Source organism: Podarcis pityusensis, assembly GCF_964106645.2.
Source record: "Podarcis pityusensis genome assembly, chromosome: 13".
Classification (NCBI taxonomy): Eukaryota; Metazoa; Chordata; class Lepidosauria; order Squamata; family Lacertidae; genus Podarcis; species Podarcis pityusensis.
This window is the reverse complement of record NC_138038.1, coordinates 55,431,755-55,492,702: the sequence shown is the minus strand read 5'-3', so window position 1 is coordinate 55,492,702 and position 60,948 is coordinate 55,431,755. Positions and strand designations below refer to the sequence as shown.

General features: G+C 50.0%; 5 protein-coding genes and 1 long non-coding RNA gene across 7 annotated transcripts in view; 3 read left to right on the top strand and 3 right to left on the bottom strand.

Annotated features, from left to right (window-relative positions):
- Positions 1-4,055: 4,055 nt before the first annotated feature.
- Positions 4,056-47,792, top strand: LOC308460987 (uncharacterized protein). 2 transcript variants are annotated; one of them, XM_080977535.1, is made up of 6 exons: positions 39,748-39,794; positions 40,739-41,228; positions 41,374-41,437; positions 41,673-41,755; positions 42,482-42,608; positions 44,917-47,792. In XM_080977535.1, the coding sequence occupies exons 2-6, from the start codon at positions 40,827-40,829 to the stop codon at positions 46,194-46,196; spliced, it is 1,956 nt and encodes a 651-aa protein (XP_080833661.1). In that variant the 5' UTR covers positions 39,748-39,794; positions 40,739-40,826; the 3' UTR covers positions 46,197-47,792. The 2 variants fall into 2 exon arrangements, with proteins under 2 accessions (XP_080833660.1, XP_080833661.1); XM_080977534.1 differs by lacking the exons at positions 39,748-39,794; positions 40,739-41,228 and adding an exon at positions 4,056-4,698.
- On the top strand, positions 5,103-11,254 carry LOC308461005 (uncharacterized protein). Its single transcript, XM_080977575.1, has 4 exons — positions 5,103-5,133; positions 7,515-7,597; positions 8,015-8,141; positions 9,480-11,254. The coding sequence occupies exons 2-4, from the start codon at positions 7,526-7,528 to the stop codon at positions 10,520-10,522; spliced, it is 1,242 nt and encodes a 413-aa protein (XP_080833701.1). The 5' UTR covers positions 5,103-5,133; positions 7,515-7,525; the 3' UTR covers positions 10,523-11,254.
- On the bottom strand, positions 11,452-26,646 carry ZMYND15 (zinc finger MYND-type containing 15). The gene is made up of 13 exons (XM_080977536.1): positions 26,308-26,646; positions 23,738-23,966; positions 23,063-23,218; positions 19,932-20,092; positions 19,642-19,797; positions 18,738-18,824; positions 18,170-18,286; positions 17,076-17,164; positions 16,334-16,435; positions 14,620-14,749; positions 14,363-14,421; positions 13,036-13,196; positions 11,452-11,699 (listed from the first exon to the last, which is right to left on the bottom strand). Exons 1-13 carry the CDS (start codon positions 26,642-26,644, stop codon positions 11,516-11,518), a joined length of 1,968 nt encoding a protein of 655 aa, XP_080833662.1. The 5' UTR covers positions 26,645-26,646; the 3' UTR covers positions 11,452-11,515.
- LOC308461016 lies at positions 28,773-31,881 on the top strand. The gene is made up of 2 exons (XR_013978773.1): positions 28,773-28,891; positions 31,325-31,881. It is a non-coding gene; the product is annotated as an uncharacterized lncRNA (long non-coding RNA).
- Positions 33,067-36,971, bottom strand: LOC308461054 (serine protease 55-like). Its single transcript, XM_080977640.1, has 5 exons — positions 36,849-36,971; positions 35,900-36,098; positions 34,914-35,167; positions 33,661-33,800; positions 33,067-33,474 (listed from the first exon to the last, which is right to left on the bottom strand). The coding sequence occupies exons 1-5, from the start codon at positions 36,910-36,912 to the stop codon at positions 33,088-33,090; spliced, it is 1,044 nt and encodes a 347-aa protein (XP_080833766.1). The 5' UTR covers positions 36,913-36,971; the 3' UTR covers positions 33,067-33,087.
- A 10,398-nt stretch (positions 47,793-58,190) lies between the features above and the next one.
- The window catches only part of LOC308461053 (uncharacterized protein), a 7,795-nt gene continuing 5,037 nt past the window's right edge, over positions 58,191-60,948 (bottom strand). The window contains exons 3-6 of the mRNA XM_080977639.1: positions 60,911-60,948; positions 59,357-59,602; positions 59,075-59,254; positions 58,191-58,937 (exon numbers count right to left, since the gene is read on the bottom strand). The exon at positions 60,911-60,948 is cut by the window's right edge and continues 48 nt beyond it. Of these exons, the coding sequence (XP_080833765.1) occupies positions 58,897-58,937; positions 59,075-59,254; positions 59,357-59,602; positions 60,911-60,948 (505 nt within the window). The 3' untranslated portion in view covers positions 58,191-58,896. The remainder of the gene's footprint in view (positions 58,938-59,074; positions 59,255-59,356; positions 59,603-60,910) is intronic.

The following is a 60,948-nucleotide window of genomic DNA, read 5'->3' as shown; positions in this document are numbered from 1 at the left end:
AAAACATGGCAACCCATTCCAGAAGTACTGATTTTTCATTTTTTTATATGTGTTGCAGGTTCTCTTCAGTTCTTTTCATATTCCACCTTTATACAGACAGAGAGAGACGCACTCAGCATCCGGCCCTCGTGGCCCCTTCCGACGGCCCTCTGGAACCCTATTCCCACAACAGAAGAGAGTTGGGGGGAGAAGGGGAGGCTCCGGAGACAGGGCTCGGCGTGGGCAAAAACCCCAATTTAAAAATGTCCCTTCAAGTTAACTGAAATGAACACGGTTGCCGAGCAAGGGAGGGAGGATGCCTGAGATTTGGCGGGAAGGAAGACGCTGAGGTAAAAAGTGGAGGAGAGAGAGAGAGGAAGGAAGGAAAGAAAAGAAAAGAAAAGAAAAGAAAAGAAAAGAAAAGAAAAGAAAAGAAAAGAAAAGAAACGCCTGACATTTGGCGGGAAAGGAGAAGCTGAGGTAAAAAGTGGAGGAGAGAGGAAGGAAGGAAGGAAGGAAGGAAGGAAGGAAGGAAGGAAAGAAAGAAAGAAAGAAAGAGACGCCTGACATTTGGCAGGAAAGGAGAAGCTGAGGTTAGGAAGGCCCAACAGAGACTCCATTTCCTCAGGGTCTTGCAAAAGAACAATGTTAAAAGACCAATTGATGACCTCCTTCTACCAGTCCAGTGTGGTACGTTGGCTTGACAGCCACGGAGGGAAAGTCTCTACAGAGGGTGGTGAACACAGTGCAGGATATCATGGGCTGCCCCTGAGCCTGCGAGATGTTGCCTTAGGAGAGCGAGAACAATTCTCAGGCCAGCACCTCTTTCATCTTCCAGCCTCGGGCAGGAGATATGGAGGTATCATCAGTCATACCAACAGGCTAAAAAACAGTTTCTATCCATGGGCTGTTAGGCTGCTGAAGGGAAAAGAATATAGTGGTACCTCAGGTTAAGTACTTAATTCGTTCCGGAGGTCCGTTCTTAACCTGAGTTACCACTTTAGCTAATAGGCCTTCTGCTGCCACCGGAGCCCGATTTCTGTTCTCATCCTGAAGCAAAGTTCTTAACCTGAAGCACTGTTTCTGGGTTAGTGGAGTCTGTAACCTGAAGCGTATGTAACCTGAAGTGTCTGTAACCAGAGGTACTGTACTACTGTATAGTGCGACTGACTTTCAGGGTTGGTGTGTTGTGCGAAAAGCACAGAGTGCAGTGAGATTGAGTGTTTGGGGGGGGGAGGCTCGGTTAATTTCATTGTACACAGGTTGTACATTGACAATAAAGGTATTATTATTATTATTAAAAAGTGGAGGAAAGAAAGAAAGAAGGAAGGAGGGAGAGGGAGACGCCTGAGATTTGGTAGGAAAGGAGAGGCTGAGGTAAAAAGTGGAGGAGAGAGAGAGAGGAAGGAAAGAAGAAAGGGAGAGAGAGCGAGAGACGCCTGAGATTTGGCGGGAAAGGAGAAGCTGAGGTAAAAAGTGGAGAAGCTGAGGAGAAAGAGAGCGGGAAATATAACTATAAACGGGGCAAATGAACAAGGGCGAAGGCTGAGGTGGGGGAGAAAGAAGAAGAGGGAGGAGGGAGCCCAGAGATGAGGAAAAGGGGCTGAAATGGCGGAGTCTGAGGGGAAGAGAAGCGCCTGAGGAAGAGAAGAAATGGCGGGGGGGGGGGCGGGGGAGGCTAAAAGAAAGGAAAAAGAGAAAGAAATCCCCGGAGCGAGAGGGCGAGGGAGGTGGAAAGTGGAGGCCGCTGAAGGCAAAGCTCAGAGGCGTCTCTTGTCCTCACGGGAAAAGGTGTTGGTCATGAAACAGGCTCTTGGCATCCCAGATTATTACTTCCTTTTAAATCTGAGGTGTCCCTTGATAGCTTTGCGCTTTCTAAGAAATTCATACTCGTTGCGTGTTTGATTATATGTACTGCATGCCCAATTAAATATATTCTTTGCGTACATTAGATAGTCTTAGCTCTACTGCGGCCCACACTTCAATTTAATTCGGGTTAAGCGGCAGCGTCTGTGTCCAGGGGCTCCTGTGGCCCCGCATGGACCGCCCTGGGGTGGAGGGGGCCGTGGGCGCGATGCTTCCCCATCCTCGCCCCTTCTGTGGGGCATCAGGGGCAAGTGCCAGCCAGGTGAGGATGCTGGCCCAGGTGGGCCACTGGCCTGTTTAGGGAAGTTTTTACTGTTTGAGGTTTTATTGGGTTTTTAATATTTTGCTGGAAGCCACCCAGAGTGGCTGGGGGAACCCAGCCAGATGGGTGGGGTATAATGGGATATTATTATTATTATTATTATTATTATCCAGCAGCCAGGCTCTCCCCAGGTTTTAGGTCTGGCTAAGATTCCTCTGCTTTAGGTTCTGCAGAGGGTTGGTTTCAGTAAAAACAGGCCTTCTGCCAGACTGGCGCACGGGAGGGGGGCAACTACCCCACCCTAAATCAAGTAGGTAAATAAAAGCGCTTAACTAAACGTGGAAATTGTAGAAAGATTTTGACATATTTTTCTGAGCACTTGGGGTCAACCGAAAGGAATTTAAAACAATTGTTGCTGTCACATTTCATGTTGAATCTGCTAGACAGAGCTAGAGAGAGGATTTCAGAGCATGAGAAGTCACCCAAAAATATATAATCTGGCATTGAATATTTAAGGTTACTCCTATGGCTCCTCCCCCCCCCCATGAAGCAACTCTGGGTGCTCAACACACGTGTCTCCTGCTCTGCAGAGGGGGGGGGGGGCTGAGTGTGCCTGGCTTTGCCAGGGTTAAAAGGAGCTGAGCTGGATTCCTAGAGAGGAAAGGCAATGCAGGGGAGGGGGAGGGGGAGTTGCTGTCTTTCTGCTTTGCACCTCCTGCAACCTGGTGAGTCTCCCTTGTCTTCCGCCATGGGGTGCATTGGGGAGAAGCAGGGGGGGGGGATGCATCAGGGGGTCCTGTTCAGCTCATGCAGACGGGGAGCCCCCAACCAGCCCCATCCTCACCCCAAGACACAACCACCCAACTGGCCCTGCAAAGGAACTGACAGGCAATGCAGCTGCTTTAAAACAGGAATTGATGGTGTTCTCCAGGGCTGCTGTGGGGATTAAAGGACAACAGGGAGACCCCTGGATGCCCCCTTGAGCCCCTGGGAGAGAAGGGTGGGTGGAAATGCAATGAATGAGGAGAGGGAGCCCAGCCCATCATCTGGCTGTGGGATTTTGGAGCTGATTCTGATTCATCGTCAAGGTCAGCTCCACACACATAGCGGGCATTGCAATAATCCCAGAGCATGGAGTGCCCTGTCCACGTCCTCTCCATCCCAAAGGGACTGGGGCTAGCAGCCTAGGCGAGATGGAAATGGGGCGGTAGAGAAGGGGCAGTATCTGCGGTGGCGAAATGACGGGCTCCTTCTGGCTAGTTCCTCCACCTTTGTTCTCACATGTGGTTCCTAAAAGCTGTCAGCATTTGACAGTGGCCACACCCCGAGAATGGCTTTCTCTAGCCAGCTACACCAGGTGATGATAGCCCTAGGTGAGTTCTGTTGCTTGTGAAGACTGCCTCTAGTGGATTGAGTGAATGAGACCCAACCGTGGCTTCAACAGTTAAGAAGGCAATTTCTTCAGGTACTGTAGAGGGAGATGAGCAGCAGATTGGGCTCATCCATTGGGCAAGGTAGCCTGTCAAAGGAAAACTCTGATCCCAAACCTCTGTTGCTTTGAGGTACATTTTCTGGAGAGTAAAAGGCTAAGGAGTAAACCCTACAAAAATCTGGAGTGGATTTGGCCCCTCAGAACAAAGAAAAAGGGACCTCACCCCCGTAATCTGCCTTGAGAACATTGGAGCTTCCAAGTGCTAGAAAACGGGACAGAAGCAGGAAAGTAATGTGTCCTGACGGAGGGGTGGGAAGGAGAGCAAGCCCTGAGGATCACTCTAGCCGAGCATCCATATTAAACTTGGTACAAATGACTCACTTATATTCCCTGTTCTGAGTTCATTCCTTGACTGAAAGGCAGGGTCAACCAGGCTGATTCATGTCACAGACACCCCTTCAGTTGCCTCCACTTTTGGCCTGCTCAAGAGGCTTGCTTCTCCTTTTTCTTTCTTAGAGAAAGCTCTGTGGTCCAGTCTAATCCTGGTTCCTACCAAGACTCATATACGTTTACTCAGGAAACCTTTTCTTCTCCTGATAGTGTGTCAGATTTATGGGGGGGGGGGGGCAGCGGAATGCATTTGCTTTAGGATTTCCTAGTACCTCTTTTCAGACACACAGAAGATGGCAGAAGAAGAAAGAAAGATCCCTTCCAATCTCTTGGAGGCTTCCTGAGAGCACAGATGGATGAGCAAGGCTCAGCTGACCCTGAAACAGGAAGAGGCCAGGCCATGGAAACGGGGAGCAGTGCAGGATTCTGGGAAGGCTCTGTGCAGAAGATCCTGGGAGAGGAGGACACCCTTCGCTCAGAGATGCAGAGCCAGCAGTTGAGGCAGTTCTGCTCCCAGGAGGCCAAAGGACCCCGAGAGGTTTGCAGCCAACTCCACCACCTTTGCCACCAGTGGCTGAAGCCAGAAAGGCACACGAAAGCTGAGATGCTGGACCTGGTGATCTTGGAGCAGTTCCTGGCTGTCCTTCCAGCGGAGATGGAGAGCTGGGTGAGGGAATGCGGAGCAGAGACCAGTTCCCAGGCGGTGGCCCTGGCTGAAGGCTTCCTCCTGAGTCAGGCAGAGGAGAGGAAGCAGGTGAAGAAGCAGCAGGTGAGAGAGACTTTCCTCTGGATGCTCCCAAGGGGCTCCAAACAGGAGGGAGAACATCCCCAAATGCTCTACTAATGGCCCCTCTTTTTTGGAAAGCATCCAGATAATAATATGGGCTACTTCTAAAGTTTTTGCCTCTGTCATTCCTTTTCTATGACTCTAACACTTCTCCCCATTCTCTGTTTGGAATCATTTTTGTTCTTTAAGGGAAAAAATCTGCTTGCAGAAATGGGCCCAGATTACCCTGAGGAAGAAAGGACTCCGCTCAGCGCAAGAGAGAGGCCATTGGGTAAGGAGGAAGGAGTCCTTTGGTCCCATTGTGTTGGTTTTCAAATTAATCCATGGTTTCTTTTTATCTTTTTGTGGAAGATATTTGGGACCAAGAGCCCCAAGGAGGGGAGACGTACAAATGACAAAATGCACTCGGCTCGTGAGGTAATGGCCTGGATGAGAGCCAACAAACTGAAGCTCAGTCCACATAAGACTAAGGATGTTAGTGGGGGGTTCCTCAGACTGGCTTGGGGTTGCCTGCTCTTTACGGGGTAACATTCCCTCTGAAGAAGCAGGTATGTAGTTTGGGAATACTTCTGGATCCGCTGCCGTCCCTTGAGACTCAGGTGGCCTCTGTGTCTTGGAGCATCAGCTTTGGCTGGTGGCCTGGCTGTGCCTCTATCTGGACAGGGACAGCCTAACTTATTTTGTCTAACTGTAGTTTAGATTACTGCAACACATTCTACCTAGGGCTGCCTCTGAAGTCGGTTTGGAAGCTTCAGCTGTGCAGCATTCGGCACCCGGCTCACTCACTGGGACAAGACTGATTGGGCATAAGAACTGATCCTGGCCTGACGGCACTAACTCCACATTAGCTTATGGGCCCAATCCAAAGTGCTGGTGCTGACCTAAAATAATAATAATAAATAATAATAAATTATTTGTATCCCGCCCATCTGGCTGGGCTTCCCCAGCCACTCTGGGCGGCTTCCACAGAGACCAAAAATACACTAAAATGTCACACATTAAAAATTCCCTGAACAGGGCTGCCTTAAGATGTCTTCTGAATGTCAGGTAGTTGTTTATCTCTTTGACATCTGAAGGGAGGGCGTTCTACAGGGCGGGCGCCACTACCAAGAAGGGCTTTAAAGGTCAACACCAACACTTTGACTTGTGCTCGGAAACGTACTGGGAGCCAATGTAGGTCTTTCCAGACCAGTGTTATGTGGTCTCGGCGGCCGCCCCCAGTCACCAGTCTAGCTGCCGCATTCTGGGTTAGTTGTAGTTTCTGTGTCACCTTCAAAGGTAGCCCCATGTAGAGCGCATTGCAGTAGTCCAAGCGGGAGATAACTAGAGCATGCACCACTCTGGTGAGACAGTCCGCAGGCAGATAGGGTCTTAGCCTGCGTCCCAGGTGGAGTTGGTAGACAGCTGCCCTGGATACAGAATTGACCTGTGCCTCCATGGACAGCTGTGAGTCCAAAATGACTCCCAGGCTGCGCACCTGGTCCTTCAGGGGCACAGTTACCCCATTCAGGACCAGGGAGTCCTCCACACCAGCCCGCCCCCTGTCCCCCCAAAACAGTACTTCTGTCTTGTCAGGATTCAACCTCAATCCATTAGCCGCCATCCATCCTCCAACCGCCTCCAGGCACTCACACAGGACCTTCACCACCTTCACTGGTTCTGATTTAAAGGAGAGGTAGAGCTGGGTGTCATCTGCGTACTGATGAACACCCAGCCCAAACCCCCTGATGATCTCTTCCAGTGGCTTCATATAGATATGAAAAAGCATGGGGGAGAGGACGGAACCCTGAGGCACCCCACAAGTGAGAGCCCAGGGGTCAGAACACTCATCCCCCAACACCACTTTCTGGACACGGCCCAGGAGAAAGGAGCGGAACCACTGTATGACAGTGCCCCCAGCTCCCAGCCCCTCAAGATGCTCCAGAAGGATGTTATGGTCGAAGGTGTCAAAGGCCGCTGAGAGATCCAGCAGAACTAGGAAACAGCTCTCACCTTTGTCCCTAGCCCGCCGGAGATCATCAACCAGAGCGACCAAGGCAGTTTCAGTCCCATGATGAGGCCTGAATCATTAAATGGCTCTTGACTTCAATATTTCAAGGACCACTTTTCCCCATATAAGCCACCCCAGACCTGAGATCATCATCTGAGCCGTTCTTCATGTGCTCCCGCCATGTGAGGTCTGGAGTGTGGCAACACGAGAACAGGCCTTTTCTGTACTGGTTCCCCATTTTATGGAATGCACTTCCCAGGGAGGTTTCCCTGGTACCTTCATGATACATATTTAGGCATTAGGCAAAAACGTTCCTATTCAACCAGGCCTTGGGCTGATTAATATTCTATGTAGAGCCTTTTAATTTGTGACTGCAGGAAGAGGGGGTATTGCTTCACTGTTGGTTTTACAGTGGTACCTCAGGTTACAGATGTTACAGGTTACAGACTCCGCTAACCCAGAAATAGTACCTCGGGTTAAGAACTTTGCTTCAGGATGAGAACGGAAATCGTGTGGCAGCAGCAGGAGGCCCCATTAGCTGGCGTGGTACCTCAGGTTAAGAACAATTTCAGGTTAAGAATGGACCTCCAGAAGGAATTCAGTTCTTAACCTGAGGTACCACAGTAATTATTTATTGTATTTTTATCTTGTATTTTATTCTGTGAACTGCCCTGAGACCTTATGATGAAGGGCGGAATATAAATTTAATAAATAAATAAGAATAAGTCTGGTGCTAGAGAAGCAGTGCTTCACCTCTGAGAGAAACACCATGCACTCCTGTCTCCCCACTTACCTTTGTCTCTTGCAGGTGACAGAAGGATGCCGGCAAAACTTCCCAATCCATCTTTTCTTGGTGGTGGAGGGAAAACAGCGACTGTGGAACCAGCTCAGGTAGGGGGAAGGAGCCTTGTGGGGAAAGAGGCGGAGGAGTGGGGCAGCCAGGGCATCTCTGGGCGCAAATGAATCTCTTCCTCTTTGCTTCCGTCAAATCTGCCCTTAAGGAAGGCTGAAAATGCCATTCCATCATGTTTATCTGCCGAGAGTAATGAACAGCCACCTCACCTTAACTCTCCTCCTGAATGTCACTAGCTTTATTTATCAGTTGTTGCAGTTCTAGTTCTATGGTTATTGGTCAATGCTAAAATAGGCTTTAAATCAGCTAAGAAACTTTAGTGGTGAGAATTCGCCTGCCCAGCCCCTCCAGTTGAGGGCTCCCCCCTCTTCTCCATCTGCCCAAGCCCCCGTGCAACAGTACAATGTGTGCTAGATAATCTTTATGCTTTCTGAAAGGGAGACCTTTTCTTTCAGAGTCTAGTGTGCTTTGAGGATATAGCTGTGTATTTCACGGAGGAGGAGTGGGCATTGCTGGATCCTGACCAGAGAGCTCTGCATCAGGAAGTCATGGAGGAGAATCGTGCGATCATGGCCTCTCTCGGTAAGGCTCCCTGTTGGATCATAATATCTGTTTGAAATTCTTTACATTACCGTATTTTTTGCCCTATAGGGCGCACCTAGTTTTCAGGGGAGGAAATCAAGGAAAAAATATGATCCCCCCCCCCCCCGCAGCTCTGGGAGCAGCAGACAGGCTGCACGCAGCCTGTGCGCTACTCCAAGACCTTCTCCCTGCTTTTGCGGGAGGTGGCGGAATTCTCCCACCTCCCGCAAAAGCCCACAGGAGCCACGCGCGACTCCTGCGGGCTTTTCGACCAGGAGGGAGAAGGGACTGAAACAGCCAGTCAGTCCCTTCTTCCTCCTCGGGGAAAAGCCCCCAAGAGCGGCGCGCTCTTTAAAGGCTGCGCGGCTCCTGCAGGCTTTTCGACCCAGCTTGTGGAGCTGGCGGTGGGGGGAAGCGCTGCTTTCCCCCACTGCCAGTCTCCAAACCAGGTCGGAGAGTAGCGCGAAGGCGTTGGGCGCCTTCCCGCTGCCCCCCGATCCTCCGGGGCTGGCGATGGGGGGAAGCGCTGCTTCCCCCCCCCCCCAGTCTCCAAGAGCAGACTCTCCTGGCTTCAGCGAAAGCAACGCGACCCCGGAGCGCAAGCTTCGGAGGCTTTGCGTTGCTATGGCTGAAGCCAGGGAGCCTGCATTTGCCCCATAGGACGCACACACATTTCCCCTTCATTTTTGGAGGGGGAAAAGTGCATCCTATAGGGCGAAAAATACGGTAATCTGTGTGCCGAATCTCCCAGATTCTGATGGAGCTTAACAGCGCCACCTACAACATCTGGGATTCTAACACCCCCACAGCTCACATTGAATCAGGTGCTCTGCCTTGCGCCTGCGATTGCACATAGCGGGGCGTGCTGATGTATCATATGGGGCCACCGCAGAAGTTTGGAGGGGCCCAGACCCTTCATTGAAAATTGGGGGAAGCCTTGACCACCATGGCCCCACATAGATGGCACACCTGCCTTGAATGGAGGGCTATCTACTGTTTTGTCTGCAGACATTTTTCTCTGGTTATAGCTTTTTAAACTATGATCAGGCTGTCAGCATTTTTCTTCTTGATTCTGTTGCAATTTCATTGACCAGAAATATGACTGACATTTGAGGTGGAGCGGATTCTGTGATTGGGCCAAACAAAATCACAGGTTCTCATAAATATGTTTGTGAGCACTAGTCAACAAAGGCAGTGTACACTGTAGGAAGACTTCACACTTAATTCCCTTCCATTCTTCCACTATCAATGTTACTATCAGTATTAATTAGAATTGTTCAATCATTTGGGTCTCCCATTTCTTCCTGAGGCTCTAATCCAATTCTCTCTCCATTGTAGGTGATGAATTTGAAATGAAGAACATGGGAGACCATGACAATATCCACATACTGGAGAAGTCATATAGATATTCAGAGTCCAGAGAGAACCTGACCCAGAGCTCCCATTCCACTTTCCATCAAAGGAATTCCATTGGGAAGAAAGCATATCAGTGCTTGAAATGTGGAATAAGTTTCAGTAAGAAGGCTCATTTCACTTACCATCAAATAATTCATACAGTCAAAAAACCCTATCAGTGCTTGAAATGTGGAAAGTGCTTCAGTCATAGCTCCGATCTCACTTCCCATCAAAGAATTCATACAGGGGAGAAACCCTATCAGTGCATGGAATGCGGAAAGAGCTTCAGTCGGAAAGATCATCTCACTTCCCATCAAAGAATTCATAAAAGGGAGAAACAACACCATTGCTGGGAATGCGGAAAGAGCTTCAGTCATAGCTCCGATCTCACTTCCCATCAAAGAATTCACAAAGGCGAGAAACCCTATCAGTGCTTGGAATGCGGAAAGAGTTTCAATCGGAAAGATTATCTCACTTCCCATCAAAGAATTCACACAGGCGAGAAACCCTATCAGTGCTTGGAATGTGGAAAGAGCTTCATTCACAGGGCAAGTCTCACTCACCATCAAAAAACTCATAGTGGGGAGAAGCTATATCAGTGCTTGGAATGTGGAAAGAGCTTCATTCACAGGACAAGTCTCACTCCCCATCAAAGAATTCATACAGGGGAGAAGCCATATCAGTGTTTGGAATGTGGAAAGAGTTTCAGCTACAGAGTCAGTCTCACTTCACATCAAAGAACTCATAGTGGGGAGAAACCATATAATTGCTTGGTGTGCGGGAAGACCTTCCGTGACAGCTGCCATCTCACGTCCCATCATAGAATTCATACAGGGGAGAAACCATATCAGTGCTTGGAATGTGGAAAGAGCTTCAGGCAGAGGTCCAGTCTCACTTGCCATCAAAGAACTCATAGTGGGGAGAAACCATATCAGTGCTTGAAATGGGGAAAGGGCTTCAGCCCGAACTCCCTTTCAAAGAGCTAGCTGGGAGAATTGTAGAATCTAGTCCAGCCACTTGCATTGCAAAAATCTCAACAGAAACCCATGAAAGATGACCACCTGCTTCAGATCTTCCAAGGAAGGAGAGTCCACCACCTTTCTAGGGAGTCCTTTCTACAGCTGAACTGTTCCTACCATTAGAAAGTTCTTCCTGATGTTCAATTGGAATCAGCTTTCTTCTAACTTGAAGCTTGCTCCATCCTCCATGTGAAGATACTTGAAGATCACTATCCTGACTCCTCTAAGTCAAGAATTTTGCAGTCTAAACATCCCCAGCTCCCCCCACTGCTGCTCCTAAGTCTTGGTTTCCAGACCTTTGATCATCTTGGTCACCCTCCTCTGCTCCCATTCCACCTTGTCAACATCCTTCTCGAATGATGGTGCTCAGAACTAGACACAAGACTCCAGGTGAGGTCTGGCCAAGGCAGAATCATGTGGGACTATTACTTACACTTATTTGGATGCTATACTTTTGTTGATGCAGCCTAGCTAACAGCGACTATCTTTTTTTTTTTGCTGCTGCTGCATCGCACTGTGGACTCATGTTAAGCTTGTGTTCACAAGACCCCTAAATCCTTTTGCATCTGGTTCGTCCTGCCTAAGTGCAAAATTTCACATCTGCCCCTATTGAAATTCATTTCTCCCTTCTGAAATTCCTTTGCCTGTTTGAGATTCACTTGTCCCTATTCTTAGCCACATTAAAGGAACCGGAAGGAGCTTGGGGGCTCTTGCAAAACTGATCCGAAACCTTGGAAGATGCAGCACGTGCAGGGATCAGGCCTCCCCCCAAAATGGCAGCCGTGCTGCTTTTGAAGCACAGAGGGCGGTGACCCACAGATCTCTCAAGGGCGCCACCCTTTGTGCGGGCCCCTCCCCCAGAGGGCAGTTGTGCCAGAGAGGAAACGGAAGCGCCGTTGGCCCATTCCTGTTTATTATTTTGCCTGCCTTGCCCTGTCCCTTCTATGCTCCACACCCCTATCACTTGCGCCGCCGCCCTGCCGCCCGGATCTGCCTCTTCTCTTTGCGCCTGCTCCGGGCTGCCTCGGGGGGGTCAGCGTTCCCGCTGGGTGGCAGGGCCTGGGGCAGAGGGGCGGGGGTCTGCCGGTGGTTGCTGGCTGAGGATGCCTTGTAGATCAGGTGGAAGATGAAGGCGTTGGAGTACCTGGCAGCGAGAGGCGGCAGAGGGGGTGAATGGGAGAGCAGGGCCCTCTCGGTGGCGGCCACACATTTCTGGAATCTTGGGGTAGGACTTGCACTGCTTTGGGAGAGGATTAGGCAATTTCATGGACTGGAGGAAGAGGCTATCAACCATTATGAGCCACACTGGTCTCCTCTGCCAGAGGTTATCATAGAATTTATCACTGAGTTGGAGGGGACTCTGAAGATCACCCAGTCCAACCCCCTGCAATGCAGGAATACGCAGCTGCCCCTTGCGGAAATTGAACCGGCAACCCTTGGCGTTATCAGCCCTACGCTCTTAAAGAATGAGCTATCCAGTTTTGTTGGGAACTGTAGGAAAGCAGAGAGCTGTTGTGCTCGGATTCCGCTTGTGGGCTTCTTCCCTTTGGGGCGCCTTCTTGGCCGCTATGGGGCAAAATGCTGGGCAGGGCGGGTCCCCTGGGGCCTGAGGCAACCGTCCTCATGGGACCTCCCAGGCACAGAGGCAGTCTATCTGGCTTCCTCGGTTCCTGAGGGTAGTTGGCCACTGCGAGGACAGGCTGGGCTGGCCCAGGTGGGGCCCCTTGGGCCTGATCCTGACGTTCTTCCTCCCCCTTGAAATCTGTGTGGCTTGAGCCAGCATGATGACTTGTTAATACTAATATAAATTAGCACTAAGCATAAAAAAGCTTCAAAGGCCTCCTTATCCGGAACTGCGTGTCTTTCTTGGGTTACAGCTCAGTCAGAAACCAGGCAACTCTCAATCTCAGGGTCAGGGGTTTGAGTCCCACGTTGGGAAAAGATTCCTACATTGCAGGGGTTGGACTAGATGATCCTCACGGCCCCTTCCAACTCTACGGTTCCAGGATTCTGTGAGTCTAGGAATCCGTGCTGTTCATGTTAAAAGGTACTGTTGGATGGGGGATTTCTAGTCTGCTACCCTAGAGGTCCGGGGAACTTTCAATGAATGGATGGATGTCGGCAAAGGGTGCAAATTTAGGGGAGTTGCAGAACCAGAGGGTGCAGTTCCTGGAAAGGAGGAGAAAGAACCATAGTTGGAAGGGTCCCCCAAGGGTCATCTAGCCCAACCCCAGCATTGCTGGAGGTGGGGGGAGTGCCATAAAGATGGAGGCAGAAAGACAAAGGTGGTTGGGAAGCTTTCCCCATGGTGGACAAAAACTGACCAGGCCAGGAGTCAGCAGGACATTGGTCAGAGGTCAAGAGGTCGCCCCTTTCAATCGCTTTATGGACTGGGGTCAGGGACATCCAAAATTACCTTCTGGGGCGGGGGGGAGGTCAGAAGTGAGCGGCTTTGCCAGAACCACAGCTGGGGTACCCACCAGGGCATGGCGTTGTCGATTCCGGCCTGGCGGAAAGGCGACCGGAAAGGGTTGATCTGGGCAGGGCTGGCGCTGCCCCCCGTCGCCATGGAGACGGCGGCCTCATCCACGGCACAGCTGTACTCGCTGCATTCGGTGAAGTAGGCCGGCACCCGAAGGGACTGCAAGGTGGAAGAAGAAGAAGAAGAGTTTGGATTTGATATCCCGCTTTATCACTACCCGAAGGAGTCTCAAAGCGGCTAGCATTCTCCTTTCCCTTCCTCCCCCACAACAAACACTCTGTGAGGTGAGTGGGGCTGAGAGACTTCAGAGAAGTGTGACTAGACCAAGGTCACCCAGCAGCTGCATGTGGAGGAGCGGAGAAGCAAACCCGTCTCACCAGATTACGAGTCCACCCCTCTTCACCACTACACAACCACTGGAGAGAGGGAGGAAGAGAGAAGTGAGGGGACAAGGACCTGGCAGCTCCATCACTCAAGAGGGGTGTCTCCCTTGCCTGTATAATGGCCTGTACTTCATGCATTTATGTACTTGCTGCATTTACAGCCTGGCTCTCCCTCCAAGGGGCTGAGGGTGGCATGGTTCTCCTGCCCTGTGAGGTCGGCTAGGCTAACAGGTGGCGCCTCAAGGTCACACGCAGGGAGCTTCATGGGGGGATTTGAACACTGGTTTCTGCCAGCAGTCTAACCAGTACACCCTACTGCCTCTGCCATGGCTTCTGCTGCCCCAGGAGCTATTTTGTGCAGAGCTGTTATGTCCCAGAAACCATGAAGGTTCCATGCTGAGACCAGGAACTGTCAAACTTCAGTTTTGAAAAGGAATAGGTTGTTTTTGTACGTGTGCCTTCCGTTTCCCAAAAAACTCTGCAGTTCTGCTGATAAACAGCCAGAGCTGACCATTTACTACTCTTTTCTCTGAATCCTCTAAATTCAGCTGCATTCCTAATTTGGAGTTCTGCAAGATTTTCAATGCCTACATTTCTAGAATCAAAATTCAGCCTGGAAGACAAATGCCTGTGAATTGCCGCCAACCCCGGGGCAGTTATTTCACCAGCTCTGAGGCAGTTACGTGGTGTCAGTTGGTCACAGCATCATAGCAAAGGCCTGATCACAACTGGAGAATTGGGCACGGGAGACGCCATCACTTCAGAAGCAGAGCAAAGGCATGTCTGACGTCACAACGCTGTACGCTGGGCCAAAGTACTGTATCCAATGGCCGTGATGTCAAGAGATGATGTCACAGTGATGTCATTCCACAGGATGGAGGGAGGAGTATTGAGGGGGTGACTCCTTTTCTAAGTACTGCGTGATGAGTGGGCTCGGCTTACCTGAAGTCGTGGCAGAGAACTCCGCCAAGTCTCCTTGAGGGCAAATCCAGAGTTGAACCCTGGACAAAAGGGGTGTGTTAACATGGGGAACTCTCTGCATCAGATAGAGACAGCCTCCTCTCCCCATTCTTCAGCTGGATTCTTTCTTACCCCCACCCCCGCCATTGCCTCATTCTCTGGCCAAGCAGCCCAACCCATCCCTGCACCCCCTCCCCACTTTCCCGTCCTCTCCTGGCCCCTTCCCCCTTTATTCTCACCAATGACCAGGTCCGGTTTGGGCGCCTGCAGGAGGTGGTAGGGGCGGGCACTGAACCCAAACTGCAGTTCACGCCGCCCCCCTTTGCATCGGGGGGCCAGGCCAGGCCAGACAGAGACACCTTGCTCCTCCTGGAAGGGGGGGGAGAGAAGGAGGGGATTCACAAAGTGCTTCTGTCAGATCGAGGGAGCCCCTAATTCAGTGCAGAGTTAACCTCTGGAACTCCCTCCCACAGGAGGCAGCGTTGGCCCCCAACTGGGGTGGTTTTCCATGAGGATGAGGCAAATCCATGAAGGAGAAGAGGGCTATCAATGGGCTCTGCTCTGCCTCCACGGTCAGAGATAGCAGTGCTTCTGAATGCCACATGCTGGAAACCACAGGAAGGGAAAATCCTGGTTGTGGGTTTGCCATGGGCAACCCAGCCGTTATTGTTGCTGTTACAGGTGGCAATTGGTCACCCGCTATGAGAGCAGGATGTTGGACTAGCTGGGGCCCCTTTGGCTTGATCCAGTGGCCAGGTTTTTCTGAGCTTCTTAAGTGAACCCCAGCTCTGCTTCCCATAAAAAGTGGGAAAGAAAACCCAGCAGAGGCAACAGATGGATGCTAAGAACAACCAGGAGGAAGTGAATAGAGAGAAGTTTCCTGCCCTCTCCGGTGCCACGAGAATCCGTGGACACCCAATGAAGCTGAATGTTGGAAGATTTAGGTAACATTAAAGAAGGACCTTATTTAATGGAGCTTTTAATACAGGATGGCAAATATGACGCCTACAGTAGCTACTTTAAATGAATTCAAATCTCCAGGGCCTGATGAGTTGCATTTAAGGGTAATAAAGGAGTTTGAGGGTGTAATTTCAGAGCCTTTGTCTATGTTCTTGGAGAACAGGTGAGGTTCCTACAGACTGGAGGAGGGCAAATGTTGTCCCCATCTTCAAAAGGGGGGGGGGGATAAGTCCCAGGTAACTACCAACCGGTGAACTTGACATAGAACAGATAATTCAACAGTCTGTGAACACTTAGAAAACAATGCTGTGATTACTGAGACCCAGCATGGATTTCTCAAAAACAAGTCAGGCCTCATTGTGAGAAGTGAAGTTACAGGGAACCAGGCAGAGGGCCTTCTCGGTAGTGGCACCTGCCCACCAGATGTCAAAGGAAAAAACAACTACCAGACTTTTAGAAGATGTCTGAAGGCAGCCCTGTTTAGGGAAGCTTTTAATGTTGGAATAGGTTATTGTATTTTAATATTTTGTTGGAAGCCGCCCAGAGTGGGCAGGGTATAAATAAATAAAATTATTGTTGTTGTTGTTGTTGTTGTTGTTGTTGTTGTTGTTATCATTGTTATTATTGTATTTATTTATTTATTTATTTATTTTTAATGGAGTTACAAGCCTGGTTGATCAGGGGAATACTGTGGGGTTGTTTCATGACAGATCATCACATAAAATAAACTACTACACCTAAGATTTGGATTAAAATTGCTGTAATGGATTATCTCACGTGTCCAAAGTCCCTGGTGTGAATAAAAAATTTATCTGCCTTACCGTTTTTGATTTGTGTGACTCAAATATGGACTACCAGACCTAAAAAATTTACGCAATGTGGTCTAAAGTTACTTTGGGAGGGGATCAGGGTCCCTGAAGCTGAAGCCTCATTGGTTGCTTAGTAGATCTGCCCCTGGTGGCCCTCCCCCCCCCTCCGCAGAGGCAGACTCACATCCCTCTGAAGGAGAAACTGCTGGCCGTCCAATTGGGGGGGCAGGGCGTCCCCCACAAACAGAAGCTCCAGAGAGACATGGGGCAGCAGCACCGACAACTCCTGCAGGGGGGAAGGGGGGTCAGAAATGAGAAAATGGATGAATGTTAGCAAACTTCCTGTACTTCCTGTTACATATAATTGGTTTAATTCACACTGAAATACGATACGATATATGATATACGATATCTTTATTGTCATTGTCCCATGCAGAATGGGAATGTCTCTGGATTTTCCATGAAGCTTTAGAAAAGCAGGAAGAGCTCTCTGAGCTTTTTGCTGGCTGATTGTTCTTTACTCTAAACCAGTGATGGCCAAACTTGCAGAAAGTCTATGAGAGGTTTCCAATATTTAGTAAATGTTGGCAATGATTTTTCTCAAATTAAACATGTCAATTTTGCCCTCTCGGCTAAGTCCAATTATTTTAATAACCGTTCCTCCAGTGTTGGCAACGGCGAGTCTTTCCACCTTTGTGCATATTAAAAGTCTTGATGCTGTAATCATATATTAGAACAAAGATGCATGATCTTTTTTCCAATTGTGTATCCGTAAGTTTCAATAAGAAATAGATAGAAAGGAATTCCTGCCCAGAGAACCCTTGGGCTACAGAACCAGTGGTACCAGTTTGCCCAGCTCTCCCTCAACCCTCCCCTCCCTCACACCCAATTGCGCCTCTGCCCCGCTGGGGAGACCCGTCACGTACCCAGAAGACCATCAGAACCCCAAATTCTTTGCCTGCCTCTACCACGTGGATCTTGAGAGACTGCTTGTTCAGGATGTTCAGCTCGGGAACTGGAGGGAGAAGAAAAGGAGGGGGGAGACCAGGAGTCACAAAGGACCTTTGGAAAGCTTTGTTGACTTGAAGAACATCAGGAGAACCTGCTTCATAAGGCCTGTGGCCCATCTGGCCCATTACCCTCCTCTCACAGGGACTCAATAGGGCCCATTATGGGAAGACCACAAGCAGGATCTGAACTCAAGAGCAGCTCCCGCTTCCTGAGGTTTCTAGCAACTGGGATTCAGAAGCATCGCTGCCTCTGACCTTGTAGGCAGGGCAGAGCCATCCTGGCTAGGAGCCACCAACAACCCTCTCTTCCTTCATGAATTTGTCCCGTCCTCTTTTACAGCCATCCCTGCCTCCCATCCCTGTGGGAGGGAGTTCCACAGGTTAACTCTGAGCTGCACAAAGAAGGTTAGGCTAAGAGAGGCAGTGGCTGGCCCCCAAGGCCACCCAGTGAGCTTCATGGCCAGGTGGGGGTTTTGGAGGGGAGGATAAGTATTCCGAAAGAAACTATGGTTTACTGCCCAAAATTAATGCTACTGAATATTTTCGATGATGTCGATGTTGGTATAAAGTCAAAAGAGTTGGCCTTATCTACGATCTTGGCAGAACAAATAGCAATTGCAAGTCAATGGGGAACAGTGTCCGAATCTTACAGCTTAGTCGCCGGAACAGAGGTACTATGGAGAGAATCACACATAATTTGGTATATCGATGAGGACTAGAACTGGCAGACACCTTTTGTATGACCTGGAATTCCCTTTACAGCATATATAACAGAACCGCCCTTTTCAAGGCAAGCCTGGAAGACCTGGAACCAGACCTGATAATGCCGATAATTCTCTTTACTTGTTCCTTTGACTCCTGTGCGGCTGCACTTATTCCATGCACCCATTTTACAGCTTTACTTTTCGTCTTTTAATTCCCGCCTCTTCTTACACCCGTTCTCTCTCTGTTTCATGTATGTTACAAACCCTGCAGGGAGGCTGGGGGCCTACCCCCCCCCCGATACTCACAGTGCTGAGGGGCCAGCTGGGTGATGATGTAGTAGGCAGTGAGGGGGTAGCTGAGGAGGACGGCCAGAGGGGCTCCGAGGGGCAGCCCCCGCCACTGGTAATACTCCTTCCAGGACCCTGTGGGAAGGGGGGGCAGTAGCGAGTCAGAGAAGTGGGCCCGTCCCCTTTCCCCAGATAGTAGGATGGCTATTAATCAGATTTAGCCATCGCTTTTTTGTCAGGGCGATTCAAAGCAACTTGCATTATTTTAAGCAAAAAACAGGCACATATGGATGTTAAGACAGGCATATAAATCTAAAAGACAATCTTCTTCTTTTAGAAAACCTAGATTCAATCATTTCACCCAGGCAAAAAGGCCATTGACGATTAAAAGCTGAAGGCCCAATCTGAAAGGATTCCCCCCCCACAAACACACACCCCAGTGCCTATAGATGTGTAATTACGGCACCTGGCAAGCCTCCCTGGAGAAAGCTTGCTGCAAGTGGGGAGCCACCATTGAAAAGGCCTTGTGTACATCAGTTGCAAGATGCAAGCTCTGACTCCCCCCCCTCCCGACCTCCTGTCTCACCAAAGAATGTCCGGGGCATGGGAGGCTCTGGGGGGGCTGGCGGAAGAGCCGTCCCTCCTTCCGGCCGTAGCGCCTCAAAGGGGTTCCCTAGGGGGGTGAGAAAAAGGCTGGTCAGGGAGGGGAATGTCAAGGTTGTAGGGCAATGGAGCTGCCCCAGCCTTAGGCAGAGGGAGCCGGGAGATGGCAGAGAAGAGGTGGGGGCAGTAGTGGCACCCCCCCCCCCAATCATTTGCCTCTGTTCGAGAGAACTGTGGGTGCCATACAGCTGGTTGTGCACCCCACAAGCATGTGGAATCCCCTCAGCCCCACTCCAGGGGGACAGGAGCTGCTGCCCCATTGCCCCGCAGAAGTGAGTTTCGACTGCCAGTCCAGGCAGCTTCTGTGCAAGGAATTGGGGGGGGGAGGAGGACAAGGAGAGGTGCCATCTTCTCCTCTGCCCCAGACGGCCCAGACATCTTGGACTGATCCTGAAGAGCCATTGGCCCATCTAGTTCAGCCTCCAGTTCTTGCAGTGGATAAATACCCCCTATGAATCTAGGAACACAGATAGACTGCTTCTGGGCATGGAAGCTCCACAGGGCCAAAAGAAGCACCCTGCTGGATCAGGCCAATGGCCCACCTAGTGCAATGGGGAAACCACAAGCAGGATCCAAGCACAAGAGCCGCTCTCCCTTCCTGCGGTTTCCAGCAGCAGGCATCTGGAAGCAAGACTGCCTCCGGTGGGAGGGAGTCCCACAGTTTCACTCGCAAGGATTTCACCCAGCTGCTTCGATGCCCCCCAGTCCTGCTGTGAAGGAGGTGGGGTAGAGACTCCTGGCCCCCCTTCTGTCCACCCCACCTGGACTCCGTGGGTCTGCACCACACACACACACACGCCTGCCCAACAGGCCCACTGCCCCCTCACCGCTTTGCAGGAAGGGCACAGGCTTCTCGGGACCCCCCTGGAGCCCCACGCCGTAGTCGGGCGCCCTGACCAGCATGCTCTCTCCGGCCCAGTAGCCGCGGGTCAGACCCCTGGCAGAGAGGAAGCCCTCTTTGTTGAAGTTCTCGCTGGTCACCTCTGCAAGGGAAACAAGCGGGGAAGATGAGGTGGGGGGCTCAGCCTCTCAGGACCCCAGACTCTGCCTCCCCCCCAGCGCCTGACCCCCCGACCCCAGGCTGTGCCATGAGGAGCCCCTCGCCCCAGCTGCCCACCTGCTGCGAAGGTGAAAGGAAGGTTGGCCAGCTCCCGGGTGCGACTCATGTACCCAGCCATGCGCTGGCACCAGAACTGGTGCCCGATGTCCTCAGGGCTGCGGTTCCAGTCCAGCTTGCGGCAGCGCTCAGAGCAGTACAGGACGGCCCTGCAGTGCTGGCTGTGGGGACAGAGAGGGGCTGCTCAGGCCGGGAAGGGGCTGGGGGAGCAGAGAGAGAGAGTCGGAAGGGACGCCCGAGGGTCATGCAGACCAACCCCCGTGGGGGGGATGCAGGAGAGGATATATTGTCTGATTATAGCCTTTCCAACTTGTGTTAACAAGTTCCACAATTTAGCAGAGTAACATTCCCCTTTTTAAACTCACGGCGGATGCATTTGCTCAGGCTCGCTAAAGCCTCTGTAATAACTGCTCTGGACTTCCGGGGTGGCGCCATCGGCAATGGCGGACTCCCTCTGAACTGGAGGGACCAGCTCCACATGAAACGGGTCTTTTCCGCTGCGGCGAAGCGGGGACCCTTCTGGAAATCACAGGCGGATGAAGCCTGTGACCGTGGGACTCGGCGGGCACCCTTAGCGCGCCCCCAACCCGCAAAGGAACCCACTAACGGGCTCCGAAGCGAAGAGGGGGAAGTGGCGCAGTGCTGTGAGTCAATTGCTTTTTCTGCGGAGCGAAGCCGCATAGCCATTGCCGGAGAGCGCTGCCTTTTTCCTGGGACAATTTGGCATCTAAAATAACCACCCGTGAGTACTGGAACATTGAACATTTGGACTTTAAATAAGAACTGGCGAAATAGAAAGGAATTTGGACTTAAAAATTTACTTTAATTTGGTACTGAAACGGTAAGGTCTAAACAGGAAGTCAGCCTTCCGTTTCCTTGTAGCCAGAATAAAGCAAAGACAACATAAACTAGAGCTTTAAAAATCACTTTCAAAAGATTGGTTTTCATCATTTAAAATCGCTGAACCCCCCTTCGACAGCAGGAGAAGAATGGGGATCTTTTTTGGGCTGTTTAAACCTGCAGAAGTGAGTTTAAAGCAAAGTAATTTTCCACCGCCCTGATCCTGGAGCGGGGTGTCAGAATTGACGTTTGAAGCTCATTGACCACAAACAAATGTTTTTGACAGATAGTTAAAAGAAGAGAAACATAGTGATTCCATTGTTTCCTTTCGCACTTTAAAATGAACAAATATGGACAAAATACCTTAAAAAAGAAACTTTGTTGCTATTGTTTTTAAAAGAAAGAGCAATCAGAAGATTTCCCCCTAGAGGGGGACTGTGAAATTGTAACTAATTCCTGGGAGCTTGCAGCTGCCACAGATTACAACCGTGGGAAAGGATTTGTGACCTTGCAGGACAATGTCTTCAGAAGCACTGTTGGGTGCTCTCTGCAAAATAAATGCCCTATTGGATCAGTTAAGCCAGAAGACGGATTTGATGACTAATGCGGCTAGAACCTTTGAACAGGTAGCGGGAAATTATATGGAGCCCACCCAGGAGCTAAAACAGGAGTGTGCCAGGACAGAACAGCTGAGAGAAGAGGATGTTGCTGAATCTTGGGCGCCAGAGACGGAGGGAGCTGCGGCCCAGCAGGAACATAAATTTTTGGATTTGACAAATGAACTTGGAAAAAACCAGACTTGGAAAGATAAAGTTTGGTTTGGAAATGGGGGGTTGGACAGACCCTCCTATACAGGGAGATTTGGACTTTTCGAGTCTGGCAATGGGCCGTCAGATGTTTGGAGCTGTCGGGGCTCTCAATTTTGGAGGGAATCTGAAACATATTTTTAAATACCACATGGAGTCTAGTCTGGACTATGGAAAAGGGGCTGATTTGTTGAAAAGGGTCAAAAACACTATCAAGCTGGAGTTCCCACGAATGAAAGGAAAATATGAAGAAGAGCTGCGGAAGGGACATGGAAGAGACTTGAGGGCTTCGGATATAAGATTACCAGGTTAATGTGTTAGATTAACAAGATAAAAAGGACTGACAAAACCCGGGACCAGGAGGAAGGGACGCTGGATGAAGATTGGATTGTTCATTTCTTTTTTTCCCTACCATTAGGATTGTTCTATAAAATTGATGAATGCTAGAAAAATGTTGAAATGAAATTACTTGGCTCTTGTAAAAATGTCTAAAGAATTTGGTAAGAATGTTATGGCTAGGAGAAGTTGGTAAAAATAAGATTTAAGTTTTAAACTTTAAGGTTTTCTATAAGCTAAGATGAAAATAGATTAAGGTAATGTAATGACAGAATACTATGAATTATGGAAAGGATTTGCTGTGATTATTATTAATCAGGATACAAGAAAAGGGAGGAGGAGGAGGTCAAAGAAAGAAGGTATTGAAAGTGGAGAATTTGAGAATGATGGTTTTATCTTTTCTTTTTCTTTTTCTGTCTTGTTTTTGTGTGTGTGTGTGTAATTTTTTTAAAAAAATTTTTTCCAATAAATATCATTTAAAATATATATATATATAATAACTGCTCTGGTATTTTCCCCTTATTCCCTCATAAAAGATAAGACATGACACAGTCTTCTATAAAAGTATAAAAAGGTTTACTCACACACCATTCTGTTCACAATCGGATCCCAGGAGGCAGACTTAGCTTAGAAAAGTAACACACACCTGGAAACTATCTCATAAGAAGACAGTCCCTTTGTCCTCTCTTGGAAGCCAAGAGGGCATCTTTGGCTAAGCTTCTTCAATGCATGTAGTCAAAGAGAGAGAGATGGCTGCCCTGCCCTCTGTTTTTGTCGTTACCTGCACAGGTGAGGCCACACCCACCTCTAGTCACATGCAGAGGAAATCTGTCCCAGCCCAGAAGGAAACAGGAAGTTTACCTGCTGGCTGGACAAACACTCCTCCCCATGTGTAAACATGTTCACTCTAGGAATGTTGTACTTGACTGCTCTTGTGTTTCACATCCCACACCCCGGCCATGCTGGAATTCCAGCAAAGGGCAACCCGGTACCAACTTCTGCAACGCACCCGCTGGGCTCCCACTGCTTTGCAAAGGTGTGGCAGAGCAAGAGTTGGGGTTTTGTACAAGCGTCTTTGGTGTGTGCCGACGGGCGTGCCTGGGTGGAAAGCGGGGGTGGGGAGGGAACCTTCTCTGGGGTGCTGCTCACCACGCCGTGACTTGTCCCTCGAAGCTGTACCTCTTGCAGACGTGGCAGGCCCGCACACGGGTGGTGGGGAACGTGAAGGCCGGCTTGGGGCCCCAGCCGCGCATCGGGCCCTTGCTCATCTTCACCCCCAGCCTCGAGAGCAGCGGCTCCAGGGACCTAGACAGGAGGACACCGGCTGGATCAGGCCCAAGGGGGACCAGCGCCCAGTGGCCAAATGCCCCATGGGAACCAGGGCCTGGAGGTTCCACAAGAGCACCTCTTCTCCCAGATGCCCCCATTGGAAGCCTGGGGGCAGGAGGACCTGTGGGCAACAGCAGCAGAACTGGCTGCCCTTCCCCAGCTATGGGTCACCCCCTTCCCTCTCCGGGGTGGATCTGGCTAACTCTAGCTGGCCCAGGTGCCTCAAGGAAGTTCCAAGGCAGGGCGAAGCGCAGGTAGCCCCATGTTTGCAGGCTATTTGGGCCTTGGAGGTACCCTGCCCCTGAACATGGGGTCTCTGTTGTCAGCTCCTCTCTTGCTGCTTCTTTTAAAAAGGGTGGGGGCAAATGTATTGCACAACCTCTTTTAAAATGTGCTTATTCTTCTCTTTGTGCCCCCCCCCCCCGCCCTGCCACCAAAGGAGGAGCCCCTCGGAAGCTGCGTCATGCGCTGCAACCAAGTGGCGCAGCCTCTCACTTGTGCAAGGCCGCGTCTCCCACGGTGAGCAGCTTGGGCCTGCGTGGCTCCCCTGCGCCCAGAGGGCAGATCATGCTGTGGCACAGGAGGGCGACGGCGCGCGGCTCCAGGGGCTGCTCGGCCCCAGTGGCCCCTGCACAGGACCCCCCCAGCTGGAAGTCAAAGCCCAAGATGCTGCCGTGCTCGTCCGTCACCAGCAGGAGGTGGTCCACGCGCCAGAGCGGCTGGCCTGCAGGAGAACGAAAGGATTATAATCATTATAAGAATCATTATAATTTATACCCCACCCATGTGGCTGAGGTTCCCCAGCCACTCTGGGCTGCTCCCAACAGAATATTTAAAAAAAGAATAAAACACCAAACATTTTTTAAAAAAACTTCCCCAAACAGGGCTACCTTCAGATGTCTTCTAAAAGTCAGATAGTTGTTTATTTCCTTGACATCTGCTGAGAGGGTGTTCCACAGGGTGGGCACCACCACTGAGAAGGCCCTCTGCCTGGTTCTTTGCAACCTCACTTCTTGCAGGGAGGGTATTGCCAGAAGGCCCTTGGAGCTGGACCTCCGTGTGAGGAGAGCCATTGGCTGGATCCAGCCAACAACCCGCAGAGTCCAACCTCCTGTCCTCCCAGTAGCCAAATGCCCCTAAGGACCGAGGGTTCGGGATAGACTGTTCCTGGGCCTGGAGGCTCCATGGAAATGTGAGAAGAGCCCTGGATCAGGCCAGTGGCCCACCTGGTCCAACATCCTGTTCTCCCCGTTGCCTGTAGGAAACAGGCAAGCAGGATCCACCCACGAGAGCAGCTCCCCCCTCGTGTGGCTTCCGGCAACGGGCATTCAGAAGCTCTGATTCCCCCTCCCTCTGCGGAGGCAAGTGTGGGAATGTTGCGGGTGGCAGGAGAGGATATCTTGTTTGTTAATATCCTTCCTAACTTGTGCTAGCAAGTCCCTTTCCTTAGCAGAGTGAATTCCCCTTTACAGAGCACAACAGAGAGCTGCTTGCAGGCTTGTTTAAGCCTCTCATTATCACACAATTCGGTATTGAATTGTATGTTCCTGGTATGGGAAAGGTTGTGGAATGAAAGAATAAAATTTACAGCTTGTAATGCTTTGAAAGAGAATATTATGAAAATGATGTATAAATTGATATATTACACCAGTGAAATTAGCTAAAATGTCAAAACAAAAAAATTCCTTCCAGTAGCACCTTAAAGACCAACTATTACTGGCCCCAACAACATCACACATACCATCTCGGGACTGTTTAATTGCTCATCGTCTAACATTGTGTATGCCATCAAATGCCAACAGTGTCCTTCAGCTCTCTATATTGGACAAACAGGCCAAACCTTACGCCAAAGAATAAACGGACACAAATCTGACATCAAGAATCACAAGACAGAGAAACCAGTAGGAGAACACTTCAATCTCCCAGGACATTCTATACAAGATCTCAAAGTAGCTGTTTTACTACAAAGGAATTTCAGAAATAGACTGGAAAGAGAAGCTGCTGAATTACAACTCATTACCAAACTTAAAACCATGGAGAGACCTGGCCTGAACAAAGACATTGGATTCTTATCTCATTATACATGACAAAGCCATTTCTCACCTTCTCACCCCTTGCTTTTTCCTGTAAGACCTATTGCAGTCGTTAAGAGTCGTCAACAGGCTCACCTCAGCTATCTGCCAATCACCCATTCCCACCACCCTTCTGAGTAATACCCCTCCCCACCTTCTCACTATATAGAAGGGTCTGGCAACTTCTGTTTCAGTGTATCTGAAGAAGTGTGCTTGCACACGAAAGCTCATACCAAGAACTAACTTAGTTGGTCTTTAAGGTGCTACTGGAAGGAATTTTTTTGTTTTGACTATGGCAGACCAACACGGCTACCTATCTGTAGCTAAAATGTATAAGACAAATAATAAATGTTGGAAATGTAAAGAAAAAGAAGGAACATTTTATCACATGTGGTAGGAATGTAAGAAAGTTAAGAACTTCTGGGAAATGATATATAATGAGATGAAAAAGATGTTGAAATATACATTCTTTAAAAAACCAGAAGCATTTTTACTTGGTATTATAGGCCAAGACATTAATAGACAAGATGTCAAGCTGCTCTTATATGCACCAACAGCGACAAGAGTATTGTTGGCCCAGAAATGGAAACAAGAAGAAATTCCGATGAAGGAAGAATGGCAGGCGAAATTAATGGACTATGCAGAATTGGACAAAATGACAGGAAGGATTCGAAACCTCCGTTAGCTAAAAGCTGCTCCAACGATGGAGGAAGTCGAAGAGAGAGAGAGCGCTGCATGCCCTGTCCTTTTGTGTTACCTGGACAGGTAAGGTCACGCCCACCTCTAGTCACATGCAAAGGAAGGATAGCCCAGCGAGGAGGAAACAGGAAGTTTTTGACTGGCTGGACCAAACATCCCCTTGCATGTCCACTCTAGGAAAACAAGGAATGTTGTATTGACTGCTACTTAGGTATCACATCCCACACAGAGCAGAGTCCTTCGAGGATGCTGTGGCTACCTGCCCCAAGCCCTGCAACCTCCGGCGCCCCTCACCTGTCTCAGGTGTGGCCTCCTCGTCATCCTCCTCGCCGGCGCCCACGAAGGTGATGAAGCGCTCCAGGTCCCCCAGGGCCAGCGCCTCCTCGCTGTAGAAACGGCCGCCCACCTGCTGCCCCGGGTCGGCCACGGTGAAGGCCAGCGCCCGGTTGGGCAAGGCGTGCAGCACCCAGAGGGCCGGATCCGGGGGCAGTCGCCGGATGGAGCCCTCCTGGCGCTTGCGGCGCTCGCTGCCTCGCCGGCAGGCCGAGTCCAACAGGAAGCGCCGGTACCAGCTGAAGAGCAGCTCCGCAAAGTCCAGGATCTCGGCCCGGTAGCCAGTGACAAACTCCATGCCTGTGAGGAGAGCAGGGGGGCCAGGCCTCCATCAGCCATGCAGGGAAAACCCCCAAAGCCCCCCCAGGACACCGAGGGAGCCTCTGAGCATGTGCAGAGTGTGTCTCCCTCAACCCCTGACAAACTCCCATGCATCTACCTGCCTTGCAGCGGGTTGGAATGGATGGCCTTTTGGAGTCCCACCCAAATCGACAGTTCTAAGTTTCTATGAAACAGGCAATTCCTGGATGGTTGGGGGTTGGACTAGATGACCCATGAGCCCCTTCCAACTCTCAATACTATGATTCCTTGGAGATTTCTAAGGAGAGGTTAATTCCTGCAGGGTGTGTCATTTTAGGGGGTGAAACTTAATTTTTGCACTTTTCTTCAGTGAGGGGCCTTAAAAACAGTTTTGGGTGTAAGGAATTTAAATCTACTATTTTTGTGACTGGACAACATTTAGCTTGCTAGGTTTGATAAAGAAGCAAATAAACTACTCTCAGAAAACCGAAGAAAATTAATTTGAAATTGACAGGTCATATAAGATATGTATAATATATTAATATGAATACATAGTACCATATATAACTGCAAGTATCTGCCAGTCATTTCCCATGATTTCTACACAAATTTACACACATTTTATTTACCAAGCAAAACTAAATTATATTATAGTATTCTAACCAAAATATCTTGAGGCTTCCCTCCTTTTTGGAATTTGAAAGGTGAAAATCCGACAGGTTGGGCCTGCGAATACTCGAAATAAGATAAAAGTGTAATGAAATTTGGAACCCATTTATACAAAATATACTGGGGGTTTTGTGTGTGTGTATTTGGATTATAATAATATCTATATATTAGATAACTTTATATGGAATTGTAATTCTTAATTCTTGTATTGATATATTATACCTTCTGTCAGGGGTTCAGGAGCAGAGGCAAGGGCAAGGGAGGAAACAGAGAGCGAGGGAGAGGAGGCAGAAGAAAAGATGAGTGATGACGACGACCCGAGATCTCCGAGTCTTTCCAGTGAATCAGAAGATTCACAGAAAGGAGCACCAGTGGCCAGGGCAAGGGGGGAGCCTAGGGGGACACCCCAGGAAGATAGAGCCAGAGGGGACTCAGAGGGGAGCAGTTGGAAATCAGGACCAGCGTCACCGCCAGAGAGCAGGGAAGAGGAAGGGCGCCAGGGATCAAGCGCTGGCAGCTCACAACAGGGGGGAGGGCACGAGTCAGGAGTGGCCACACCTCCATCGGGGAGCGAAGAAACGGTCAGACGGAAGGTGGAAGGTTGGGCGCGCGTGCCAAGTTCAAATGCACAGGAAGGTGGCGCAGTAGGCAGCCCGGAAAGGGAGCCAGGTCCTAAAGCCCGCCGAAAGGAGGGAGAAGAGTCAGGGGGGTCAGCGTCAGAGGAATCCCGGAAGGAAGAGACCCCGGGGGGCAGAGGGACCCAGAGAAGAACAGTCAGGCGGAAAAGGTGGAGCAAGGCTAGGATATTAAGTTGGTGTACAAGGGGCGGAGACTCAGATGGAGCTTCGCCGATCTAACCATGAGACGTAGAGTTGCACGCAGCAGCTTGAGAATGGAAACTGTAACTCAATAAAGACTTTTATTTAATGATCGCTGGCTAGCGTGATCCTCTGTGAGCTAGGATCTGGAAGCAGCTCTGACACCTTCCTTTCCATGTTCTCACTTTTCATTTTTATTCTATATTGTTTATTTTCAGCGCTGTTTAAAATTATTATTATTATTATTATTAAATAAATGAAATGAAATGAAATGAAAGTGTTTCCCCCGTCTCTCTCTGTCCCCTGCTTCTCTCATCTACAAAGGGGGTCGTCTTTGGGGGGTAAAGTGGCCTCCATTCAGTGGCCTCCATTCAGGTGAGTCCCAACTGCCACCAACAGTCAGGTGAGTCCCCCCCCCCGGTCATAGAGACGGGCTCCCTAGAGGGCAGCTGTGCCCCCACCAGCCCTGCCCACCCCCTGGCATGGGGTCCTGCCCCCCACCTAGGGCCCACCTAGGCCTCCCCACCTACCTGACCGCTTTGGAGGTCAGTCGTTGGATGGGGGGGTCCCTCTGTTCCGCTGCGACATCAGAGGAATCTGGAATCCTGGCCAGGCCAACAGACGGAGGGGTGGCCAGCAGCCTCCTCCTCTGATGCCCCCTCGGACACCTGGGTCCCATCGCTGCCATGGGCAGCGGAAAGGGAGCTCCCTGCAGAAGGCCATCGCTGTGGTCCAGCAAGGCTGTGCCGACCCTGAAGGTCAGGAAAAGATGTCGGGGTGTAAAAAGAGGCAGCGGCGGTGTAGTGGTTAGAGTGCCAGGCTAGGACCCAGGGAAGACCAGGGTTCGAATGCCCCCAGCCAGCCATGAAGGTTGCTGGGTGTGAGCTCAGGGGAGTGTCTGCCTCCTTCTGTCGGCCTGGCCTGCCTCACAGGGCTGTTGTGGGGACTCCATGAGGACTAGGAGCAAGACCAGGGTTCGGATCTCCACTTGGACAAAAAGGGCGCTGGGTGACTTTGTGGGGCGGGCACTGCCGCTCCGCCTAACCGACCTCCCAGGGTTGTTGTGGGGCTTCAATGAGGACTAGGATCTGGGAGAGACCGGGGTTCGAATCCCCCACCCAGTGGCTGTAAAGCTTGCTGAAGATGACCTTGTGGGGGGGCGGTCACTGCTTTCTCTTGGCCTGACCTACCTTACAAGGTTGTTGTTGTGGGGATTCAATGAGGAGGTGGGAGGAGAACCATGTGCCCCACCTTGAGGTTCCTGGAGGGAAAGTTGGGCTGCAAATGCAGAAAATAAATAAATTCCATTCCAAGTGGACCAAATCCCACTTTTTGAAATCTCAGGCGGGGGGGGGGGGGATGGCTACATACTTCCTCTGCAAACCCCTTTGTTCCTCCCCCCCTCAAATAATCAGCCTTTTTTAGACATATCCCCTCCCTCTGGTTAGCCCCTCCTCCAGACTCTCTTATTTCAATTCCCCCCCCTCTTTTAAAAAAGCGGGGGAGCAACAAGGATCCAGGGTGGTTTACGAAAACAAAAAAGATGTGATAAAGCTTAGGGAGAAATGCACAAAATAAATCCTAAATAAACCCCATATTGTTGAGCCTTCACTACTAGAGCATGTGGGGCAAGAACCCAACGTGCTGGCATGGAGGGGGCACCTCATTCTCCCTGCCACCCCCAAAGGCCACCCGGGTGCAGAGGGGTCTTCAAAGGGCCTTCAAAGGGGTCTTCAAAGGGCCACGGGTGGAATGCAAGTGGTTGCAAAGAAGCAAAGGCCTCCACAGGAGAGCCAGAGGGAAGCCGCTTTGTACCTCCACAGAGAACTGGAGCCTCCGGAGAGGGTCAGGGGGAGGGGAAGCCATCTTGCGCCCCCCCCCCCCCGTTCTTAGTGGGGGTGGGAGGGCCTTGAAAATATTTCAGAACAGGGCCTATTTTCAAGGCCCTGTTCCGAGAGAGACTCTCCCTTCAGCTCCATTACTCTGGGGCGCCAGAGCTGGAGAAAGCATCTCCTGCGTGAAGGGCCTGGCTGGCATGTGGGATGTAATCCATTGGAGCAGTCAAGTACAATATTCCTTGTTTTCCTAGAGTGGACACAGACAGGGAGATAGATGTAGCCGAGTTCCATTCCCCTTTCTTTCTTTCTTACATGCATAGCAGATAGCTGGTTGCAGGCTCGTGTGAGCCTCTCACTATTATACAATTCAGTCTGTCTCAGATTGAATTGTACGTTCCTGGTAAGTTCCCTTGAATCCCTCTTAAAAGAATCAAGACACGACAATCTTATTCAAAGTCAATAAAATAACTTTACTCACATCAGTTCACAGTTGGATTCCTGAAGGTAGACTTAGTTACAAATATGTACATGTGGATCTACCCCATATTGGATAATAACCCAGTGCTTCTGCTAGCTGGAAGCTAGCAGAGCAGTCCTAGCTAAAAGCTGGTCAAATGAAGAAGGAAGTCAAAAAGAGGGAGAGTGCTGCGTGACTCGTCCTTTTGTTACCTGGACAGGTGAGGTCACGCCCACCTCTAGTCACATGCAAAGGAAGGATGCTCCAGCCAGGAGGAACAGGAGGTTTTGACTGGCTGGACCAAACATTCCCCCACATGTCTTCTCTAGCATTACAAGGAATGTTGTACTTGACTGCCTCTCATGGATCACATCCCACAATAACTTTCTGTTCCACCTGGTCTGGAGCATCCTCCCCCTGCATGTGACCAGGTAGGTGGGCGTGAAGCTTGCAGACCCAACAAAAGGTCCAGTCACGCAGCTCTCTTTTTCTTCTTCTGCTTTTCTTCTCTTGGACTGCACTGCTGGCTCTCAGCCAGCAGCACATGGGATCAATCCCAACCTCTCTCTGTAACTGTAACTACAAGCCAAAGCCTGCCTTCAGGGAGCATACTGTGAACTGAATGTAAGTAAACTTCTTGCTACTTTTAAGCAAAGACTGCTGTGTCTTTATTCTTTTGAGCGGGATCAAAGGGGACTTACCACGAATAAATCCAATCTGGGCAAGCCAGACTGGATTGCTTAACGAAAGAGATTCACACGAATCTGCAAAGTAGCTTCCTGCTGTCTAAGGGGAACGTGTTCTGCTACTTGACTCCCTAGCGAGAGTGAGGAAGGGTAATATTTAATCTGATCTGGGATCGTAATAAACTTCATTTCATTTCATATTTAATCAAGATATCCTCTCCTACTATTTACAACATTCTCACATGGCAGACAGAGACAACAAGAGGGACCGGGATCCCACAGAGGGGAGGAAGGAGTGGATATGGTAAAATGTTTAAGTGCTGCGACTGAAACTTTAAAAAAATGAAACGATTTAATGTTTTCTATTTGTAGCAGCTGTGGCTTTTCACCCCTTTCTATGCATTTGATCCATATTTTTTCCATTAATATGCAAAGAATATATTTTTTATAATTTTAAAAAAGGTGAAAATAAGGAGATCTGCCCATGCTGACAGGCCTTTGATGTTGTTAACATCCCCCAAGACCTTCAGGTTCAGCTGATATTGTTCCAGGTTGTGGGGACAGTCTGGATGGCCCCTGGGGGACCCCCTCCTAGCCTGTAATCCTGTGTGTGGATGGAATCTGTTAAGAGGAAACTGCTGAACTAGTCTAAGAAAAATGGAAATGACTTAATGGATCTCTTTTGTGGTGGCTGCTGCTTTTCATCCCCTTTGATGGGAAACCCAGTCAGATGGGTGGGATACAAATAATAAAATAATAATAATAATAATTATTATTATTATTATTATTATTATTATTATTATTATTAGTATCTGATGCAGTGATCCAAGGCTAGGTTATGGGAGAAGAAAGACCCTCTTGAGGTGCTGATGCTGTGAGCCCCTCCGTTATAGGCTCAGGTTGTATATATGGGCAAATAACCCCATATCACCCAAAGACACCCGTCTCCTGTGAGCCTCAAAGGAAACACGAATGCTGCCTTCAGTGCTTGGGACCCCTGGAAAGTCACACCACCCAGAGATTGGGAGGGCAGGCAAGGTTTCCTGCTCCCCCCCTTTCATTTGCAGTTTTATCCGTAAGCCGTCCCAAATCCCCGTCCGGGTAAAAGGCAGGATATAAACGAACATAAAATAACAATTTAAGCACCACTAAAAAGAAAACACAAACATATGGAAAGTTAAAAGGGCAATAAAAGAGACTCGTTGTTTTGTTTATTTATTTCCACCCCGCCTTTTCCCCACGCAGCTTACAGATAAAAAGGAGAACCGGCAAAAAAAAAATTAAAATTAAAATATGTGCAGGGTGTGTGGAAAAGATCAGGACTCCTCCGTTGCCGGGGGTTGGACTAAAGTCCCTCAGGTTCCCTTCCAACTATGCTGTGCTACGATTCCACGACCCAAAAGCATTTCCACGCCGTCGGAAGCCGGAAAAACTGCTCGCGCGCGGAAGACCGAGGCCAAATCCCGCCGGTCTCCTGAGCATCCCGAGGAGGCGAGCCAAGCCTTGTCCAGGCGCACAAGCACCGGGAAAAACTTTCCTCTAAAGCAGGGGTAGGTAAACTAAGGCCCGGGGGCCGGATCCGGCCCAGTCGCCTTCTAAATCCGGCCCCGGACGGTCCGGAATCAGCGTGTTTTTACATGAGTAGAATGTGTCCTTTTATTTAAAATGCATCTCTGGGTTATTTGTGGGGCAAAGGAATTCGTTCATTCCCCCCAAAAAAATATAGTCCGCCCCCCCACAAGGTCTGAGGGACAGTGGACCGACCCCCTGCTGGAAAAGTTTGCTGACCCCTAGAGTCTAAAGCCTTCGGGCACATAGCTTCCCGTGACCTTGAAAAGGTTCGCGGGGGGAGCGAAAATGTTTCGCTCTTGTTTCGTCTTGCATTTTGCGCCCTCCCTGTGCTCGCCCTGCGACCTTCGGGAGAAAGGCGGCGTACAGATTTCATAAGCAAATACAGATAAATAAATTATCATTTATTCCATCTCTTCTGCCCAGCGCAGGGCCCAGCAGGCGGCCCCCAGGAGCCACGCGAGGGCCGGGCGCTGCCCGGGAGCGGCTCTGGCGGCGATGGCCGCCTCCACTCCGGCCCACATGTCGAGCTCCTGCCTGGTCACATGCGCCGCCTCGGCGGCGGGGGCGGCGGTGTGGCCCTCCGCGGTCTGCGGCACGTGGAAAGGGTGGCTTTCGTGGGCCGAGGTCATCTCCAGCCACGCGTGGAAGTTGGCCACCCTGGTGTAGACGCCGGGGCTGTGGCGGGCCGCGCAGCTGCGCCCCCAGCTCACCACGCCGACCGCGTACCAGCGCTGGTGGGGTCCTCCGCGGCCCGGGGGGCGGCACATGAGGGGTCCTCCGCTGTCCCCCTGGAGAGGCGGGAGGGTGGGAGTTGTAGTCCGAAGCCCCCGGGAGCCCCAGCTGCAAGCCTTCCCCTCCCACCCCTTTACTGCCCCACCCTGCGCCCCCCTTGCCCACTCGGAGCGCCCTGGCTGGGCCCCCTTCTACGCCCAGAAGGAAGACTGGGGGCAGGAGGCGAGGGGAGCGTCTCCCACCTGGCAGGCGTCGCGGCCGCCCTCCTCAAACCCGGCGCAGATCATGTTTTTGGTGAGGGAGCGCAGCCAGCGCAGGCACAGCATCCAGTCGACCATCCCCACCTGCACGTCCAGCAAACTGTAGGATCCCTGGCCGCTTCCTGGACGGAGAGAGGAGGAAGGGAGACAAGCCGCGCGGGCTGGCTGGAGGCGGGCGCAGCCCGTGACCTCCTTCGCGGGTGCAGGCGCGCAAGCCCCGAGACCCATTTCCCCATGGGCACCCCACGAGCTTCCAAAGACCCCCTGGAATTGGATCAGGCCCACCAGCAGGTCCGTTCCCTTCCGCTGCCTCGTCCCCGCAGAGGTAGACTGCGCCTGACGGCGGGGCTCCTCCGGCGCCGCCTCTTCTCCATGTATTTGCCCCGTCCCATTTCTCTGCCCTGGCGGCCACATCTTGAGGCAGAGGGGCTTTTGGGAGGACCGGGCTTCTTTCCTCCCCCCGCCCCCAATCCATCCCACACCGCTGCGCCAACAACGCAGGCAAGGCTCGAGTCCGGCATCCGTAACCATCTTCCCATTTTACAGGGAAAGATAGTTGGAGAACAGCCTTGACCAAAGGTGTCATGGGCTTTGAAGACACTCGAACTCAGGACAGAAGGGAGAAACGTGCTAAGGGGAAGGCACGCTTGGCAAATCCACACCGGGATCAACTCCCGCCCGGAAACCAATGTCCCCACTGTGGAAGGACGGGTGGATCCAGAATTGGCCTCCACAGTCACTTACGGACTCATTGTTAAGACCGTGTTTACGGAAGACAATCTTACTCAGCTACGAGGGATCGCCAAAGAGAAGAGAGATTTTACAGGTGGAAGAACTGAGGGAGGGAGGTAGAGCAGGGTGGCAGCTGCCCAGGACCAAATCCTGAGTCAGCATGGGGCGTGTCCCCCCATCTTTCTTGCCCACCCAGGTAACCCCCTCTGTTCAAACAGGGGTCCACACGCGCAATGGCCCGGCTCACGGGTGCCAACTCCCTGGGGCCCTGGGTACCCAAGCACCCACAAAATTCCCCCTGAAGGGTCCGGGCACCGGTGCGTGGCAGGGTCGTGCACGCTGCGTGGCACCCACGACCCCGGGGCACCCACAGTCGCGAGCCCAAGCCGGCACTCCCGGTCCGACTCCGCTCTCCCTCAGCCCCGGGTCTGTCTTTGGAGGGACGCGGGATTTCGTCAAGGGAAAGGAAGCGCGGAAGAGGCAGCGGCGCCTTCGGGGCTCACCGGCCTTCGTCAGCCCCCACCCGGCCACGGTGCAACTCTCCCACATGTTGTCGTCGGGGACGATGCTGTGGTCGGGGAGGCAGAGGGGGCTGTGGTAGAAGCTGTAGGGGATGGGCTTGTCCAGCAGCAGGAGCGCCAGGTCGTTGTCGTAGGTGCGGGTGCTGTACGCGGGGTGCAGGTGGATCTTGCGCACCCAGCGGGTGACGTTGTGCCTCCCCAGGAGGTTGCTCCCCGCGGCCACCCTGACCTTGTCGCTGAAGGAAAGAGAGGGGGGGGGACTCTGGGTTTAGTCAGAATTCACACACACTTTCGCCTCCAAACAGGGTCTCCCTGAAGTCATAGAACTGTAGAGTTGGGAGGGGTCCCCCAGGGGCCATCTAGTCCAGCCCGCTGCGATGCAGTAATCCAGGGCCGGATTATTTACTTATTTAATTTCATTATTTGAATTTATATTTCGCCCTTCGCCACAAGCTCTCAGGGCGGTTCCCAAGATAAAAAATACAGCATAAAAGCACAAAGTACGAAAGAATAACCCCCTTCCCACGAACACATTTGAAAGGCTGTAGAGCATTAATTGGAAGTTTCCGCCTGGTGCCTAAACAGACATAATGAAGGCGCCAGGCGAGACTCCCCGGGGCGAGCAGTCCACAAACGGGGAGCCACCACAGAGAAGGCTGGTTCTCCAGAAGGTCACATGGAGGAGGCACCCTTCATTAAGCAGCCGAATCAAAATAAGGGAAGCAGAGATCAAGAAAGCAACCTTTGTTTGCAAGAGAAGAGTCTGGTGGTAAACGGGCGCTTAACCCGTGTCCGCATGCCGGTTCAGACACACGCGGCTGCACCCAGAGCCAGCCTCCCCCTTGGCTCCGCAGGGCGCGGCTTGGCGGGCAGGAGAGGGCGCGCGCACAGCCTCCGGAGGGACCCCGCCTGACGCCCCCCCCCCCACCGGCAGCCGGCCCTCTGCCCCCTCCCCGCTCCTTCCTCACCTTCTCTCTGCGAAGCAGTGGGCGGCGGAGAGGACCCACCACGGGTGCACGATGGACCCCCCACAGAAGTGGTAGGTGCTGGTCTGTATGCTGACCACCCAGGGCCACTTCCCGGGGAGGGATTTCGAGCCCCCCACAATGCGCGCGCCGGCCACGGGGGAGGCGTGGGGCCCGTCGAACTCTGGCCGGAAGCCGCAGCCTGGAGGAGAGGGGCGGGCGGAGGCAAGCGCACGTCAGAAGGGCCCCGGGCCCCTGCCACACTCCACCATCCCGCCCTAGTGCCCCGAAGAACCCAGGAGCCTGGCCATGGAGGCTCCCTAAGGACATAAAAAGAGTCTGGATGCAGGATCAGGCCCTTGCAGGCCCACTGGATGCCCTTCATGGGAAACCTGCGACCAGGACCAGACTGCAAGAGCACTCTCGGGTTGTCCTTCCTCATACCTGTGATATTCAGGGGTAGACTGCCCCCAGCCATGGAGGTTTTGCTGGCACAAGAGCCCTTTGTAATAAGAGCCCTGCTGGATCAGGCCCGTTGCCCACCCAGTCCTGCCTCCTCTTCTCACAGTGGCCAAACAGATGCCCCAAAGGGAAGCCTGGGGGCAGGATCCGAGCCAACAGCCACTCTCCCCTCCTGTGGTTTCCAGAAACTGCTGCCTCCAGCCGTGGAGACAGAGCATGGGCATTGGGGCTGGTGGCCAGGAGGAGGCCCCAACCCCCCTCGGCCTCCCCACCCTCCCCACTCCAAGAGGTGATGATGTCACATCATTCCTGTGATGTCACAGGAAACGGAGCAGCCAGGGGGAGGGGTTCTTGGAAGATTGGCCATCAGAAGGTGGGGTTGTTGTTTTTTGGGGTCTGCCAAGGGCCTCCGAGGGAAGGAGCCAAAGCGCCTCCAGCCCTGCCTTCACCCCATGGCAGCGCCCCACTCCCCTTTCCTTGCACCCGGTACCTTGTCCCCAAATGGCCTGTCCCTGAAGCATCAACAGCAAGCCACACACCAACAGATGGTCCATAGGTTCTCCCAGAAGTCACTGGCTTCCAATCTTGAGTGTGGGAGGGGTCTCAGGCTGAGCCCTGTGATGTCATAGAAGGCCAGCTAATGATGTCACAGGTGCAGAACCGAGGCCCCTTAGCTCCACCTCCCCCAGCCTAGCGCTAGACTGGAGCACACATGGCTCTCTTGGAGCTGCCAGCATTCTGTGAGGCGCTGAGGTCACTGCTAAAGAAGGGAGAGCTGAGTTCAAGTCCCACAAGCTCAGTTTCCTCAGCTGCAGGAAGAAGAGTGTGAACATGCCTGACCGGGCCAATCCCTGCTGCTCTGGTTCAGTTTAACCCCCTCCCTGCCAATGTGTCAGGGGAGGGTTGCAAAGTGGTCATGCCCTCCAGGAATCATGGACCTGTGCCCCCCCCCCCATGAGAGAGGTGCCGGGGCTCAAGCAGCAATAAACGCAGAATGAAAGAAGACATAGGGGAGGGAGGGAGGGACGTCCTTGCCGCCTCACTGCCAGAAGACTGGAGGAAAGCCAACTTCTGCTGTTGTTATTGTTACAGGTAGGTAGCCGTGTTGGTCTGCCATAGTCGAAACAAAATAAAAAAAAGAAGGATTTTTATTATTTTTTATTGTTATTGTTACTATTATTATACTCTGCACATTTGGTTGGGTTTCCTCCGTCACTTTGGGTGGCTTACAGCATATATAAAACATGATAAAACATCAGGTATCTGAAGACGTGTGCATGCACATGAAAACTCATACCAATAACAAACTTACCGTATTTTTTGCACCATAACACTCACTTTTTTCCTCCTAGAAAGTAAAGGGAAATGTCTGTTCGTGTTATGGAGCGAATGCCTGCGGGTGGCGGGGGGGGGGGATCTGCTGCAGTCGTGAGTAGAGGATCCATGGTTCCCCTTCCTTCCCTCCTCCGTGGTTACAAAAAATGGATCCACATGGATCCTCAGGATTTTTGCATTGGGCTACTCCAAACTCACTGTCAGATCACATGTCTGTGGCCACAGCATGAACCACAAAAATCATATATCCACTATTTCGTTTAGAATATTTTTTTTCTTGTTTTCCTCCTCTAAAAACTACGTGTTGTTATGGTCTGGTGCGTGTTATAGAGCGAAAAATACGGTAGTTGGTCTCTAAGGTGTTACTGGAAGGAATTTCATTTATTTATTTTTTTGTTTCGACTACAGCAGACCAACATGACTACCTACCTGTAAATAAAACATCAAACATTAAAAACTTCCCCATAGAGGGCTGCCTTCTAAAAGTTGTGTAGTTCTTTATCTCCTTGACATCTGCTGGGAGGGCGTTCCACAGGGTGGGTGCCACCACCGAGAAGGCCCTCTGCCTGGTTCCCTGTAGCTTTGCTTCTCGCAATGAGGGAACCGCCAGAAGGCCCTTGGTGCTGGACCTCAGCGTCCGGGCAGAACGATGGGGGTGGAGACGCTGCTTCAGGTATACTGGGCCGTTTAGGGCTTTCAGGGTCAGCACCGACACTTCGAATTGTGCTCAGAGACTGGGAGACAATGTAGGTCTTTCAAGACTGGTCTTATGTGGTCTTGGCGGCCATTCCCAGTCACTAGTCCAGCTGCCACATTCTGGATTAGCTGTAGTTTCTGGGTCACCTTCAAAGGTAGCCCCACATAGAGCGCATTGCAGTAGTCCAAGACGGAGATAACCAGAGCATGCACCACTCTGGCCAGTCAGCCTGCGTACTAGATGGAGCTGGGAGACAGCTGCCCTGGACACAGACTTGACCTATGCCTCCATGGACAGCTGTGAGTCCAAAATGATTCCCTGGCTGTGCTCCTGGTCCTTCAGTTACCCAGGCAGGACCAGGGAATCCCCCACATCCAGCTTACTTACAAATTCCAAATGTCTGGTTCACGTGCTGTTCCACGCGGCAGCAAGAAGAAAATGCATAGTAAAACTCTTGGGTTACAAAGTGCAGTGGGTTACAAAGAAGACAGTGGAAGACAGGAGTGCCTGGCGTGTTCTGGTCCATGGGGTCACGAAGAGTCGGACACGACTAAACGACTAAACAATAACAACAACAACAACAACAACGTGTATCTGAAGAGGTGTGCTTGCACACGAAAGCTCATACCAAGAACTAACTTAGTTGGTCTTAAAGGTGCTACTGGAAGGATTTTTTTATTTTAACAACAACAAAGTACAGGAACGCAAGGTCGAAGCTTTGCAGGAGCTGTTTGATTTATTTAAAGAACAGTCATAATAGAAATCACTGCAGCACCCAATGATGTGTTTAACATACCGTGGAACTTGGATTGTGGCCTTCCCAGACTTCCTCTCACACTCCCGCACTTCTGAGTGTCTGCAAATGCTTTGCTGTCTCTGAAACCTTCTGAAATTCTACACACATTGGGGTTTCTGCTGCTTTGCAGTCCTCCACTGTGAGCACAAGATGCTGGACCTGATGTTCTCCTGACCTGATGCTCTTAGGTCCAAGAACATCACTTGCTCCCACTCGGGTGGCTTTCAAAGAGGATGGGACCAATTCCTGGCAGAGACAGAGGCTTTCGCTGGCTAGTGGCCAGGATGCCTCGCAGTGCCAGCTGTGAGATCCAGGCTCTCCGGCAGTTCTGAGCGCAAAGTTGCGCCAGTGCAGAGGGACGTATCCTGCCCGAGCCTTTGCCCTTCCTCCTCCGGGATGCGGAGGGATGTCTGTCGGTCTCTCTCCCCGCCTGCGCGGGGCTCCCAGGGTTTCCCTACGGAGGCGGGGGCTGCCCTGCCATAGACGCGGCGGAGTCGGGAGCGCGCCGAGCCCAGCTGCGCATGCGCGTTTTCTGCTTGGAGAGGCAGCTGCTTCCTCGGATCCGGAAAAGTCGGGCTGGCAGGGGGCGCCAGAGGCTTTTGGGGCGAGTGAGTGGCGGGGGCCGGAGTGGGATAGGCTGCCTCCCTCTTTCTCGTCCCTGTCATCCTCTCGCCCCGGAGGAGGAGGAGGAGGAAGAGGAGGGTGTCTTTGCCGGGGGGGGGGCTGGGAGACCCCCTGCAGTCGGACTGTGTGGCGGGGCTTCAGAGCGGGGAAGAAGCCCCCAATTTGCCCCCTGCCCCCTCCTCCTGGCGGGGCTCCCGGGGTGCCTGCAGGTTGCGCCTGGGCTTTTGGAGAGCGCCGCTCCCGCTCCACGCATTGCATTCCATCCCCCGGGGTCTCTCTCCTCTTAGCTGTCACTCTCGTGGGTGGTCGAGGCAGAGGTCTGTCTGGGGTCCACCCGAGGGCCAGCCCAGCCGCCCACCCTGGACAGGATCAGGCCCCTGGACACTGCAAGCAGAGGGCATCGGGGGAGGGGCTGGCGTGGAGGCCGGGCAGCAGGCGGGAGGGAGGGAGGCGGAGGGGATGGAGCTCGCTTGCCTGCCGCTGCCTCCCCTGGGTGGGTGGGTGGCCATGCCTTGCAGAGGAAGGAAATGCTCCAGGCCTCCAGCCCACTGCGCGGATCCCGTCCTCCTCCAGGGCGGCCCCTGCCTGGCATTCCTGCCCGCCTCCTTCGCCAGCCGGGTCCAGCACCGGGACCGCGGAAGGGAGGGAGGGAGACAGTTTTAAGCACTGAAAGGCAGGAGCAGCAAGCCTCATACATTTCACAGAAATCCCTGCAGTTGCCTGTACATTTGGCCCGGTCACTTTCCTTCTAGGAGGGCTAGAGGCTTCCTTCTCCTTCCTTTTTTCCTTAAACAAAGCTCAAAGATTGGCCAGCGGTGCAGTCCAGCCCTGGGTCCTAGCAAGGCTCACCCATGCTTCTTCAGGGAACATATTTCTTATCCTGCCCTTGTGGCGATTTTATAACAGAACATTTTTATTTGCATTGTAGGATTTTCTAGCACCTATAATTTGAGAGACAGAAAATGACAGAAGAAAAAGTTTCCTTCTGATCTTTTGAAGGTTTCCTGAGAGCACAAATGGATGAGCAAAACTCAGCTGGCCCTGGAGCAGGAAGAGGCCATGCTATGGAAACTGGGAGCAGTGGGGGATTCTGGGAAAGTTCTGGGCAGAAGATCCTGGGAGAGGAGGACACCCTTTGCTCAGAGGCGCAGAGCCAGCAGTTCAGGCAGTTCTGCTCCCAGGAGGCCAAAGGACCCCGAGAGGTTTGCAGCCAACTCTACCACCTTTGCCACCAGTGGCTGAAGCCAGAAAGGCACACGAAAGCTGAGATGCTGGACCTGGTGATCTTGGAGCAGTTCCTGGCTGTCCTTCCAGCGGAGATGGAGAGCTGGGTGAGGGAATGCGGAGCAGAGACCAGTTCCCAGGCAGTGGCCCTGGCTGAAGGTTTCCTCCTGAGTCAGGCGGAGGAGAGGAAGCAGGTGAGAGAGACTTTCCTCTGGATGCTCCCAAGGGGCTCCAAACAGGAGGGAGAACAAACCCAAATGCTCTAATAACTGTCGGTCTAGAATTTCTTTTCTACTAGTTCTTCCTATTCTCTGTTTTGAATCTTTGTTGCTCTTGCAGGGAAATTATACTTTTGCAGAAATGGGTCCTGAGGCAGAGAGGACTCCGTTGGTCGCCAGAGAAGGTAAGGAAGAAGGAGTTCTTTCTCCATTTGGTCACGTTCTGTTTAATTTGAAATTATTCCATGTGTTCATTTTATCATTTTGAGAAACACACTTGGGGTCAACTAAAATATGAAATGGGTAGAAACACAAAAATGCACTCAGCAGGAGGCCCATCTATGATTAGAGAAGCACTGCTCCACCCCTGAGAGAAGCATCCTGCACTCCTGTCTCCCCACTTCCCTTTGTCTCTCGCAGGTGCCAGAAAGGTGGCAGCAAGACCTCCTCCTCCATCTTTTCCTGGTGGTGGAGAGGAATCAGCAGCTGTGGAAGTAGCTCAGGTAGGAGGAAGGAGATTTGTGGGGAAAGAGAGCTGAGGGGTGGGGCAGCCCCGGTGCCTCCAGGGTCCAACGAATCTCTCTGCCCTTCTGTCAAATCTGCACTGAAGAAAGCATGAAAAAGCCATTCAAAGAGGTTCATGTGCTGAGAATAAGGAACAGCCACTCTCCTTTACTATCCTTCTGAATGTTGCTAGTATTATTTATCATTCATTGCAGTCTCGTTTATACATTTATCGTTGGATGCCAAAATAGGCTTCTAAGCAGTTAGTAAATCATAAAAAAACCTGTGGCCAGGATCCATCCCCCTGTTTAGGGAAGTTTTTTATGTTTGATGTTTTATCATGTTTTTAATATTCTGTTGGGAGCCGCTCAGAGTGGCTGGGGAAACCCAGCCAGATGGGCAGGGTATAAATAAATAATTTGTTGTTGTTGTTGTTGTTATATCCCCTATTATTAATGGGGATAGGAAAGAGGGGGTCCTTCCATCTGGCAATTGGGAATGCTTGCATAGACAGCAGCATTTAAAGAGTTCCACTCATTTGCACAAAGATTAACTACACATTAAAACAATTCCATTAAGACAGTAAAATAAGTATCCATACTTAAAATGTGCAGCGAAACAATCCCATTAAAACAACACAGCAATTAACAGGCAGAAAACAACAGAGAATGTGCATTATATCTTTATACTGCCTGAGAGTAGGACCCTTGTCTTTTTCCTTTTAGGGTCCAGTGTGCTTTGAAGATGTAGCTGTTCGTTTCACGGCTGAGGAGTGGGTGTTGCTGGATCCTGACCAGAGAACTCTGCATGAGGAAGTCATGAAGGAGAATCGTGGGATCATGGCATCTCTCGGTAAGGCTCCCTGTTGGATCATAATATCTGTCCTGAAATTCTTTACATTAATCTATGTGAGAAGCCTCCCATATTTTGATGGTGCTCAACAGCGCCACCTACAGCACCTGGGATTTCAACACCCCCACAGCTCACCTTGAATGGAAGGCTATCAACTGTTTTGTCTGTGAGAATTCCTTCCCCAGCTTGCTTTTTTAAACAACTTTCAGGCTGGTCTGATCTGCCTGAACCTTTTCAAATGCAGGCTTCAGAGTGGTTAGGAAAGTTGAAGTAATTTCTTTTTTTAAAGAAACCACAATTTTATTTAAGGTTTTCAACATATGATACAATAAAAACCAAATAAAACTAATATCTAAAGAGAACAGAATAATAAAAAAAGAAAAAAATGGGGAGGTGACAAAGAAGAAAATATAAACATACCCACACAAACATAAAGTTTTATATTCTACCAACCTTCTATGTGAATCTTGAATGGTGAAAGCCCAGGGGAAATTCTAGCAAATCGCTTAAAACAAACGTAGGAAAATTCATTTATCCCAAGTATTAAAGGTGAAGTCAATAAAAACTCAAAGGATATGAATAACCAATCTTTTAAATTTTATTTGCAATTATACACTGAACCAAAATATGTCGCCCGCAAGGATATGCAGGCTTTCTTAAATAAAATTAAACTACCTCACCTAGATGATTTACAAAAACAAATACTGTTAGCTCCAGTATCAGAGACAGAAATTAAACAATCCATCCTTAAAATGACAACTGGCAAAACATCAAGCCTGGATGGATTCCCTATTGAATGATGTAATTCAAGTTGGACATGCCTGGTGTAAAACATATATAGATTTATTGGTACCAAAACTTCATCAAATGTATGTTGAGATACTTGATAAAGGTATCTTATCAACAATATTTAACCAAGCCAAACCACAGTTATTCCCAAACCAGATAAGGATCACACAAAATGTGAGAATTATCACTCTAGATCCTTGATTAATGTTGATACAAAATGTTTAACATTTTGACACTAGCAAATAGAATCCAACAGGTAATTGCGGAGGCAATTGAGAGGGATCAGACCGGCTTTATAAAAACAAGACGGGCTGCAGGTAACATTAGATTAGTGGTAGATTTGATTGACTTAAATAAAAATAAAGCAACATTCTTTTGGACATCTGTATCTTTGCCTTCACAGCACCATCTGCAGAGTTGAATTTGTCTTCTCTTTCTGAATCTTCATAATTTGTTAAAAATGGCTCTTCTTGATTTTCATCCAGGCTCTCATTCTGCTCATCTGTATTTACATGTCTCTAGTCATACTATGAAATTCTCATTTCTACTGCTTTAACTGCTCCTTAAGCATTTTTTGCAAGAGGCCCGGAATCGGTGAGGCATAACAAGCCTTCATGATTATGAGATTCCTTCTTCAAATCTGTGACAAAGCAATCAATGTCCATATTTTATGGCTCAGTACAAAGAAAGGGCAGGTTATCAGGTACATAAATTATACATCATAAAAAGCTGAAAAAGTCACAGTCCGGTATATCTTTCAAAGTTATCAGATATTTAAAGCTTTTTGAGGATGTTTCCAGCCTTTTACAATATTTTATAATGTTTTGTAGCCCTTAGCAAGCTTTGCCACTGGGTGGTGTTTAATGGACAAATAGAGAGTCCAGTTTGCTTTTCTTTCAAATCTTGTTAAAAAATAATTAACGGAATGGAGGTGCAAACTTGAAGCCCATATTTGGTGTATGAGCTGCTGTAACATCTCGTCCTGAATGCTCCACATTTCCAGAGGTTTAATCTTCTTCCTGATAATGATGGACAAGTGTCTCTTCAGAACTTCTGAGTCTTGCCCATTGGTCTCTCCTTGACTCTGGGAGAGAAATTATTGGCAGTCAGGTATTCCGGCCGCCTCTTATCACAGAATAATTATCCATGGTGGCAGATGAGTTAGCAACCGATTCTTTCCAGTTTGCCATGTTCCACAGGAAAGTTGAAGTAGCTTCTGTCAGATGTTTGTTTTTGCTTCTGTCTGTTTTTGGTTGCTCAAAGACACTACTGAACTTGGAGATGGAGTGAAGTCTATGGCTGAACTAAACAAAATACATCCCAGAAAAGAGCCAGGCTTTTTGAATATTAGTTTCCCATGAATGTGTCAATAAATAGAAGTCAGCAAAGGCAGTAAACCCTGTAGTAAGAACTCACATCTAACTTTCTTCAGTTTTTCAGAAGCATTCATTAGAACCATTCTATAATTGGGGGCTCCATTTCTTTCTGAAGCTCTAATTTATTTATTTCTTCATTGCAGCTAGTGATAAATTGGAGTTTAAGAACAGTGGAGATGATGACAAAATACACACAGTTGAGAAACCATTTAAACATTTGGAGTTTGGAGAGACTTTTGGTCAGAACTCCCATTCCAGTTCCTATAAAAGAAATTCCATTGGGGGGAAACAGTTTCAGTGCTTGGAGTGTGGAAAGAGCTTCAGTTGGAACTCCAATCTCATTTCACATCAAAGAATTCATACAGGGGAGAAACCATATCAGTGCTTAGAATGTGGGAAGAGCTTTAATATAAGCATAAGCTTCCGTCGACATCAGAGAATTCACAGTGGGGAGAAACCATATCAGTGCTTTGAATGTGGAAAGAGGTTCAGTCAGAGCGCCACTCTCACTTCCCATCAAAGAACTCACAGCGGAGAGAAACCCTATCATTGCTTGGAATGTGGAAAGAGGTTTACTCGAAGCACCACTCTCACAGCTCATCAAATAATTCATACAGGGGAAAAACCATATCAGTGCTCTGAATGTGGAAAGAGCTTCAGTCACAAGGCTTATCTCCGAGCCCATGAAATAGTACATATAGAGAAGAAACCACATCAGTGCTTGGAATGTGGGAAAAGCTTCAGTCAGAGAGCCAAGCTCACCTCCCATCAAAAAATTCACAGTGGAGAGAAACCATATCAATGCATGGAATGTGGAAAAATCTTCAGTCAGAGTGCCACGCTCACTTCTCATCAAAGAATTCATACAGGGGAGAAACCATATCAGTGCTTGGAATGTGGAAAAAGCTTCAGTCAGAGTGCCACTCTCACCTACCATCAAAGAATTCACACAGGGGAGAAACCTTATCAGTGCTTGGAATGTGGAAAGAGCTTCACTCAGAATGCCACTCTCACTTCCCATCAAAGAATTCACACAGGGGAAAAACCCTATGAATGCATGGAATGTGGAAATAGCTTCAGTAACAGGAGTGATCTCACAGCACATCAAAGAATTCATACAGGGGAAAAACCATATCAGTGCTTGGAATGTGGAAAGAGCTTCAGTGTGAGCACCCATCTCACTTCCCATCAAAAAATTCATACAGGGGAGAAACCATATAAATGCTTGGAATGTGGAAAGAGCTTCAGTCAGAGCACCCATCTCACTTCCCATCAAAGAATCCATACAGGGGAGAAACCATATCAATGCTTGGAATGTGGAAAGAGCTTCAGTCAAAAGGGGAGTCTCACTTCCCATAAAAAAATCCATAGCAGGAAGAATAATGGAATCAGAGATCAGGAAGGAATCTTGAGGGTCACCTAATGCCATGCCCTGCAATACAGGAATCTCAGCTAAAGCTTCTATTATACATGTCCACACAACCTTTGCTTAAAAACCTCCAATGAAGAAGAGTCCACAACATACCAAGGGAGTCCATTGCACTGTCAAACAGCCCTTTCCATCAGCAAGTTATTCCAGATGTTTAAGCAGAATCTCATTTCTTGTAACTTGAATCCATTGGTTTGGGTCCTTCCCTCCAGAGCAGGAGAAAACAAGTTTTCTTCATCTTGCAAATGACAGCCCTTGAGATATTTGGACAGCTCTTCATATACACCCTTGTGCAAATTAATTGAAACAAAACATGTTTTCTATGCCACATTGATCAGTCTGTCAAGCACCCAGAAAAGTAGATGTTTTAGGGATGCTTCAGTTATTATGGTGTCGGAAGCCTGCAACCAATAGAAGGAATGATGCGCTCGCCACAATACATTGAGGTTCTACGAAAGAGAGTTATTCAAGGACTGGAAAAGAAGTATCCTGACAGTACTGGGATATTGCAGCAGGACCTAGCTCCCTCTCACACACCGAAAGTGGTGAAGAAATTCATGACAGAGCAGCCAATGCACGTACTTGATTGGCCAGGGAATTCCTCGGATGTAAATCCCATTGAGAATTTGTGGGCTAGAAATACACCACCGAGAGATGACATTGTGTTTTAGGGGTCTCCCGGAACATCAGGATGAGATCATCAAAGAAAATATTGTAAAAGAACTGGCAAATTGGCTAGGACTACAAGAGGATAACATTGCACTAGACATTGATAAAGCATTTAGGGTTAAATCAATGAGAGCCAAGGCCAACAAATGGCCAGGAGATTGCTTGGTATTCTTCAATTCCAGACTACTTAAGGACAAGATTCTGCAAAAAAAAGTAACCAAGAAAAATTGAGAATAGAAGAAAAGAATATCATTATCCTCAAGGAAATACCAGCAAGATTGTTGTTAAAGAAAAGAAATAATTCTAAAGTCCTAGCAAACGCATTGAGAAACAACTCCAAAGCATATAGATGGGAATTCCCCGAGGAGCTATCTTTCACATATAAAGAAAGAAGAAAGAGGATTAGAGGAGCTGGATAAGCTGAATAAACAAGCTCCTCTGATGTTCATAGGCACCGAAAAGGCGTTTGACAACGTCTCGTGGAAATTTATGGAAAGAACAATGGAAACACTGGGAGTAGGGAAAATACAGTGGTACCTCGGGTTAAGGACTTAATTCGTTCTGGTGGTCCATTCTTACCTGAAACTGTTCTTAGCCTGAAGCACCACTTTAGCTAATTGGGCCTCCCGCTGCCACCGCCATGCGATTTCTGTTCTCATCCTGAAGCAAAGTTCTTAACCCAAGGTACTATTTCTGGGTTAGCAGAGTCTGTAACCTGAAGCGTCTGTAACCCGAGGTACCACTGTAACAGGAAACTAAAATATTATTTTAAAGATTTCAAAATAAAACATTACAACTACAGAATACATATTTAACACAGAGTTATTTATATGGTTGAATTTATCTTACGGCTACCAGCGTTTTCAAATGTACACAATTTTCACCCATATATTCAATAAACATTTTCTAATCTTCTTTAAACGTGTGTTCTTCTTGTTCTCTTATTCCATATGTTAAATCTGCAAGCTGTGTATATATTCCATCTGCTTCAGTTGCCACTCTTCTTTGGTTGGGACCTCGCTCATTTTCCATTTTGGGGCTAACAAAACATTAGCTGCAGTAGTGGAATACATAAATAACCCTTTTTGACACCTGGAAATTTCCACCTGATGTCCAAAATCTTAAGCGTTTGTTCCCAGGTGCTCCTTTGTATTCAGATCAGGCCTCAGCACAATAATGTAGCACTTGGGGAGGAAGATGCAGCCCAGGAGCCCAGAACTGGAGGCCAACACAGAGAAGACCTGCACAGCCACCATGTACTTCCCCTTGGTGCTCAGGTTGGTGGGCACAAAAGACACCCAAACACTGCAGAAGACCAGCATGCTGAAGGTGATCAGCTTGGCTTCATTGAAGGAGCTGGGCAGCTTCCTGGCTAGGAAAGCCACCGTGAAGCAGATGGCAGCCAGGAAGCCCATGTAGCCAAGGGCGCCATAAAGCATGGCCACAGAGCCTTCATTGCATTGCAGGATGACCTCTACCACCTTGGAGTGGGACTCTGGGAATGGGGGAGAAATCCCCAGCCAGGTAGTGCAGATGACAACCTGGACACTGGAACAGGAGACCACAATGGAGTTGGCCAGACTCTTCCCCAGCCATCTCCTCACCCTGTTCCCTGGCTTTGTGGCCAGGAAGGCCAGCACCACAACAATGGTCTTTGCCAAGAGAGAAGAAATGGCCACTGAGAAGATGATGCTGAAGGCCATTTGTCGGAGAAGGCAGGTCGCTATTCTTGGCCGCCCAATGAAGAGGACAAGAAGGAGAGCAGAAGGGAGGCGAGGAGGATGTAGGAGAGGTCCCGGTTGTTGGCTTTGACTAGTGGGGTGTCTTTGTATTTAATGAAGATTCCCAACACAACTCCTGCTGTTATGAACAAGAGCAGAGCAATGGAAGCTAATAGGAACCCCCAAAGTTCTTCATAAGACAGAAAGGTGGTCATCTTGGGGACACACTGATCTCTGTCCTCATTTGCATGCTCATCGTCCGGGTATTTGGTGAAATTCTTGGCATCTGAGGAAGAGAAAAGTGTGGCTTCAGCATCACCTACATGACCTTCTGTGCTCTGCGCCATTTTGAAAATCTCAGCTGTTGTGGGGGAGGTTACGAAAGAAGAATGTGTAAATAGGTCATGAGAGGCAAAAAAGAGTGTATTTGTTTTTTTAAAAATGTTCACACTTGTAGCCTGCCTTTCCATTGTGGAGTTAGAGGAGTCCCCGCCCCCCCCCAAAAAGTTTAATCATCCAAGCAGCCTTGTGATCTAGGATTCGGTCAGAGGAAATGAAAGCTCCACATTTGTAAACTGCATTGTAACCTTTTTGCCTAATTAATATTTCCTTTGACCTGTGCCAATTCCTTTATTCTTCTATTATTATTTATTGGCTGCATTTGCATAGCCCTCGTCACCAGGGAGGCTCAGGTGTGTGTGTGTGTGTGTGTGTGTGTGTGTGTGTGGTTTCCCCTTTTGTTCCCACATCAACCTTGCGAGGTCTCCTGGCTTCCTGCAGGTAACAATGTGATGAAAAACAGAGAAGCAAATAAAGGACCCACGTTAAAAATGTATTTATACCCTTCTCAAAGAGTGTATCTGGGGGAATCTATACCTTATTTCTATTCCCCCCCCCCCCGAAATGCCCTCTTCCTTGGAGTCACCCGCCTTTCTGGGTGAAGATGGTCCCTTCCACACATGGAACACAAGCATAGCAGCAAGCAGGTTTTCCTGGTATCACCTTCTGGACATATCCAGGTCGACATCTTTCATTACACCTGGAACGAGGGACGGCCTAAGCATACAGGGGGAAATGTTAGGAGTATTGTTGACTATGGACTTCACTCATAGAGTTTGGAAATGACCCAACAGGGGAGTCTCTCGTCCCACTGACCCTGTCTGCTTTGGCAGAGAAACCTCCTTTGTGGGTCTATTAGCTAGTCTCCCCTTCATTCTTTCATCTTTCCTTATAAAGATGTGCTCATGGCAGAGTACAAGACATACACAAATGATATAGAACACAGGAAGAAGAAAACAGCAGAGATAGAAAAAAGTGGTGAAGATTATGCTTGAGCATCCTGTCACCTGAAGACTAATGGAAAAAAGGAGTCCTGCATTATTACTGGAAGGAGTTTTGGGTGCTGGGAAAGAAGGGGAGAGATTAATCTCTTTTGGGAGAGTCTGCTCTATAGTGGGATGCGGATGGTGCTGTGGGTTAAACCACGGAGCCTAGGACTTGCCGATCAGGAGGTTGCCGGCTCGAATCCCTGCAACGGGGTGAGCTCTCGTTGCTCGGTCCCTGCTCCTGCCCACCTAGCAGTTTGAAAGCACGTCAAAGTGCAAGTAGATAAATAGGTACCGCTCTGGCGGGAAGGAGGGGGACGCGGGTGGCGCTGTGGGTAAAACCTCAGTGCCTAGGACTTGCCGATTGCATGGTCGGCGGTTCAAATCCCTGCGGCGGGGTGAGCTCCCGTCGTTCAGTCCCAGCTCCTGCCCACCTAGCAGTTCGAAAGCACCCCTAAGTGCAAGTAGATAAATAGGTACCGCTTTATAGCGGGAAGGTAAACGGCGTTTCCGTGAGCTGCTCTGGTGCCGGTTCGCCAGAGCAGCTTCATCACGCTGGCCACGTGACCCGGAAGTGTCTGTGGACAGCGCTGGCTCCCGGCCTCTTAAGTGAGATGGGCACACAACCCTAGAGTCAGACACGACTGGCCCATACAGGCAGGGGTACCTTTACCTTTACTGGCGGGAAGGTAAACGGCGTTTCTGTGCACTGCTCTGGTTTGCCAGAAGCGGCTTAGTCATGCTGGCCACATGACCCGGAAGCTTACGCCGGCTCCCTCGGCCAATAAAGCAAGATGAGCGCCGCAACCCCAGAGTCGGCCACGGCTGGACCTAATGGTCAGGGGTCCCTTTACCTTACCTGCTCTATAGTAAAGAAGTCTCCCCTCTGGCAACCATCACCCTCTGTTGGTTTCTGCTTTCCTTCACTGTGCAGCGAAAGGGCTTGTCACGAGACAGGTGTTTACATTCCACAGTCTGTACTGTTGGAGTTTCTCACGGGAAAGGGAGACTGGATGTGACGTACACTGGTTTCCTGTTTTTTCACTTTGTGATTCTCTCCGAGCTGTCGAGGAGAGAGGATGCATTTTCTGCTCCGGCAGAGGCAAGATGTCTTTCTGTAATATACCAGCTTTGAACTGTAAATAAAGCAATATAGAGTATGCAGCACATACTCCTCATCCTTCCGCTGGGCACGGGACTCTGCTTTAAACCAACACGTGGTTATGGGCTCCAGAAGTCGAATCGGAGTGCCGGCAAAGGATCGGAATGCAGAGGGACAGATCGGAACGGAATCTGCTCTGCGCGTAAAAGTGATTGATGAGGTATGTGCTACTGCTCCGGGCAGCCTGCCAGCTTCTAGTTTATGGCTGGACTTTGAACTTTCAAAGCCGTTTTGCCGGGAATAGGCAAAAGGCTCCCAGGCACAAGTCACTATGCTGGGGAAATCGAAAGTAACTTTTAAGTGCGCTTTTGGAATAAGGCAGCTGCAGCAGTGACGCAGCAAGATTTAAAGCAGCATATATGACGCTGAAGGCTAATGCCAGAGTCATGATGGCCCTTCAGGATGCTTGTGGGATTCCTAAGCTCAACAAGAAAAATTACGCGGACTGGGTTCTGTATGCAGAGGCAATTCTGCGGAAAGAGGGTTTGTTTGAGGTGATTACAGAAACCCCCCCAGTTCCAGTTACAGATGCATGGGAAGCTAAGGATTCCAAAGCAAGGGGAACTCTTACATTGATAGTATCCCCAGAAGAGCTCTGTCTATTGCGTGATAAGACCTCAGCCAGAGAAATTTGGGACGCTTTGAGAGAAGCTCACTTAAGGACAGAAGCTGGGTCCACTATGTTTTACTTTAACAAGCTGCATAATATGGCTCTTGCTGAAGGTGGAGATGTGCGTTTACATCTGATGGAGATGCAAAATCTGAGACATGAGCTGCAACAGAGAGGACTCAACTTTCCAGAGGCTGTGTATTCTTTCATGATACTACAATCTTTGGGTTCAGGTTGGGAGTCTGTTGCAACCCAGATTGCTGTGCAGCCAACCGCTCAGCTGACAGTGGACTTTGTAACTGCTGTGATTCAAAATGAAGCAGATCGCCGGGGTGCTAGCTGCATGGGCAAGGGGGAGTCTTCACAGACGTCGTCCCATACTGCAGTGGAACCACCAGATGGCGCCAAAGCTTTGAAGGCAGTGAAATGCTACTCGTGTGGACGTCTAGGCCATATGAAGAGGGAATGCAGATATCCCAGGGCCAAGACAGAGCAGCGCAGCGAAAGCTCATCGCGCGGAAAAGGCCGAGGCAAAGGCAAAGGTCCGGTGTCTAGGACAACGCAGCACAAGGCTATGGTTTCACGCTTCACTCCAAAGGTTGCAGAGGTCCAGAAGACGTCTAGATCTTTCTTCGTTGTTGATTCAGCGGCAACCCACCACATGTGCAATGATAAGAGACTGTTTGTGTCTTTTACACCGCAGGAAGGTGCGATTCACCAGGCGGATGACCACACTATTCCCAGTAAAGGCTACGGAACTGTTGTTCTTCACAGTTTGGACTTATCGATACAGAATGTGCTTTACGTGCCAGACGCCAAACATAATCTGCTCAGCGTTGGACAGCTGAATGAGCGGAACATTGACGTTTCCTTCAAGAACAGGAAGTGCATCATCACAAAGAAAAATGATTATGTATTGCATGCTGAATATGTTGATCGTTTGTTTGTTTTGTATTATGATGATGTTGTGCAGGATGACACTTGTTGCATTGCAGGTTCTAACAAAAGTTTGCATGCAGAATGTATTCACGATTTTCATAGAAAATTTGGTCATTTGCATTTTGAGGCAGTATCTAAAATGCCTGCCTTGGTTGAAGGTATGACTATTAAACCCTGCAGGTACCACATGAAGTGCAAAGCATGCGCAGCAAACAAGGTGAAAATGGCTGCGAAAGGTAAGGTGTCTAGTAGGCAAGCTACAGAACCATACCAGGTTGTTCATGCTGATTTGGTTGGACCACTAGCGCCCTCTTTGGGTGGAAATAGGTACTTCATGGTTCTCGTTGATGCATTTTCCAGATATATTTTTGTGTACAATCTCAAGCAGAAATCAGAGGCTTTTCCTAGGTTCAAGGAATTCTGTGCTTGGTTGGAAAATGTGCACGGTAAGAAGATAAAGACTCTTTTCACTGATCGCGGGGGGGAATTTACTTCTCAGCAGTTTGAAGCTTTTCTGACTGAGAAAGGAATTCAACACGATTTGTCTAGTCCTCGCTCGCCATGGCAGAATGGACTTGCGGAAAGGGCAAATCAGACATTGCTTCAAGGGTTAAAAACCTTGCTGCATGATGCCAATCTTCCAGAGAGTTATTGGGCCGAATCTCTCTCGTGTTTTGTTTACAGTTACAATCGCAGGTTATCTTCAGCGATTGGTTGTACCCCCTATGAGAAGATGTTTGGCAAGAAGCCATACATCAAACACATGAAAATATTTGGTTCTGACATGTGGGTTCGCTCACCACAAAACTCCAAGTTAGACAAGCGTGGATTGCATGGTATCTTTCTAGGTTATCAGAAAGGGTCTTACAGAATAATGATGACTGACTCTAAGACAATTAAGCTCACGAGAAGTGTTGAGTACAATGCAAAGTGGGGGGAGAATGTGGGAATTTTCCAATGTTATCCTGATGACGGTGATGAGACTGAGGATAGTCAAAAGCAACCACAACAACCCACACCCACTGATGAAGGTTCTGAGTCTGAATCTGAAACTGAATCGGGTGATTCAGAGGATTTCAAGAGTGCGAAAGCCTCTATGCGACCCTCTGAAAGCTCTGATCAAGAATTGGAGGAACCATTGTTCACAGTAGGTCGTTTTTCTCCTAAGAAGGAAGAGGAGAGTGTTGAAGACTTAAGGCTAATTCGCAGGTCACAAAGAGCCACAAAAGGCAGACCTCCAAAGAGATTTGCTGATGAGTTTGCTACGATAGCAGTAACAGCTGTTAAAAGCTCCAAGAAGGTATTTGAACCTTCAAGTTTCCAAGACATCCAGGGTTTGGATTCAAAGGAAGCTGAGCCATGGTTAAATGCCATGAAGGCTGAGCTTGATTCCTTAGAAAGGAACAAAACATGGGAGCTAGTTCCAGTAGTTCCAGGAATGAAACTGCTTGGAAGCAAATGGGTCTTCAAAGCGAAGACAGATCAAAATGGCAAGATAGTCAGACACAAAGCCAGATTGGTAGCCAGAGGTTTTGCACAGGTACCAGGTGAAGACTATCACGAGACCTATTCACCCACAGTGAGATATGAAAGCATTAGGCTTATGCTCAAGCTAGCTGCAGAGGAAAATCTACACATTAGTCACCATGATATTAACACAGCTTTTCTGTATGGATCTCTGGATGAATCACTTTATATGCTTCCACCTGATGGCGTACAGGTAAAACAGGGATTTGTTTGTGCTCTGAAGAAATCCCTTTATGGTCTCAAACAAAGTGCACGGTGTTGGCACACAAAACTCACTGAAGTATTGTTTTCTCTAGGTTTTCAGCAAGGGAAAGCTGATCCATGTGTATTTGTCAAAGAGGAGGGGCAAAAGAAACTGTACTGTTTGTTTTATGTTGATGATTTATTATTCTTTTGGAAAGATGTCGCAATGTACAATAATGCCCTAGCTCAACTGAAAGAGCACTTTGACATGAAAGATCTTGGTGAGGTAAACAACTACCTATCTCTGGAAATAGAGAGAGATCAAGATGGTAACATTCTAGTACACCAGTCACGGAAAATTGCTGATGTGTTAAGCAAACTAAATCTGATGGATGCTAACCCTGTAGACACACCGATGACAACAGGTTATCAGGTAGATGACACTGAAGAAGCATTTTCTGACACTACACTGTACAGAAGTGTGCTAGGCAAGCTAAACTTCATTGCCAGATGTTCAAGACCAGACATTGCTGTTAGCTGTAATTTGCTAAGCAGACAAGTCAACAATCCTAGTGTCAAGGATTGGAAAGCTCTGAAACGCATAGCGCGGTATTTGAAAGGCACTATGCATTACAGACTGAGATTTAACAATCAGAAGTCTGGTGGTCTTGAGATATTTGCAGATGCAAGTTTTGGAAGTGACACTACAGACAGGAAAAGTACGTCTGGAGTTTGCTACATGTACAATCAAGGTCTGTTTGATTGGTCATGCAAGAAGCAAACAACAGTTAGTTTAAGTACTTGTGAAGCCGAACTGAATGCACTATCGTATTCACTTAAGGATTGTGAATGGTTAGTACAATTGTGCAAAGATATGAAAATTCCTGTCAAATGTCCAATCCAGGTTTACCAGGACAACAAAGCATGTTTGGCTTTGCTGAAGTCTGAAGGTTGTAAGCAAAGCACGAAGCACTTGCAATTAAAGTTGCAGCATGCTAGGGAATGTATTCAGAAGGGACTCGTAACGGTGTCCTATATGCCAGGTAATGAAATTCCTGCTGATGTATTGTCCAAGATTGTATCAAGGGATCAACACTGTACCTATGTGCAGAAGTTGGGTTTGTACTGATATTGTACGAACACGCTGCCCAGTGATGTTCACAGAAAGGGGGAGGATGTTGGTTTCTGCTTTCCTTCACTGTGCAGCGAAAGGGCTTGTCACGAGACAGGTGTTTACATTCCACAGTCTGTACTGTTGGAGTTTCTCACGGGAAAGGGAGACTGGATGTGACGTACACTGGTTTCCTGTTTTTTCACTTTGTGATTCTCTCCGAGCTGTCGAGGAGAGAGGATGCATTTTCTGCTCCGGCAGAGGCAAGATGTCTTTCTGTAATATACCAGCTTTGAACTGTAAATAAAGCAATATAGAGTATGCAGCACGTACTCCTCATCCTTCCGCTGGGCACGGGACTCTGCTTTAAACCAACACCCTCATCATCCTCATCCCCTGACCCATCTCAAGGTGGCTTCCCTTGCATTCCTTCCTCCCTTTTGTTACTGCCACAACCCTGCTAGGTTTGCAAAGCAGAGGGTGGTCAAGGCCATAGGAGCGGTTCCGGGGAGTGAGGAGGCCTCCTGAGCTGCTGGGGCCAACCGTTCACTCAGGACCTGCTGTGAACCAAAATCTTCCGTCGTCCATTATGCGAGGGGACCCTCCGGGGAGGTACGGTGCTTCGACTTTACGCAATTACTATGCCAAGGGGAAATCCGTGGGCTTCCAGGCCCAGCCCCAAACTCGACTCGGTCGCAGCCCTTCCTCCCTCGTATCTGGGCACAGGATCGCAGTCAAAGTCCCGAAGGGAAAAGGCGGATGAACTCCACCTGCCTTATAAAGGAGTGCAAAGCAAGAAAAGGGTGAAAGAGAGCCCAGCCCCAGTTAGGTGGGCATCAGGTGAGAAGTGACAAAGGCAGCTGGATCCGGCCCATCAGTGGCGTACGGAGGCGGGGACGGCACGCTCCGGGTGACATCCTGACGGGGGCTGACATCGCCGCGGGCAGCTAGCCCCGCCCCCAGGGGCTGCGGGATGTGGGACTGGCCGGCTGGCTGGACAGGCGATCTTTGGAACTGCCTGCGCATTGACCGACTGCAGCCTCCCTCGCCACTTGCTTCCCGGCGCCTGCTAAAACCGTTTCCGTTTAGGCAAAGCCTGTCCAAAGCTGACACAAGGTGTAATCTATTTTTAGCCTCTTGCTTGCTTAAACTTTTGCACAGTCTAAAATCCACCTTATACTTTTTTCATCCTCGTTTGGGGATTGTTTTGTTTTGCTTTTTCAGAGTTGGCCGGTGGCATAAATTTGACGGGGTCTCTCCCCTCTCGAGGCTTCCAGAAACCGGCATTCGGAAACGTTTCCTGCCTCAGACTGCGGAGGACAGAGCTGAGCCCCCCATAGCCCCCCCCGAATATGCCCAACCCTCTTTTAAAGCCCCCCAGGCTAGTGGCCCCGGCTGCCTCTCCTGGGAGGGAGTTCCGCAGTTTAACCCTGCGCTTTCTGCTTCGCCCTCTCAGTTTGGGCAGCTGGAGCAAAATCCGGTGGCGCTGGCGGGTCTCCTTCAGCGGCAGGCGGGGCCACCGCGAGTGAGGCTGGACGCCACGGCCGCCAACCTCCGGGTGGAGAGGGAGTCTGGCGCGGGGCTGCAGGTGCCCTGGGAGGGGCTCGTGGAGCAGCCCCCGGCCGGCCTGAAGGAGGACCCGGCCCTCAACGACGTCCACTTCTGCAGCTGCTGCTGCTTAGGGGCCTGCGGGGGTGGGGGGCACGCGGGGAGGTGGAAATGGGACTGCAACTCTTGCGTTAAAAGGTTGCTTCTCTGTTTCATCTCACAGAGTTTATTGAAAGGTCTCGGGGGGGGACCCCACAATTAAACAGCTGGTGATTCCTTCCTTGCTGGGAGCTGGACTGGATGACCCCTGGAGTGCCCTTTCCATATCTCTACATTTCTTGGATTCTGTGACGTTGGAAGGTGGTGGCCTCACCTTCGCTGGAGGTTTTTAAATAGGTTTGTCATAGATGCTCCAGCTGTGATTTCTACATTGCAGGGGTTGGACTAGATGACCCTCAGGGTCCCTCCTAACTTTACTGTTCTGTGATGCATTGGGGATTTTAAAGCAGTGCCCAGGTGGCTATCTGTCAAACTGAGTGGAGATTGCTGCACTGCGCGGGGGGGGGGGGCTAGACACCCCGCGGGGTCCTTTCCCCACCTCTACAAGTCTAAAGGTCCTAAATTTCCTCAAGGTCCGCCTGTGGCAGGTTCTGAGTCATGTCACAACCTGCACAGCCCCCACAGAACCGCAGTCCCAGCCCAGATTGCGCAGGCCAGTCGCCTGAAATGCCAAACCCGGTTCCTATTTACTTTCCCCTTATCTCTGCACAGAGAGTTTGTCTTCCGCCCAGCAGCCCTTTCTTTCGCTGGGCAGAAATTTCATTGGTGCGGCCCCTTCAAAAGGCATTGTGGTGTGTTTGGGGACAGATATAGCTGCTGGGAAATGTGGGGGTGGCCTGGGGGGCGCCATCCTGCCCCCCCGGGCAAGGCAGTGCAGCACCTGCGGGCGACATGACCCATCCTTGAAAATTTCCTTCTTGAGAAAACAGTGGGCGGAAAACCCCATGAGGTCATGGAGGAGGAAGCGAGAGGAGGAGGAGTGGGGGGGGGGGGGCATGCTGGATTCCCCAGACCTGACTCACGAGGAAGCTTTGCAAACCGAGAAGTGAAAGCAGACTGTGGCCTTCCGGGTTCTGCTTTCGACTTCAAAGTGAGCACGCAGAGAGCAAGCGAAGATCATGAGGGCAGAATCCTCCTTTGTGCAAAATTATTTAATTTTTTAACCATTTCTATTTACATATTCTTATGACATATCATTTGGTCTTCTGGCCCTCGGAAGGTCGAGGCTGAGAGGAGACATGGAAGGTGGAGCAAGCTGGTTTTCTCCTGCTCTGGAGGGTAGGACTCGAACTCATGGCTTCAAGTTGCAAGAAAGGAGAGTCCCACTAAACCTTTCCCACTAAGAACTTTCTGACAGCAAGAGCTGTTCAACAGAGAAATGGTCTCCCTCAGGAGATGGTGGACACTCCCTCCTTTTAGCCAGAGGTCGGGTGGACATCTGTCATGGATACTGTAGCGAAGATTCTTGAATTGCAGGGGGTTGGACTAGATGACCCCCAGGGTCCCTCCCAACTCTACAGTTTCTGTGCTTCTGTACAAAAATAAGGGGGCAGAGGGAAAGGCACACGGGTAAAGTGCAAACGAGGGGGGGGGACTTTGGGGGTTTGGCTGCCAGACACACACCCCTAAAAAGCCTTTTGAGAACAGGAGGTAGATTTTCAAGGGACACCTTTTGCACACAACGGGATTCCAGTATCTACATTTCCCACTCTCCCCCCTTGGCTCAAAGTCCTTTCATGCCCCCCCCCCCCAACTCTTGGAACAAAGTGATGCAGCAGACTTGCTGGAAATTCTGGCAAAATCTGCCCCCTGTTTACTCCAGCGGCCACCAGGCTGGCTTCAGGTCTTCTCGTGATGATGCGGCAGGTGTATTTGCTCCTCTGTTGAAAGGGGAAAGAGGGATTCATTAGGACAATTCGAGTTGCAGTCCACAACCTCTGGAGAGCGCCAGGTTGCCAAAGGCTGTTCTGTGGGGGGGGAGCAGAGGAGACTTCCCACCGCCCCCCTCCTTGCCCACCTGGGTCGCCGAGAGGAATGAGGGTCGCCTGCCGCTGCCGGCGTCTCCTGCGGCACACCACGATGGTGGCAATGGCCACGGCAACCAGGGTGACAGCCAGCAAAGAAAGCACGACTGTTGGTGAGCCCCCCCTTTCTGTCGTCTGGGGGGCCTGGCTAGCGGGCCCGGCTGCCCAGGGATCTGCAAGGCAAACAAAGAATTTTGAAGCACAGTCGAGGGACTTTAAAGAGGGTGGGAAGTCCCTTTCCAGGTGCCCCAGTCCTCCCAGCACCACACACTCACCGTGGCCGAGTGGCGCAGCACTTCTGGTTGACATGGGGGGCTGTGTTGCATCCTTGGGGACCTCTGGAGCTGGATGCGTGGCAGGGGTCTCGTCGAGGACCCCCACTGAGGTCTCATCAAGGACCCTCAGCGAGACCGTGGGGGACTGAGCTGAGAGGGGGGCTTGGGAGGTGGAGGGCTTGGGTGCAGAGGTGAGGGCCGGCTTGGGAGGCGCAGGACTTGGACTCAGCATCACAACACCCTTTTCTGTGGGAGAGAGAAATGCACACTGAGACTGCTGGGGGGCAGGAAAACAGGCCATTCACAGGCTCATAGGATTGAGGGTCCTCTAGCCCAGCCTCCTGCAATAATAATACAGTTGAACCCTGGAATTTGAACGGAATCCGTTCCGGAAGTCCATTTGACTCCCAAAGCATTCCAAAACCAAAGCACGGCTTCTGATTGGCTGCAGGAAGCTCCCGCAGCCAATCAGAAGTCCCGCCAGACATTTGGCTTCCAAAAGAATGTTCAAAAACCGGAACAGTCACTTCCGGGTGTGCGGCATCCGGGACCCAAAACGTTCGGGAACTAAGCTGTTCCAAAACCAAGGTACGACTGTAATGGTTATTTTATTATTTATATGTTGCTCATCTGCGGGTTGCCCCAAACACTCTGGGCGGCTCCCAACAAAATATTATTATTAGTAGTAGTAGTAATAATAATAATAATAATAATAATAATAATAATAATAAATTTTATTTATATCCCACCCTCCCCAGCCAAAGCCGGGCTCAGGGCGGCTAACAACAATAAAATAGTACAACATTCTAAAAACATTTCATTATAAAATTAATTAAACTCAAAATGATGGCAACCATTAGGCTAAAGTTCTGTGAGGCTTACCAAAGGAGGGGGTCAGTCTGTGCCCTGGCCAAAGGCCTGGTGGAACAGCTCCATCTTGCAGGCCCTGCAGAAAGATGTCAAGTCCCACAGGGCCCTGGTCTCTTGGGACAGAGCGTTCCACCAGATCGGGGCCACGGCCGAGAAAGCCCTGGCTCTGGTTGAGGCCAGCCTGACCTCCCTGTGGCCCAGGATCTCCAAGATGTTTTTGTTTGAAGACCGTAAGGTCCTCCGTGGGGCAGACCAGGAGAGGCGGTCCCGTAGGTACGAGGGTCCTAGGCCACATAGGGCTTTAAAGCACGAAAGCCTTGAAACATTAAAAACCTCCCATTAGAAGAAGAGGTTTTTAATGCTTCCAGGTGTCTTCTCGTGGAGGGATCGTGGCTGACGGTTCCCTGATGGGGGGCTGCGCAAATTCTGTCTGAAAGCCTCCACCTTCCCAATAAGCCCTTTCCAGAGTCCAGTTGGCTGATGCCCTCAGAAAGTTCAGCCAGAATCTCTGTGAGGGAGGCTGGGCTGAGAGAGGCAGGGACTGGGCACCACCTTGCGAGCTTCGTGGCTGCCAAGTGGGGATTCGATCTCGGGTCTCTCCCAGGTCCCTGCCTGACCACTAGGCCCCTTCACTTCTCGCCAGCCAGAGCACCCCCAAACCTTTTTTTGCTCTTTTTCACTCACCTTTTTCAGGGAATTCTTTCATCAGTGCTTGGACCCAG

Excerpts from the sequence above, each read along its gene's own strand:
- LOC308460987 (XM_080977534.1), top strand. The coding sequence starts at position 4,282 with ATGGATGAGCAAGGCTCAGCTGACCCTGAAACAGGAAGAGGCCAGGCC. Across the intron at positions 4,699-41,373 it reads AGCAGGTGAAGAAGCAGCAG|GGAAATTATACTTTTGCAGA; the intron begins GTGAGAGAGACT and ends TTGCTCTTGCAG. Across the intron at positions 41,756-42,481 it reads CAGCTGTGGAAGTAGCTCAG|GGTCCAGTGTGCTTTGAAGA; the intron begins GTAGGAGGAAGG and ends TTTTCCTTTTAG.
- LOC308461005 (XM_080977575.1), top strand. The coding sequence starts at position 7,526 with ATGCCGGCAAAACTTCCCAATCCATCTTTTCTTGGTGGTGGAGGGAAA. Across the intron at positions 7,598-8,014 it reads CGACTGTGGAACCAGCTCAG|AGTCTAGTGTGCTTTGAGGA; the intron begins GTAGGGGGAAGG and ends CTTTTCTTTCAG. Across the intron at positions 8,142-9,479 it reads TGCGATCATGGCCTCTCTCG|GTGATGAATTTGAAATGAAG; the intron begins GTAAGGCTCCCT and ends TCTCCATTGTAG.
- LOC308461054 (XM_080977640.1), bottom strand. The coding sequence starts at position 36,912 with ATGGACCATCTGTTGGTGTGTGGCTTGCTGTTGATGCTTCAGGGACAG. Across the intron at positions 36,099-36,848 it reads ACAGGCCATTTGGGGACAAG|GCTGCGGCTTCCGGCCAGAG; the intron begins GTACCGGGTGCA and ends CCTCTCCTCCAG. Across the intron at positions 35,168-35,899 it reads CACTGCTTCGCAGAGAGAAG|CGACAAGGTCAGGGTGGCCG; the intron begins GTGAGGAAGGAG and ends TCTTTCCTTCAG.
- ZMYND15 (XM_080977536.1), bottom strand. The coding sequence starts at position 26,644 with ATGGAGTTTGTCACTGGCTACCGGGCCGAGATCCTGGACTTTGCGGAG. Across the intron at positions 18,825-19,641 it reads TGTGCCCTTCCTGCAAAGCG|GGAACCCCTTTGAGGCGCTA; the intron begins GTGAGGGGGCAG and ends TCACCCCCCTAG. Across the intron at positions 11,700-13,035 it reads ATCGACAACGCCATGCCCTG|GTACTCCAACGCCTTCATCT; the intron begins GTGGGTACCCCA and ends TCTCGCTGCCAG.